Genomic DNA, 70705 nt, shown 5'->3' on the forward strand with positions numbered 1-70705 from the left:
CTGCACAGCGTCTGCTATGTATTTCTAATCTTATCTAATTTGATATAAATGTATCTAATCTAATGTTTTCATTATCTATTTTATTATATCGTTTTTGCTTGCAGAATCATCCATTATTTTACATTAATTACATCCTAAGCATTATGAATATATATAAATACATTACATCATACATTATTTTAGTTATTGGTTAGTAAGTATTTTAGGAATATTGTTCCCCATTAGATACGTGCCATGTTTATCAATTTAATACATGTAATTTATTTCAATAGTTTTGGAAATTAGTAACTGAGAACTACAAATGAAATCACGTTAATCGATTTGAAAATCAGCTGTTTCCCTCTGGTGTTATGTGTGCGTGTGTGGGGGGGAATCCATCTTAATGTTCATTGGCTGACTAACTAATAGCTCCGCCTCCATCGTACAGCGATTGGGTAAAATATTACGTCACTCTTACGGAGGCGGAAGTGTTCGGCTGATGTGAATAATGCGTTTTGCTAATCCGTATGTTGTGCTGCGCTGAGCGGTCTGTCGCTTCCAGACACCGAGTCAGACAGGTGATACCCGGATTCTTATCTGCTTTCATACATCACCATGTGACGCGACTCTCGGTAAACTGCGTTAGCTTCGATTTCGCCGTCTCTGGGTTTAATAAAGGCATCCACAGCATGGCTAGTCCCTGTTAGCAACACCAGCTAACAGAGTGACGACATTTGTTTTTATTTGTCTCTGTCGGTCCCGTCGCTGTTTTGTTGTTTTCTTTTAGTGAATTCACGTTAATTCACGTTCTTTTCATGGCCTCATTTACCAGCGTTACTTACTGCGAGAGGTCATCAGAAGAGAACGCTGATGTGGTGGGACAGTGGGTGTAAAGATAAAGAATAAAGTCCAAATCAAACTCTAATCTGACTCTGTGTCCTAATCAGCTGATAAACTGTTTACTTGGGGCCACAATCTAATCTAAAACAGTTTGTGGTTGTTTGTTTCCTCTTTGGTGTGTCTGTGTTTGTTGGCAGTTGTCTTGTTTGCTCTGGACAGTTGCTCTTATAAACAGACTCGACCTTGTCTCACCCCTGGCAGCTCCCACTGAGGTGCACAGACATGGAAGTGCCTTGCTACCTGTCCAAGCTGCTGTGTGAGCTCAACGAGCAGCGGAAGCGGGACTTCTTCTGCGACTGCAGCATCCTGGTGGAAGGTCGCGTCTTCAAGGCCCATAGGAACGTGCTGTTTGCTGGGAGCGGCTACTTCCGTGCTCTCTTGGTTCACTATCTACAGGTGACATTCGCTGATGAAAATAAGGATTCCAAAGGTTATAATTGGATGAGAATGCGTCAGTCCATTCTCATTATTCAAATTCTAACTATTTTAAATCAAACTGTTATGTGTGTGTCACTTGTGTTTAGGTTTTGTCTGCACATTTACTTTTCAGCTTGTAGAAATGTTGTGAAACTACATGGATGTTTAGTTTAAAGGCATGGAAATTCATTGGTCCAAGTCTGTGTGAACCCTGATACTTAGACTTGAACTTTGTGATGCGTCTCTTTGTAGGACAGCGGGCAGCGTTACAGCACGGCATCGCTGGACATCGTTACAGCTGACGCCTTCTCAATCATCTTGGACTTCCTCTACTCTGGCCGCCTGGCTTTAAACAGCGTAAATGTCATTGAGGTGATGTCTGCAGCCAGCTACCTGCAGATGACTGATCTGGTCAGCTTCTGTAAGGGATATATCCGCTCCTCTTTGGACATCTGCAACAAGGGGAAGGATTCAGACACACAGGATGTGGGGATGGGTGCTGCAGACAGTGGGACTCCTGCTGCAACGACCTCCAGTGGTGGTGTGGCTGCAGAACCCAGTTCACAGGTGGCTGAGGCAGTTAGAGAGTGTCGTTTAGAGTCTGTGACCTCAGCTAGAAACCCTTTATCTGCCTCTGTGACCTCACCTCCGGGCAACAGCACGGACAGTGACTACCATTCCAGAAAAGACTTCCCATCGGGGGAAGAAGAGTCAAAGGGACACGTAGACCAAACCAGCCTCTCCTCATCCTCGACGCTCACCCCAGAGTTAGTGAACCCCAAGATTGAGTACGACCCCGGCGAGGACTTGGACACCAAAGACCTGGCCTTGTATCCAGGACCCTCGCTCAGTCATCCTCATCATAGCAGGCTCCCCCAACCCAGTGCCTTCTTTCCTGGCCACGAGCGTTCCCCCATGGGATACGGCGCCTCCATGAATGCCAGGCAGCTGATGGAAGTGCTGGGCAGGGGTGAAGGCTCCAGTCCTGTCGGGGACCGAGCGGAGCAGCGCTTTGCTCAAGGACTGGGCATAGGGAGTGTAGGAGGCAGACTGGATGAAGGCCTGGGAACATCAATCATGGAGATCCAGTCTGATTGGTTCGGGGAGGACGCAGGTAATGGGAAATAAGTCGATCGAACCAACACCGACCTGACAGGATCGGTCCTCTGAGCACAGTGTGAACTCTTGGCCTCTGTCTCCCCCTACAGGTGATGGCCTGGTAGTACCAGTTAAACTCCACAAGTGCCCGTTCTGCCCTTACACGGCCAAGCAGAAGGGAATAATGAAGAGACACATCCGCTCCCACACCGGAGAGAGACCCTTCCCCTGCCCCATGTGTGGCAAACGCTTCACCAGGCAGGAGCATCTCCGCAGCCACGCCCTCAGCGTAAGAGCCCTGCTGTTTGTGATGTAGCCTCATCTGTAACCTCTGAAATGGACGTAAAAGCACACTTTATATGTGTAGTATGAGTTTAACCCTTTGTAGTATTTATTGAATTTGGTAGTGGCAATTTTTTAATCAGTTTTCTTTCTTTTGCATTTGAAATTGTAGTCGCTTTCACACTAGCTGGTAAATAGTAGGAATCTTTTGACCTCTTGTTTTACAAAGGTTGAGGTGGTCAGAGACAATGCAGAATACTGGTGCTTACTAGAGCTAAAGATAGTTTGGTGTAAACATCAAAATGGTGTCACGATTTTCAGGAAATGGAATCTTAAAGTTGTGAGAACATGAATGAGGTGAAGCTTCTCTGGCTGTGTTGATGCTCCACAGGTCCACAGGCACTGCTGGCCAGTGGCATGTAAGAGCTGCAGGCGTACGTACACGGGGCCCGACGTCTCGCCGGGACTGAGGCGCTTCGGCGTGTGCGACAGCTGCAACTGCGTGACCACCACCCACGACGAGTCCGCCCCCGTTCAACCCTCCGGCCAATCGGAGCTCCTGGAGCGCGGAGACGGAGGGGGGACGGATTGGTCCAGCATCATGGACGAGGTGGACGAGGTGGAGGTGGGCAGAGTGGAGGACTTGGTGGAGAAACGGATGCTTGACAGGCAGCTGGGTGAGGACACCATGATGTAGGCCAGAGTTATTACTGAAGATCGTCTTATTTATTGACTGATATACAAACAGAAAGCTCTATTGTAAAGTGAAGAATCGTGTGTTTATTGGTCCATTCATTTGCCTGGTAGCAAATACATACACTTTGATTTATTTATTTCCGTAATGTAAATATGGTCTTTAATTTCATACTGATATTTTGACAGATTTTCTCTGAATTGTACAGAGAATAAATGAAGAAGCTGGATGTCTCCTATTTTCTGTGAGGCTTGGCTACAAAATGTTTGTTTCCACCAATAAATGTTGTAAAACTGTAGACACAATTAGTTTTTGTATTCTCTCCATCCAGATACCTAAAACCTCAAACGACCTCAACTTTACCAACGCCTCACCTCTAATCTTTATCAGGTTCCCTTGTAATTTGTCTTCTCGTTCTCTTGGTCTTCTTCTTCTTGGTATTCTTCTTCCAAAAAGTTGCTATTTCAGTGTTTTCAGTCCACTTCCTGGTTCGGCCTGATATGTGATCCTGGTTGATTGTGCCATCATGTGGTTTGCTGCTATAACTGTGGGTCTGGGGACGCTCTGCTTAAACCACCTCATGCAGCTGCTCTGGGGTTCCATCCTGTGGACTGTGGAAGCCACAAGGAACTGGTTTGTGGTCCAAGCAAGTTGTCGCAGCAGGTTCCACAGATTCTCTGAGGTTTCCCCTTTTCAGCTGCAGCTGGTAGTCACAGGGATCCTGTTTTTCATTCCAGTTCCTGTTGCCGGTAAACAATTCACCTGTGGAAGTAAAGGTGAGTGGTTTGTTATCACCAATGTTTTGTTCAAAGTGCTTCTGTGGTTTTGGACACTGCCATTCTACAGAACACTGAAAAAATAACACTTAAAACAAATGAACTTATTCATAATTGGAAGTGCTATACCTGAAAGGTTTTGCCGAATACTGCAGACATGCCTGAAAAATTGAAGAGTGAAGGCCTGAAAGATGTCTAATGGTTTCTGTACATGAATGAATGAAGACGATAAAAGTTTGAAGTATGTGGAACTGGTTCACTGCCAAAAAAAACCTAAAAGAACAATAGAACAATATTGATTTGATTAGGCAAATGTATTTTATATTACAAATCTAAAATTCTCTAATGCATACAGGCTGCCACCAGGGGGCGACTGTGACTTTGTTGTCGTATTGATCAGAAACAGCCTTTCAAAGCGGTTATATTGATGTTGACTTCCTGTATTTGCGCACTGTAGCCGCTGTGGAGCTGATGAGCGGCCGTGCTGGATTATATGGGACCCGCGTACTTCACCTGCCTGCTCGCCGCCATCGTGCTGGGAAGCGCGGCGCCCTACGCGGCTAACTGGAGCAGCCTGGACTCCAGACCTCTGCCCGGGTGGTTCGACCAGGCGAAAGTCGGTGTGTTCGTCCACTGGGGGGTCTTCTCCGTCCCCGGCTTTGGGCAGGACAGCGAATGGTTCTGGTACTGGTGGCGGACCGAAAGACGCGCGGCAGAAGTGGAGTTCATGCGGAACAACTACGCACCGGAGTTTAAGTATTCGGACTTTGCGCAGAGGTTTCACGCAGGATTCTTCGACCCCGATAACTGGGCAGAGCTGTTTCAAGCCTCTGGAGCCAGGTCAGGTGACGTCATACTAATAAGCCTACTTTCATCATTAATATATCACTTTAAATGACCATAAATGCGCACAAACCTGAATTATCTCCAAAAATGTCTGGCACACAGTTAAATTTGTCTGTTTTTGCTGTAATATGTTGCTTAATCACCTGCTTCTTATCTTCCCCACACATGCATAGGCTTGCTTAAGATTAAAGTCGTTATTGTCTGAGATATCATAATTGACAAACGGTCAAAACTTCCCCTTTTACTAACAGTTCCTCCTTCTTCTTCACATTTTTTGTGCGTGTGTGTGTTGTCAGGTATGTTGTGTTTACAACCAAGCACCATGAAGGTTTCACCAACTGGCCCTCAGCAAACTCCTGGAACTGGAACTCCATGGATACTGGTCCACACAGGGACCTGGTGGGAGAACTGGCTGCAGCTGTCAGGAAGAGGTCAGATTTTTAATTATTACTATTATTATTATTGACGTATTTAATAGAATGTTCACCCCTGTGTTACATTCCTTTAGCTTTTAAAAATGAAAACAAAAACAAATCGACCCGAGCACTAAAGCAGAAATTGGAGTTCCGCCTCTGGCTCAACGTTGCCCCCTGTGTCATACACACACTGACTGGGCCCTGTGTGCTCCAGGTCGCTGCGTCTGGGTCTCTACTACTCTCTGTTCGAATGGTACCATCCGCTCTTCCTGTTGGACCAAGCCTCAGGTTTCACCACCCAGAACTTCGTGGCTCATAAGACTCTCCCTGAGCTGGTGGACCTCGTCATGACGTACAAACCTGATCTGATCTGGTCGGATGGGGACTTGGACGCGTCGGACGCCTACTGGAACTCCACCCAGTTCCTGGCCTGGCTCTACAATGAGAGCCCAGTCAAGGTGTGTGTGTGTGTGTGTGTGTGTGTGTGTGTGTGTGTGTGTGTGTGTGTGTGTGTGTGTGTGTGTGTGTGTGTGTGTGTGTGTGTGTGTGTGTGTGTGTGTGTGTGTGTGTGTGTGTGTGTGTGTGTGTGGCAACAAGATTGAGAATTGTGCAAGACACTTCTACATTTCTACATGGCTGTGCTGTTTCAGGATGAGGTGGTCACCAATGACAGGTGGGGTAACGGCTGCCACTGCACACACGGAGGCTACTACAACTGCCGTGACAAGTACACGCCCAGTGAGCTTCCAAACCACAAATGGGAGAAGTGCCAGTCCATAGACACTCGCTCCTGGGGCTACAGAAGAGACATGAGGCCCAGCGAACTAATGGACCTTCCCTCCATCATAAAGGTAAGCAGTCATACGAGCCCATGTGGTGTGTGTCTCATGTCATTGTTTAGAGGCAGCAAATCGGAAGTTGGCATCACAACATGCGGCGTAAACACGTCCCGATCCTCTCTTTCGTCAGGACATGGTGTATGTAGTGGCGATGGGTGGTAACTACCTGCTGAACGTCGGGCCCACAGCTGACGGGACCATCGCTCCGGTGTTGGAGGAGAGGCTGCGGGGTCTCGGCGCCTGGCTGGGGATCAACGGGGAGGCCATCTACGCCTCTGAACCCTGGAGGGTGCAGACGGAGAACAGCACAGTCGCGGTGTGGTGAGAAAATGATCAGTATTCGTCAAAATAAGACCCAGATTTTCCAGCAAATATATGACAAAGTACGGTGTTGCCTTGTAGTTGTTTGGTTCTAACCGCTCTGCTCTTGTTACAGGTACACTGCCAAAAAAAATTCAGTCTACGCCATCATTTTCGGTTGGCCATCCACAAAACCCCTTCACCTCACAATGCCCCGGCCCTCTGGAGACACCATAGTAATCCCTCTTCTATATATTGAAATTTCACCCGCACTTACCATGATTTGTCTCAAAATTAAACTTGTCTTTCATGCTCACAGGTGACACTTCTGGATTCTCCTCATGAGAGGCTGAAGTGGGTGACGCTGGCACACACACATGGGTTGTTCATTGTTTTGCCAGTTATGCCAGATTCTCCTGCAAACGCCTGGACTCTGAAGCTTGAGGCAGTGTCATGAAAGAGTAGGGCTGTAACGCTCAAAGGTTGTATATGTTTCATTTCTTAGTTTGCGTCTGAATGAAAATTCAGTGTTTGTTATGACAGGTTTGCATGTGACTCACGCTGTTATTGCTAAAGGTCATCAGAGGTCACACGACTGAGAGAAATACGTTATTGTTTTGTTTCCAGTGTCTCGTGAGTTGCACAACTCCATGATATTTTCAATGTAAAGACACAGGATTGTTCCCTGCTGCCCCTGTGTTGTAAATGACTACTGGTACAAAATATTTTACACTTGATTTGGATATTTTATTTTTTCTACTTGCACAAACTTATATGAGAACAGAAGATTGCAATTATTTCATTGGGATTTTGAGGCTTGAAGTAGCTTTTGTAATATTTCTGTAATATTTGCATTAAATTTTGTGAAAGTTTTCATTTATTTTTGGAGTCAGCTTTTTGTAAACAACTAGTCTACACTGCCGGGGTAAACGCCTTCAATATAAAAGCATGTATTAAGGTAACAGACAAACAAAACTATATTCTAAACAAATATACCATGAGCACTTTTTTAATTAAAATATTGGAGGATGAAGTCAAATTATACTAACCTAAGTTTTTTTTTTTTTTCATTTAATGTGTTATGTTTGTTTTGAATGACGGGAGACGGGAGATAAAGGGAAGCCATTGATTGGTTGAATGATTGTCAGGTGATTGCAGTCATGTGACAGGAACTCGACTAGTCTCAGGAAGAGTTGCTAAGATTCGCGTTTCATACTAGAAATTCTTATCATATCTGAAGCAGTGCGTCACGTCCAGTCGAGGGATTCGATACTTGAACTGTTTTGCCGATTGTCTGGTTTACGCTGACGCATGTAGCAGCGTTGAAGCGTTTTCTCGAGTGAACCTCCACAGGTCGCACGCAGCAGGAGCATTTCCCCGTAGGAGTCTTCAGGTTCACCGGGGTGTCGTCATGCTCGCCCGCCGCGCAGTGTTCGTCTTTCTCGGCGCGTTGCTGTGTCAAGCGGCGGCTCGGTACAGCGCCAACTGGACGAGTTTGGACGCCAGACCGCTGCCGTCATGGTACGACGAGGCGAAGCTAGGCATCTTCATCCACTGGGGCGTGTTCTCGGTCCCAGGCTTCGGCAGCGAGTGGTTCTGGTGGCACTGGCAGGGACAGCAGCCTCCGGACCCGAAGTCCGTGAGCTTCATGAAGGCAAACTACCCGCCCGGGTTCACCTACCCAGAGTTCGCGCCGGAGTTCCGTGCACCGTTCTTCGACCCGGAGGAGTGGGCAGACATGTTTAATGCTTCTGGTGCAAAGTAAGTGTTATTACTTTCAATATGAATTATCAGCGGCCATTATCTGGCAGCTTCATATCCGGGTATTCAACACACTTGGCGTGTTCCTGTTTCAAGCGAACACACTCGGCCTCATTCCAGGGCTGCATAGGTTCGATCCCTCCCTGCTCTTACAAATCACACAAATCAGGCGAAACTAAACTGTGTGATCCCTTTAAAGGCAACTTAAACTGCTGTTCAGTGCATTACACGCAACACCAAACATAAAGAGTGGGAGAAGAAATCGATTCAGTAACAGACACGCAATTGTACAAAAGCGCTGTAACAGTCAATCACAATACTTAAAGCATCGCAGTACATTTTGAATCCTCAACTACTGCAATACCGTTGTTACAGTAACTCTGGCAGTTGCCCTTCGCCCAGTAAACATTAAACAACACATGAGGTCATCTAAAAATACAGCAGGAAGTGTACTAAAGGAAGCGTGAATAAGTCATGAATTGGTGAAGAATATATAGTTGCATAAAGGAGAAGGTATTTACATAATAATAATAATAATAATAATAATAATAATAAAGAGTAACTTTTCCAAATTCAAACTGAATGGTTCTGCCTGTTGGGTGACATTTATTATAAACTTCAGCCATAATATATGCTCTATAATATAAAATTCCATTGGCCCACGTTTTAAAAATGTCATCAAGGTACACACATGTTAAACACAGGTTGTTACAATGTGTTAAATCCTGACAAATCCCTGCTAGGTAACATCAGATCGCTGGTCCCCTGTTTGACTGTGTTTCACTTTTCCAACTATCTTACATTTCAGGTACGTTGTCTTGACTGCCAAACACCACGAAGGATTCACCAACTGGCAATCTCCAAACTCCTGGAACTGGAATTCTGTGGATAATGGTCCTCACAGAGACCTGGTAGGAGACCTGGCAGATGCCGTGCGTAAAAGGTGGGGCCTCAATGCTGGCAGTACTCTGAGGAAGTGCTCTTGCAGCTACTACTTTATGTATTTAGTGCTTCCAAAGTACATTGGTATATCAAGTGGTGCTTAATGGATGGTCTTTCCTGATTTAGGTCAATGCACTATGGGCTGTACAACTCCTTGTACGAGTGGTTCCATCCTCTCTACCTGGCTGACAAGAAGAACAAATTCAAAACTCAGGAGTTTGTCCTGCATAAACTTCTACCAGAGCTGTATAACATGGTTGTAAGGTATGCAGCTCCACTCTGGATTGCTTTCTCTACACGTTCATTGCACTATTATATAATAATATATTGACTTCATGCACGAAAGAGATGTAAACATGCATGTATGCAATTTTACAGCAGTTTGGCTGAATGGTGACCGTCTTGTCGTCTTGTAGGTACAGGCCTGAGCTGATCTGGTCAGACGGCGACTGGGAAGCACCAGACACCTACTGGAACTCCACAGACTTCCTGGCCTGGCTGTACAACGACAGCCCCGTGAAGGTACGAGTGTGCTGGAAACGTATGACGTCGAGGAGAATCGTTCAGTGTTTGCGTTCACTCACCGGCTCTGCTTGGCGTTATAGGACACGGTGGTGACCAATGACAGGTGGGGGGCGGGCTGTGCCTGCAAGCACGGCGGCTACTACAACTGTGAAGACAAATACACTCCAGGCAAGCTGCCCCAGCACAAGTGGGAGAAGTGCACGTCCGTGGACACGTTGTCCTGGGGTTACCGTAGGAACATGAAGATGAGTGAGCTGATGGACTTGCCGGCCATCATACAGGTGGGGGCGTGGCTCTGCATTTGTATTGTCGATTTGTCTTTTACATTTATATCTGAAGTTGCAAATGGCGACATAAACAACAAACTACCAACATTATGTAGCCAAGATGATGCTGCTTCAGTGGTATGCAAACAATTTTGATGTGAAGCCTTGGTGGAGGTATGAGAGGCCCTCTGGTTACTGATATGTCTATCTAATCCATAAACCTGCAGAATGCCTGATCAAAAATGTAGCCAAGCACCAAATGTGTCAGTACATTTTGTTCAACTCATCGTTCTGTTCAATAATGATGAAGTTTCCTGCCCCTGTGACTGACCTCCTCCTCTTCCTCCTCCTGTGCAGGATCTGGTGCGCACCGTTGCTCTGGGAGGCAACTACCTCCTGAACGTGGGTCCCACGCCCGACGGCACCATCCCCCCGCTTTTTGAGGAGAGGCTGCGGGGTGTGGGCGCCTGGATGCAGATCAACGGAGACGCCATCTACGCCTCCAAACCCTGGAGGGTCCAGATGGAGAACAGCACCGTGCCAGTCTGGTGAGAGAGGCACAGCACTGAATCTCGAGCGGTATTATTCATTATGAGACATTAGATGAAACGGACACAGAGGCCGCGCCATATGTTGTGATTTACTGCTGACTGACTGACATACTGCACCTTTTACTCACCGTTTAACGGGATTAGCCAACCGTTTTACAGAAATTCAAGATTTTTATGCATTCACTTCCAAACTAGGTCACTGGCATTGATCTTTTTTTAAGTTGTAGCATTTTGGAGTTGGTTGACATTCACTTCACCAGGTCTGTTGCGGTCTGGCTACTGGGTCAGTAGAGTAGAGCGACCTTGTCTGGATGTAAATATCCTCAAAATACTTAAGTTTCCTCCAGTTAAAGTTGTGCTGTGGGCAGATAAGGACGGTAAACTGTGTCTGAGTACGTGCTTTGAGTTTGCTTTGTCAAAGCTGATTGACTAAGCAGTATCTGTGCTCACGGTTGTAGGTATACGGCCAAAGGGAAGACTGTCTACGCCATCTTGACGATGAAACAATCCAAGCCCACGTTGCATCTGATGGAGCCCCGAACTTCACCAAAAACCAATGTGAGAGGACTGAGACGAAGTTGTCTATGTTGCCCTCACATGCTGTAGTATACATAGATTGTGGCACAGTATCTGTAGCTGATAGTTGTGTCAGTCGTTAAGTAGTATCACTAATTCCTGGATGTTCTTCTTCAGGTCACTTTGCTGGGATATCCTAAGTCCTTGTCCTGGACGCCGCTGTCCCCCAGCGCTGGTCTTATCGTCCTTTTGCCCGAGCTCCCCTACAGCTCCGGCCACGCCTGGACTCTCAGACTGGAGGGTGTCCAGTGATGCCCCGGAGACGTGGGGCCTTAAACCTATCAAGGTTGAATGTAAAGATTGAACACGCCCAGGTTTCAGTGTGATGGTGTTTCCGGCGGTTTTAAGGGACGAATCTGGTGTGATGCTGACCTCCTTTCCAATCGCTCCTTTGTTGCTCTGGTGACTAAAGCCTTATTGATTAAGCTCCTCTTTAATGATAATGAATGAAAGGTAGGATCTTGAGGTTCCACTCTACCTCAAATATCTCGTATTAGAGTGGATGGGTTAAAATCGAACAATTTTTACAAAACCTTTATTTTTTATACTGTGCTGTGCTTCTGAAATGGTTGAATAAATCCTGAAAACTATGATCCGAGCAATGAATGAATCATGGTGCATGGTAGAGATGCAGGAAGGGAGAGTGGTGTGTGTGTGTGTGTGTGTGTGTGTGTGTGTGTGTGTGTGTGTGTGTGTGTGTGTGTGTGTGTGTGTGTGTGTGTGTGTGTGTGTGTGTGTGTGTGTGTGTGTGTGTGTGTGTGTGTGTGTGTGTGTGTGTGCGCGCAACAAATCAATACTCAACTTTCCCTTTTGTTTTAAGAAAAAAAAAAGACACTTCCTGTTTGCAGTGGTTGAAACGTTTCCCAAAGTCAGAGAATAGACACAAGAAAGACAAAAGAAACACGTCAGCCCTCATTTAACTCGCTAAAATAGCTTTATAATAATCATATTAATAGTAATAATATTAGCCATTAGAAAATGCTGAGACAATGTTGACAGTGTTACATTCTGTGTTAGGGTAAACCACGTCACAGTGTGCCATCTCTCTCTGGGCCCCAGCTCCGCCAGACGTGCTCCTCCACGCGTCCACATCCATAACACGCAGAGGGCTCAATAAATAAATCTGTATGTACAAAATGGGAACCACAACACAACAAATAGAATGATGATTTTTCACTAAACTGTGCAACACCCTGGACCGCCTCTACGCCACGGGGACGTCTCCACACCACAGTGTTCTCATGCATCGGGTGGATTTATGAAAGAAAAGTCCATTCTCATTTCTTATGGCATCACTATTGCTATATGCTCCAGTTCATTCTTTTGTAGGAGAGGAAAACAAAGCATTTAAAGGTCGTATGTACACGTCGTCTTGGCATCAAATCAAACACTCGCGTATGAATAAAGCTGAGCTGAACGGACAGGAAAACTCGGCGTGTCTGACCCAACTGGTTAAAAATGTGATATTCAGTAACGATTAGGGGGAGCAGGTGAAGGGAGGAGATAGAGGACGAGAGGGAGGGAGGAGGGAGAGAGTGAGGAAGGGGATAGTGGGGGCGGTTTGTTGCTACATTGCAGAGTAGAATACAGAGTTGATGTCCATGTTTGTTCCCTCCTCGTCCGGCAGATGTTGCGAGCAGGTGGATGAATGGCGTCTGAGCGTTTGGATCATCCGCACGGTCTGTCCTATCACTTCCTGTCCTCCTGTGGTGACCTCCCTGTCACGCCGCACCCGAGTGTCCTGTCCGCCGGGGATCCCAGAGAAGTGTTTCATCCCAGAGTTATTGTTCGTTTTCTCTTCTTCTACTCCGTCTCCTTAGTAGCAGTGGTTTCATAGATCAAGAATTCATTTTTTTTCATTATTATACACCAGACTCGCCCTTGTATACAGAACAATGTTTACCCATAGATAGAATTGAAATGACAACACCATTTATAGTAATGACAGTGATGGCAATAACTAAGTTAAATGACAATAATCATACTAATAATAATCATATTGTAATAACAATACATGTTATATTGAGAAGAGCAACAGGTATTTACATTTTGTAAACATGAGGGTGGCAGGGTATTTTTTTGTTAATTACACAGTAATTGCTCAGTTGTCTCTGACCCACATGGTTACCTGTGTGTGTACTGTAAAGCAGCATCACAGTGCAAATGCATGCACACACACCCACACACACACGCATACGCACGCACACACTCAAACACAATAAAACCTCAGTGCTAAAGGCACATCGGAGTTCCAGTTAGACAAACATCTTCCTGCGCTGGAGTTCCTCTGCAGAACGAAAGCAGGAATCTCAACAGTTCGAGGAAGAGTCGTTTGGGCGGAGCCAAAGCAGACGCAATACGGGAGGTAATCTCGCCAAATTCCTACAAATATTACACCTGTAATTCCACTTAATATGTTCACATCCAAGAATTTGTTTTCTCTCGAACTGGTTAAGATTGAATAGGAAAGTAAGCAGAATACCTAATTGGAATTGAAAGGATTCTGTCGTTCACTGAAGAAAAATAAATTGTTGTGTAATGATTTTACAAAGGAAGTACCATCTTTGATCGTATAATCTACTTAAATGTCATTGTAGCACACCAATTTCTGTTTATGATGATTTCAATCTGATTTTGGCATCATTAAAAACGAGATTTAATCACTTTATCTCTTAAGCCTGAGCAGACGAGTATTGATCATTTAGGTAATTTCTTCATATGACGCTATGAATGTTCAAGATTTATGGATGTATTGTTTTGCGGCGTTTTATACTCTAGGTTTAAATGATAAATTGGATTAGAATTGAAGTAATCTGCATTTGAAATCCAACAAACGGTTCTCAATGTGAAAATTTTGACCTAATAACACGTCTCTTACCCTGCGGCTCTTTGGCCCCGCCCACTAACGCTTTATCTCCACCAGCGATGTCACTTTCGCCCTCTAGAGCGGCACGACCTCTGACAAATGTTTGCATGGCTAAAACTCAAATCTGCTGCTACACTTTTTCGCAGATGCACAGTGTACAGCACACACACATAGGCTACAGTTGAGCTCGTTTGCCTCACACCCACCACACTGCTCGCCAGTGACTCAGAAAATGGCTACTACGAAAACTCTCAGAGAAGATGGACCACTTGCCAGCTGGACTGATCTTGTCTTTTTTTTGTTCTCAGGGTCCAAGGTTGTGTGGAATTAGAATGCTCCCCTGAGGACAGAGGCCTGGGTCAGGGTTGGAGACACTGCTGCTAGAAACTGAGGTACTCAGAGTTGACTCGTTCGTCTGGCTGTTTTTGCACTTTTTAGAAAGAGGTGAAAGGGTTCATTAAGTAGTCTGTCGCACGTGTCGGTGAGCGGCCGCGTTCGCGCGCCGTACGTCCACGCCGCGTCGGAACTGAAGGTTTCTGAGGCCCCTGTGTTTATACTGTGCAGATACGAGACAGATGCAGATACTAAACTCAAACGATGGAAATCACACCCACCCAACACCCAGTGTTGCTGAGGAGGTGGTTCAAAGGCAAGGTGGCTGGCTAACACCTCGGCTCACGTCGCTGGAAAGTCAGCGAGCATTCAGGAAATAGTAGTGGATGCTACTGTGGATACAAATCCTGGTGTCTCCTGGTGGAAAGACCTTGACGTCCCTCTGTGATTCCGTGTGGTGGTTTTGGAGGATTGCGCGAGCAGAGTCGAAAGTCCTTCACAGTGGAGTAACAGTATAAAAGCAGGTCTTTGTGCTTTGTTTGATTGATTAGGGTCGTGCCGAACACCGCAGAGATGTCGGGTTTTGAGCGCAACAGAGGCGAAGGTGAAGGACGAAAGGCTAAACAGATTTCTGCAGGGTGAATAAAACATGGCGTCTGATTCGGAGCCCTTCACTTGGCTTTGTCGGGCAGCTCGTTGTTTAGGAGAAGGCGGATAAATCGATGTGTTGGCTCCCAGAGGTTCAAACCAAAAACCTCAAGTCCTCCATCAAGGTTAGCAGAGTCGTCGTCACCATTGTTGCCCAAAGATATAATCTCCGTACAAAGACATTACTGGTTTAAATGACAGAATTGGAAAATCGTGTCAAAGTTCGTGGACTACAAAATTTGCTTCTGCTTTTTTGTGTGTGTGTGTGTGTGGATCGTGAGGTCGTCATATTAAAACATGCAGTATTACATTAAGAAACTCCGCCAGCTGTAAATGTGTATTGCAAGTGAGCGAGGGCGACACGGGCGGGATGGCATGTTGGTACGGTTAAAAACGCTTGAAGTCCAGATTCTAATAGGTTTTCTATTTACATATCTCTATAGAAAGTGTGTTCAAAGGAAACCTCCACATATCGCTGGTTAGGCACATGTAGTTGGTTCTAAAAGAGGAAAAGGGGGAAGAACCACAGACAGGAAACCGTATAGGCCTAAGGAGGATCATACTCGGCAAACGTATATTCTTGCCTGTTATACCCTGTGAACCTGATCCAGCACTCACATACTGAAGATAGTACTAATGTTCACGTGTACTGAGTCTGGATATGCCACACAGCTGTAGTATCACACGATGCTATAATCTATCAGAATAATACTGTAGTATTTCACATTTGATATAAGTCGTTGTACATATACTGTAATCAGTAATCTCTACTAATCTAGAAATGTAGATTATATTATAAAATATACATCTCCCAGTAAAATATCCCATTTTTCCAACACATTCCATCCAAATTTTTAGAAAAGGAAACAACAGCTCATGCGTAAAGATTCTTTTCATTTCTCTCTGTTTGTGTTTCTTCTTCAGGTAAAATGGCTGATTTGGCCTTTTTCGTGTTCATCGGGCTTTGTGGCAAACTCGTGTCTCTTTTTTTCCCCCACACACAGCTCTTCGTAATCACTAACGCCACACGCATACACGGACACGCACGCCACGCCTAGACGGAAGAACATCCGCGCCAAACAATTAAAAATCGTATCGGCTTTAGCGAGGAGGACGTCCCTCTCTCAAACGCTTTCAAATCACGCCACTCTTTGTTCAGTGCGATTTCAGGGATTGAATTAGGAGGAAAGGAATTGCCTCAATCTTTCTAGTGCAACAAACGTGAATTCCGTTGATAATAAGTTTGTTTTAACCTCCGCCAGCCGCTATTGATTTGAATCTTTTCCGCAGGGGAACTTCCCCGCTTCTTCCTGCTCTTTGGAAGGGGTATCGAAGGGGGTGCATTGAATCGGAACAGCTGGGATTCACAGGACGCGATTTGGGAGACTCGCAAGGGCTAACATCGGCCTTCCAAAGCACCACACTTTGTTTTCTTCTGCCGCCCAAAGGGATCATCCCTTCCCTCATCAGCGGTGTGTGAAATTGAGAGGATTGTGAGCGGCGGATTCAAGTGGGGCTCGGTTCAGGCGAGTGGCTTTTATCTGAGACTTTGGCGGCTCTCCACTGTTTGCCTTGTGATCCACTGCCTGGTCTGCTCGGTGACTCAGATATCTTAGGGGGGAAATTGCACTCGGAAGTATAAGCCCGAGATGAAAAGACAAGAAAGGAGAAGGAGAAACGATCCTTCTTCATGGCTGTTATATCAGGGTGATTGTTATGTCCTGACTGACTTGGAAAGAACTCTCTAAAGAGCAGAGTAGGTGGGTTGTGTCCTCATTTGACCACTTGGAGGTGCTGTAGTCTCACAGTGAAATAGGGGCCTCCTCAGTAAAGTCTTGGAAAAACCACCTACATACCATCTACCCCCTAAACACTCCCTGTAGCCGCACCCCTGAACACTGTCACCAAACAGAATATACAACAAAAAAGAGCTCTGCTGTCATCTGTGAGGCTCTCTAGCAGTTTTGCTGTGACGCTTCTAGGAAACGAAGGCGTGAACGCCGCGTACGCGTAACACTCGGACATCCAAACATCCTCACTGCTGAATGCTGATGGTAGAATGGACGCCATGGATAAACTGCCAATGGAAGGTGCCATCTGTAGTTGGCTGGCAATGCTTGGAGAGTTCTTTGGGGATTGCCAACCATCTGACTTTAAGGGTGTTTAAACTAATGATTTACAAATTCATCATTCATGTTTATTCATCCGTACAAATGGCGTCGGTGAAGAGGATGGGAAGAGCTATTGGTGATTCAGATTGCCTGTTAAGCCCTTTATTTTGTGATGGAGAAGTGCTAAGGTGAACACGCTCAGACATGCTACTACTGCGTGGACCTCCGGTTACTACTGGTGTATAAAAAGTGTCAGAACGGTTTGTTCTAAGCCGAAATGGAAAAAGAAACTTGCGAGACTCAAAAGTCTGTAACTTGAATCTGTTTAGCTACCATTTCAGGTCTAAGCCTCTTGTCAGTAAGAAAGCTGAGTCCAAGTGAAACAAAATGGCTGTCGCTGCTAGTTTTTGGCTCATCCGACAATGATGGAGAGAAGCGAATTTGTAACTGTCGCGAGTTGAGGTGATGGGGAAACGCTGAGGGCATGGCAGCAGATACAGTAAAGATCCAAAACTGGGCTCAGACAAAGACTGAGATAGGTGCACAGGTCGGCATCAAGGGGGGGGGTGAGGGGCAGGCGGGCGGTGGGGGGTGTTCAGAGTCGTGTCTGGGCTTCAGGGATGTAGATCTCAATGCTGTCTGCGCTCTCCGTAGCCGAGTTCTGCCTGAAGGAGGCGGTTCGCTTGGTCTGCAGCAACCTCCTCCTTGCCTCTGTCCTCTGACGGTCCCCGAGGTCCAGGGACTTCTCCCTGATGGGTAGCGTGTGTCCACCGCCCACACGTGGCACCACCAGGCCCCCCGACCCGCCGCCTCCGGCCCCCGCATCCCCGACGCTATCGGCCCGCAGGCTGCCGCTCACACCTCCCACCGGCTTCTTTGGTAAGGGAGGAGGAAGCTTCTTTTCCTCCTAACCCGACGACAGTGAGGTGGAGATGAAAACGCAGCGGACAACGTGGAATAATAACCAGACGGGGGTAAAAATGAGTTTGTATGGGGGGGATCCCATGCAGAGAGGAGGACATGTTGGGGGAACACAGAGAATGAGAAACCAAAGAGCGAATCCATCAATACGTTAAAGGGTAAAACTCAAGTGTGAAAGAAGCATTATCAGGATAAAGCGACATTACAACGAGCAAATAACCAAAGTCAGAATCCCAGCATGCATTGTCATAGGATAGGAAATGAGATGAGGAAAGAAGAGAAAAGACAAAGAAAAGTAATGTAACAGACAAAAGAAGAAAAGAGAAACAATTGTTAGTTCTTGTAGCCATCAGGGTCTCGCAAGTAAAGTAAAGTTACACTGAGCTACTGACTCAAAGGCGAGTGATTCATTCTAGTTACGTGTTTGGTTTAGTTTAGTCTGACCAGCTTTTTTTTGCACATTTTCTCAAATTTCTAGCAATTCTCGTCTCCAGAGTCTCTTCAGAAGCTCAGCTCCTGTTGCCGTTCCATATTTTCACAGCTTGCAGCGGCTCGGAGGGCGGGACCATCTGCGCCACTCGTCTGCACACCGCCATCTTAGCTCTGGGGGAGCGCTGAGGGGACACCAGGGCTGTGTGGACCCCCGGACCTCTCACCTTCTTTTCAGGTGGCAGCCTCCAGCCAGAGTCCTTGAGCCTCTGGAGGTCCTGAAACTTGACCCTGACGTCTTCTATGTTGAGCTGGAGCAGGTCCCAGAAGCCTGCCAGATCCTGAGAGTTGGGTTGGGGGTACGCTGATGGGTCCTGGACAGAGAGGGAGAAAGAGCAAAGAGTGCGAGGGTGACCCAGTATAACATGGAAGAAGACCCCTACAACTATTTAGATCTGTCCATCCATCAAGCCACTTAAACTACTTAAACAAAAAGTTAAAATATTTGTATGATGTGTTTTCATTGATGATAGAACTCTGTGGTGCTTCAGGACTTCAGAAGCTGCACATCTGCCATCTACTGCACTGTAACATGGCATCAGTGACTCTGCATCAAGTTAAAAGATCAAATCTCTATTTAGTGATGCAACACAGGCTCACGCGCACTCACACGCACACACTTACCACACTTTGTTGGCAGAGACGGAAGAACTGCTGAACGTTTTGAGACATGAGTATCTGTGCGCTGCCAACAGCATTACGAATCAGCTCCAGAACTGGGGAGGAAAAAAGGATTCAGGTAAGATGTGGCAGACAACACAGCAGGCGTTAAACAGCCAGCCAGAGCCCGCAAACGCACCTTCCTCCGGCAGCTCGCTCTCCTCGGCCTCCCTTTCCATGTTCTGACACCATCCCTCCATCCTCTCCACCTCCGTCTGCAGCAGGCGTAAGAAGAACTCTCCGTCCCTCATGCAGGGCGAGGCTCGGCCCGAGTCAGGCAGGCTCCTGGGGCCCTCCAGGGACGGCGTGCCCGCCCAGGCTCGCTCGGCGGTGAGGGGGAGCGGGGAGTGGGCTCGCGGGGGCAGGTGCGGGTGCTGGTGGGGTCGAGGGTCTGCCTGGCAGGGTTCGGTGGAGTAGCCGCTCTGGATGAAGTCCTGGGGTCGCATAAGAGAAGACGGGGAAACTCTGTTAGGACATGCAGCAATCAGGACCCAAACAGTAAGACCTTATTTTTTAGGATTTATTTGTTGTATTATGTATGTATTTCTCTCTCTCTCTCTCCCCCCTTACTCTCTCTCTCCCCCCCTCAGTCTTTCCCAAGGAAGTATTGATGTGGAAATCCATGCGTGCAGATGCCAAATTGTGCGCGCTGATTTCTAAGTGGAAAAATATTTGGGAAGCATCGAGCGTCGCTGCCAACGGGAAGAATTATAGTTTGTGCATCTGGCTTCTGAATGAGAGAAGCAGAGAATTTTCATTTAAATCGTTTTTTGAAGAAATATAATTTGGCCTTTAAATCATCGTAATTCTCATCATGTCGAGATCAGATTAACAATTGGTATTTAGTGCTGAGAAAATTATACAAGACTATGATTTACATCCTTTTTAACTGTATGTGCTTCACATAATAGACAGATAAATAACAGTAAACATTACACAAATAAATCTGCCAACATATCAATTAATCATTAAAGTTGAAGTGCTTTAAGATCAAACTACAGACCCTACACTAGTTTAAAGTAAAAAAAAGTAAACTAATCATTTCCCCCACTTTTTATTGTGGAATTCTTCATTATTGGTTGATATTAAATTGATTAAATAATAAGATTAAGTTGCTCCAGTGTCAATGTATTAATCCATATATACAGGTTCCTTATGTTATTCTTGATTTCTGACGGTTTGCTTCCCGGTCTGAATTAGTCCTGTACATACAGACGGTGTGTGTGTTCAGGCAGGCCCACCTCTCTGTAGGCCCACTGGCCCTGCGTGTGGACAGTGCGATGGCACTCTGCATACTGGCTGGCTGATTCCGGCTCTGACGAGTGCCTTTGGAAGGAGCAGCCGAACTGGAGGCTCTTATCCTGCGTTGGCACGGCGATGCTGAGCCCCGGGAAGCCCTCGGGGTCCAGGTCGGCCTGCACGCTTGCCGTCACGCTGTTGGAGCGCTTGAAACGAGCCCGCCTGCCACACAATCAGAGGCGTAGCCGGGTCAGATCCATCCGTCAAACAGAGACACGCACGTTAAAGCTTTCTGCACAGCATTTTCACTGGATAATTGAATTGCAGAGGCTCATTTGAACACGTTTAAAAGTCACACTGGCCCTCTGTCACCACAACACACTTGGTAGTGATGAATCCGCTCCATCTTACAGCCTGTGACGCACTCATGTGTGCAAATGTCATGTCAGAGGAATCTGTGATGAACGTTTGCACTATTCCGAGTCAATACCCCCTACTTTCCCATCATCCCTCTTTGCCATTTGACAGGGTGCGAGGTGTGACTCACATTTCCGTCCTCACTCTCACTTTTCTCCCCCCCCATGTCACACACTCTGGTTCTGGATGATTGCGTGAGGTGGGGGGGGACTTTGTTAACAGGTGCACGATCACATGGCGGCATGTGGTTTGGAAGAATGCGTATGTGGGGGCTCGCATGCATCTGTGTGGATCTGACCCGTAAAGTGATGCCGGTTATAATTAGGAGATGGGCTGCGTCACATGTGAAAGTCATGTTGAGTGTATGCAGTCGTCATGGTTACAGCCACTAATGGTGCGAAAACAAGACATTCGTGGAGCAAAGTCTCGCTGAATTCAAGCTGTGATGCCTGATGAAATAATAAGTTTGAGCAGAGAAATCAACCATAGGTGGCCACACTGTCTGCAGCGCAGGAGATGAAGACTTTGATGAAGTCACATTATGTATTAAAAATTATTTGCATAAATTACTGAAAAAAAGGTTAAATCTACTCAATGAATACACATGTTTGACAGAGAATGGATAAATCAGCTAATAAATGAAAGATTGTGACAGAAAACACATCTTGTTTTGCATGTTTATTTGCATAATTAAGGTTAACTTTGCTGTTTTAATCCAATTACCTTTTGTCATCCTCAACTTGGACGCCTATAGAGTGGACCTCTCTGAGCGCTTTGCCCTCTGCGTCAGAATCTGACAGAGTCTCCGAGCTGTCCACCTGGAACATGCAGAGGTATGGAATCAGTGATGACTGTCACACACACCTGCTTAGATTCTGTTTTTCTAAAGCAGACAGCCAATCCCTCACGTCTCACCTGCACGGCTATGGATGGCCTCCACTTTCTCACTCCACGTCCTTCATCCTGCCCTCCTCCTCCTCCGGTCTTATTCAGCATCATGCTGTTCTGAGGCAGTGAGGCCGACTTCCCCAGGCCGACCCCAATCCTGCTGTCCCTCTCTCTGCTCGGCCTCGGCGGCCCCTCCAGCAGACTGTCGGCCGAGCTGCTGTGCTTGGCCCTCACCCCCACTCCTGGACCTCCTCCATAGGGCACCAGTTCCCGAGACCCCCTGACTCCATCAAGACTCTCTGCAGAGTTGCTGTGCTGTCGGGATCGACCCGGGCCTGTCGCGGTGTAGTAGCCTCCTCTGGAGGATCGACCCGAGGGCCCGTCGGTGCTGCCGAGATCCACCGAGTTGCTGTGCTGCTTGGGGCGCCCGGGGCCAGACGCTGACACCAACTGACCGCTGTTCTGGAAGTAGGCGTCCTGGGTGGACTCTGTGCTGCTCTGGGCCCGCACAGAGAGCGAAGACTTGGACATGCGAGGTGGGAGTGGGGGAGGAGCACCTTTACGATAAGGAAAGACTGCAGGGTCAGAGGAGAGGGAGAAAGGTAGACAGCAAAGAGAGAGAGGGAGAGAGGAAGACAGAAAAGAGGGCTGTTAAAAGTAAAATGGGTAATTTATCAATGGGGCGGGCGAGGGGGGGGGCGTACTTACAATGAGGGCAGGCTGGGAGGAGAAGGTAGAAAGAGTGGGACATTTGCCAAAATGAAATAAGAAAAGAACAAAAACTTTAACCACTTTAAGCCAGAGGGTAAAATACAACTTTTATACTGCCTGCACATTCCTCATTCTGGCAGTCAGCATCATCTATAATACATTGTTGTTGTTATCAGGAGACCCACAATTATAAATCTGGAGCATTCACAGTGAAGATTGTTAAGTACTAAGTTAAGTCACCTCAAATTTATCATTTACTTTTATTTCTGAAGTTGTAGTTGTTTCTAGCAGAGGTATGGACAGTTACAATCCTCCTTCCTCTCCCTTCCCATTGTTCCAATGCGACTGCAGTGCTCAGTGTCTCAAAAGTCGTCAAAATTTAACCCATCATCCTTTTTTGAATGAATTTCTCTGAGTTGCTGGAAAGACAGAAATGATTATCTCGTCCCTCGAGGCAACATGACTTTGCGTTTTCAGAAGGTGGAGCAGTTTCCTGTGAGAATGTTAAAATGAGACGTAAGGATCTTTCTCCTCCTTTGCTGCTTTATTTGCTTGTGCATTTTTCACAGAGTAAAGGCTAATAAGTCTTTCTCAATAAACTGCAATTCACCAAACCACAAGAAGGATACAAGTGTGTGTGTGTGTGTGTGTGTGTGTGTGTGTGTGTGTGTGTGTTTGCATTGGTTTGATATATATGACACTTCACAGAGGATTTAATAAATCTCAGGGGGATTTGCTGGTCTAAGCCTGGAAATATTAGCCCTGTAAGGCACCGATGATAGCAGTGGAGTGGCAGTCTGCTGCACAAATACACACATCGGAGCAGAGAGACACACACATCCATGCATGACTGCAAATCTGCACTAGTACTAAGTAAAAGCAGGATGAGATAGTGATGGTAATGGCCAAAACGGTTAAAAAGTAAGACCAACAAAAGAGCCTAAAGCGAGTAGGGAGATGGAGTGAGAAAGTAGTGAGATGGAGGGAGAAAGGGAGAGGGAGAGTGATAGAGAGAGGGAGAAGCAGCTGGAGACATTGAGCTATCATCATAATCATGAGCTTTCCAGTCCCCGTTACTGAGCCAAAGAAGCCGGCGATTACATAGGGGAGGGAGATGGCAGAGACAAGAAAGGGAGTGGAACAGATAGAGAGGGAGCAACAACACACAGAATACACACAACACACACATAGCGTGCATGCCCCCCCCCCCCCCCCCCCCCCCCCCCCCCCCCCCCCCCCCCCCCACACACACACACACACACAAAATAGACTGCAGCAAGATCGAAAGCCTCAGTGAGAAGGTAAAGATCAAAGAAGTAAAGAAGAAAAGACAAAGTAAAAAGAGGATGCAGGCATTGAATGCAGCTCTGAACTGACAGAGAAAACAATGTGTGGTAGTTGGTGTGTGTGTGTGTGTGTGTGTGTGTGTATTTATGTTTTTACGAATGTCTAGCTGTTTCAAACACCAAACCAAATACACGCCTGCCTAACGACTGACGATTTCGATCCTGATAGGATATCTACTGTGATTCTTAAAGTAATGCTAATCTGTAAGTAGGGCAATATAAATGTTAAAATCATGTCCACAATCTTTTGTCATCTTTTTAGCCCTGTACTGTGTTTTCATGTCAACATTTTAAGTCTGAATCGAAGTGATTTTATTGATAATACTCAACTTTACTTCACCGGTAAGATGATTTTACAAACCATCTGTCTGAAGAATTGTGATTTTTCTCCCACCCCTAATGCACACACACACACACACACACGCCAACACATGCACGCACACGCACACGCACTCACCGGCCCCACTCTTGATGCTCCCCTGGGGTCCTGTCATGGAGAAGACCGACAGGCAGTCGTCGTCCTGGGAGCAGCCTGCCTGGATGGCGCGGACGTAGCTGTGGCTACGAGTGCGAAACACCCCCGGAAGATCCAAGGCCTCGACGGCTTGGGACTCCACTTCCCCAAACATGGTCTCACACACGGCCTCAAACTGGCGGTTCAGGGTGTCCCCCAGCTGTACGACAAGGACACACACACAGTTATCATTCGTTCTTCAACCCCCTTGCTCCTTTTGTCAATGTTCAAGCTTTGTCCGTGTGGTACCTGTGAGCTGGTCAGAGATCGTGTGTAGCTACGAGATCGGGTGTGGGTTTTGGGCGCAGTTCGGGTGTTGGGGTAGGGGGAGTCTGTACACTGCTTACACGAGTACCTGGATTAAACACAAACATAACAAGGGTTATTGAAGATATGATTATAGCATCTCAAAAGTGACTACGACTTTTACCCTACAGGCCTCAATTCACATTTCTGATTTTGCCTTCATCCGAACTGTTTTACACATCTTGGTTTCTTTGCAGGGTAACAACAAGAAGGCGACGCTAGTTTGAAGCTAGCTAGGAATGCTGGGAACTCTTCGCGTAGTGATACAGAGTGGCTCGACTTGACAGGTGAGGTGGTCAGTGGTCATCAATCCCAAAACAATTTCCTTGAATCTTTACCATAAGGAAGGTGCAGCGTCTTGCTCTTGAGTTCACTCATGTTTGACCATTTTAGCTGCTTCTACACAGCTTTGGCAAACTACCAAAGGTCGGTAGCTAGCACTACTTTTGCTAGCTAGCTAAAAGTCAATCACACAAAGGCAGAGGTTGATTTTTATGCCAGACATTATTACTGAAAAGAAGGTATCAGAAAGTTCTGCTAAATGTAAAAAAATGCAAAAATACTCGAGACGTGGAGCGATTTAGATTTACATGTTAATTTATATAGGCCTGGACCTACTGGTTTAGTTGGACTCATCTTAGCCTGATTTTGGTCTTAATTGGAACATGTTTACATGATCTTATCTTATTGTCATTATCTTATCTTGACTAACATCAGTCCATTGCTTTGCATCTAAACGTACCAAATTATGTTTGTGGCCCTAACGTCATTTGAGATTATTAGACATGCTAAATGCCAAATGTAGGCAGAACCTTTAGTCACTTTTAGTTGAGGTGTAAATTTGGCTGGTCAAAGATTGCACTCCACGTTTTTATAGATTGTGACAGATGACCTTTGATCCATGCTGACAGATCGTCGGAAGGCGTCTCTCTGGGCAATCATGGTGGTTTTGGGCGAAGGTTTGGGGCTGGCATCCGAGTCTGCGCTGTCGTCGTCACCCATAGCCTTGATGTAGCTGCCACTACGCATGCGACGGCACGGAATCTCCCCTCCGCTGTCGGCCAAACCACCACCGGCATATCCACCGCCCCACTCATCTGAAGGTACCTGAGGCACATTCACACAAACATTTAAACAGGCATCAAAAAGGATAAATAAAACTAAGGATGAGCGATCTGCAATCAGCAGAAGTAAGTGAAAATAACCACTCAGATGCATGGCCAAACTCCTGTTTAGTGAGAGTTAACACAGTCCATACGCGAGTTAAAAACAAGTTAAGGTTAAAAGTAAGTGTTCCTCAAAACCAGTTGTTACGTGGAAATCAATTAGTCACAATATGAATTCATCAATATATATATATAAAAGATATTATGTCGATTTCTGCTCTCAACAATTGGAAATATTTTCAAGTGTTTGATAAAATATTTCAGTTTGACCAAAATGACGATGTTTAGTCAGACATCAGCCATACAGGCATGCTTGTGTGCACAATGAGAGCGCACACACATGTGGGCATACACACACGCGCACACACACGCGCACATACACGCGCGCACACACACACAGGTAGACATGCACATACATGCATATATGAGAGATGACGTCAGAGAAAGAGAGAAAGGGACAAAGGGACTTACAGAGAGAGAGAAACTCTGACAGCTGGAGAAACACTGACACAAAGAAGGAAAAAGAGCGTAAGCCAGAAGCAAACGGACAGCGAGCAAATAAACACAGCGAAAAGGCAGGTAGACACGTGGAGAGACAGGCAGAGAGATGAGTAGCAAATGAAAATCAGTAAGACAAAAGTATAGAAAGAGGAGACAGTAAAAAAGACGGACAAATGTACAAGGTGGCAAAAGGAGAAACACAAGTTGAATGCAAAGAGCAAAGCAGACAGACAGAGGCACAGTAAGACAGACAGAAGGACAGGTGACAAAATGAACGACACAGATGGAGATGACAGACAAGACAGGAAACGCCACGATTCACTGATTCCTTTGGGTGTCTTCACAGCAACTGTGAATATTAATTCCCACGTTATAAAGTAAAAAAAACACTCTGACTTTGCTAGGTTGCTATGAAACAAGAAACCAAACATGCCAGTAGCTACGCAAACGTGGGCGTGTGTGCCTGAGATTTTATAAACACTGAGGGCATAGTTGGAGTTTGGGGTGGATGTTTGTTAATCGAACTGGCTTGGTGTAGCAGAGAAAGAACGAAAGACAAAATGAATCAACTAGCTTAGGGGCTAGCACTTGTGTGATGTGGTAGCCACGGTAGCAACGAATGCTATTGTCGTGTTCAAAATACTTCATCTGGGCGGCAAGAAGGACTTCAAGTTGAGAGAGATCTCACTTAAGCTGTTTAATAAGCAAAAGAGGTTAAAGTTGTGATACAGAGCAAAACTCAGCTGAGGTCTCATGGTCTCAGCCGAGGTCTCAATGAGTTTCAGTGGTCCACAGACTGCAACCCAGTTCTGTGTACACCTCCACTCAATGAGCCCCGAACTCAAGATCTTCATAGAATTTAAAGTGTTCCAATGTGGGTGTGTTTCTTCCTTTGTGTTGGTTGGAGGTCGGTGGTCCCCGCCTCTTGGCACATCCCTCTTCATGCATCCTGTGCATTGTAGATGACACGATAGTGGCATCTTCTCCATCTTGATTCAATCACCACTTCTCCCAGTGATCTCCTTCCCAATGGTCACATCATGCAATATCCCCGATGTACCACATGTGATGCATTCAGTCTCTTGATTCCCTCATTGATCCTGAAAACCTCTGGACTTGATATCACTGTCCTTTGATAGATGTTCCACTCAACAACACAGTGCTCTGTATTGTCTGGCATTGTCCACTCATACCAACTGACTCAACATGTGAACTTCGTACCTCCCCGCTGTGGACAAGAAGAAGAATCTGATCTTGTCAGTTACAGGTCACCTTAGTTGAAGCTTCCTGAGATCAAAATCTCTATCTCTGTGTCAGCAGACTTCTCTGTATCATAGTTAACCCTTAGACATAGATCACACAATTCTTAATGACAAGCACAGTTAAATGGAAATTAATATGATCAAACTCATCACTATCTATAGGATTTGTTTTCTACTCTGAAGTTATGTCAATGCATCTTAATGTTGCGTTGTGTCCAATAGTTGCATGAAGAGTAAAAGATGTAAACATGGCGTCACACATGCACACACACAAACAGCACCTATAAAGACGAAGATAAGGTGGAATGGAGTGAAAAAGCTTAAGGACCACAGGGTTCCCAGCATATTCAACGTAGCACAGACTCATACTGAGTTCTGTTATCTTTTATAATTAAGGAGTCCCATACTCCCTCGGACACAGCAGGCAGAATTACCAACTGGGCACAGCTACAATCTGACTGAAGCTCATTTAGAATAGTTTGCTGTATCCAGTAAATCATCGGCATCTTAAGAGGAGTTTGCTTCCTTATCTTGTCTGATTGTGTAACAATGTCAACATGAAGACTTAAGGTAAATAAGGAACCCTGATGGACACAACACAGAGCCAAGCAGCAACACAAAGACCATGGCAACACATAGGCACAGTTTTGTGTGTGTGTGTGTGTGTGTGTGTGTGTGTGTGTGTGTGTGTGTGTGTGTGTGTGTGTGTGTTTGCGTGTGTGTGCGTGTGTGTGCGTGTGTGTGTGTGCGTTTGTGTGCGTGTGCATGCCACCTGGTCCTACTACTGAGGCAAAATTCACACACCGCCAAACTATCCCTCCGTCTCCCTGTCAAAGCAAAGACAGGGATGAGGTGCGTGGACTCGCACACGCGCACACACACACACACACACACACACACACACACACACACACACACACTCAAAGGGGCCCCAGGGCAGTGCATCCGGCTGAGTGTGTGTTATAAAGGTCATCGCTTTAAAGATGATTCAGCCAAATCTGCCGATCTCCTGGCCTCCTCCTATCGCTCTCGTTTTCTCATCTCTCTCTTTTTACCCCTTGGCGACCATCAACTTTATCTCATTTCTCTCGCTGAGCCTCCTTCACTCCCTACTATGCTCTTTTTCCTTCTCGTCTTTGTCTCTCCCCCTTTGCATTTTCTGTCTTCAACTTCAGCCTTTGCTGTATATTCTTCTTTTTCTATCGTCCTTTATCAATCACACACAGACGAAGAGAAAAGCAAAGTGGATAGAGGCTTTGGTCATAGACCGTGCTGTGTTCTGGTGATTGGGTTGACACACCGGGAGGGAAAGTGTTGCAGATGTCCTTTTGCCTTTGACCACAGTTATTCCAATGTGCGAGGTTTCATTCAAACACAGTACAAAATTTAGAGTGGGTAGAGAATGTCGACTCGACATGACTAAAATTACAGCTATTTGTGCCAGAAAGCCTCAAATCAAGTACCATTTGCTTTTATTACTGTATGGAGTTTAGTCTTTACACAGGTGGTCTTTGCCTGTTTCCACCGAACAGCTCTATTTCTGCTGCTCCAGGAAGTTACCTGCCCCGAAGCCATGGATCAGTCTGGCTGACTTCGGCAGGTCTAAGTGTGGCAGAAAACTCACTTTATCGCCGCTGTTTCCAAACTGCATATGACACCTGTAGATATAAGATGAAATTGGTGTGGCAAAGTTTGTTCCGTGTCCGAAGGTGGTAATGTGGCAGCAGCCTAAGGCACAGAGTCAAAATACAAAGGTAGAACCCACGCAGTACACAAGGGAGATTCACTCTTCCTCGCCCTCTTCCTACACCTTTTCCCACCCCTCATCTCCCTCCCCTCTCTCCTATCAGCAGGCCTCAGCTGTGTCGAAAAGGATGAGAGTTGGAAAAACACCAGGGACTCCAGTGGCTGCCTGCTGTTTCCGTAGAAACACAGTCCGTATGCCCGTTCTACCTCAACACAGCTGGAGGTTTGTTAATGTGTGTGTGTGTGTGTGTGTGTGCGTGTGTGTGTGTGTGTGTGTGTGTGTGTGTGTGTGTGTGTGTGTGCGCGCGTGTGTGTGTGTGTGCGTGTGTGTGTGTGAATCCGAATCCTTTCATCTGCCCTTGGTACACTGGAGTAGTCATTAGTTGTGCCTTTTGGAGAGTAGGAAGTGTGAGAGAGAAAGGCAGAAGGAAGGAGGAGATAAAGGGTGTGAGTTGGGCAGAGAGACACAGGGACACCCACTGTTGAGTTTAATAATTTCTGGTTGACGATCATTCCTTTCCATTACTGGCAAAACACCACGGCCGCCTGTGTGTCCATGGGGTCTTTTAGTTGGCGTTAACTTACCATGTCTGTTCGTCGGGTCATCCATTTTGATGGCCTTTGAATGGACCCTAATGGTACTTTTCCTATCCTGAGGGGCTGAAACCTTTGCCAGTGGTCGTTGGATGAGAGACAGGGCACACCCCGGATAGGTTGCCGTTTTCTGAGGCAACAGTGAATGTATTTGTATCTAAATGAACTTCATATAGATTAGCTTTTAGAGGCTTTTCAACATATTCTGTTGACCATGCTCTGTGGTTCCAATAGAATCAATAGAGGGCCTATTAACAGATCACCAATAGATGAGATAAGTTAAAACCAAATATCTCCAAAATGCTGAAAATGTCAACAGCCTAGTTCAGAAGGAAATCTCCTGAAACGTCATGAAAGGTTCATTTAAATTACACAAATATTGTTTGTTTCTGGCTGAAGCTGAGCATGGAGCACACAAATAAACATATAGAATCCAGTCTTTGTATGTGCCCCATACACACAAACACCACAGCAGACATGTCAGTGAAGATGTCCACATACCTGCAGGTAGTGGAAGGTCCTCTCCTTCACCTTGCTCTCCACGGGCACCAAAGCTTTGTCGTAGCCTCCTCCCCGGGTTGAGGGGTACACCTCCCTGGCCTGACTAACTGTCATGGCTGACCAGGTGCTCCTCTTTAGTGAATGGCCATGGTGCCCGTGGTGCCCTCCTTCGCTTCCAGCCAGAGCCATGGTGGTACAGGCCATGCACTCTCCAGGCACCGGCCCACTACCACGCTCTTTGGGCTTCTTCATGGTGAGTTCCTGGATGGCAGCATCCAGGCTCTCATGTCCACTGGGATACCCCCGTCTGCCCCCACCCACCAGGAAGCTGCTGTCGCTGTCCAGGTTGTCGTCAGAGCTCCACCATCCTGCTGTCCTGCTGCGGTGGCGTCTTCCTGACTCATGTCGCGAGTCTCCGCTCTTGCTGCGCTCTCGAGACTTGCTCCTCCTGGTTGAGCGAGACTGGTGGCCTGTGTAGTGACCTCCGCCGTCCTCCCCTCCACTCCTGTGCCCTCCTCCTCTCTCCACTCGGTAGTCCCCGCCTCCTCTTGTCCCGTTGTACTCCCGTTTGGATGGCGCCTCCAGAGAATGTGACTTCGCGAAGAGACGTTGCACCGAGTTGACCAGGTGTCGAATACGGGATGGACTCTCGCTGCGTTGTTCGGTACCTCCACTGGCGGTGCGCTGGTACTGCAGTGTGTGAAAGCCATCGGGGTGGAAGGGCACCTGCTTCTCAAACTGGTCTATCATGTTTGGGGGGACGCGATGCATCTTACCTCCGTGACCCGAGGACAGACACTCCTCGCAAGAGTCCAATGACTGGAGGGGTGGGTGCTGGCTGGGGTGGGATCGAGGAAAGGTGCCCCCTCCAGAATGGCTATGGGAGTGGGAATGGGAGTGGGAATGATGCCTTTCCAGAGCCAGAGCCTCAGCAGGTCCGCCTGGGGGGTAAAAGTGGCTGTCATTGTGACCTGGGTAATGGTCTCTGCCAGGGCCGTCGGAGTCGTCTGGCATGCAGTGGCAGGGGCCTCCTCCACCACCACCGGAGGAATGCTGGGACATGCTACGGCTGACATGGTAACCTTTCATAGGCGCCGGGGCGTGGTGAGCCGTCCGGGCCGAAAGGGGGCGTTGTGGGCGAGACAGGGCTGCAGCTGTCTCACCTGGAGGAACAAAAAGAATAATCATTTATGGAAGAGTCTTGATTCAAACACTAATTATTTTAGTGTCCTACTTTATTCCTCTTTTCTGACGTAATTGTTTATGCGCCTAAAGACACAAAAACTTCATTGTTTGGATGCTGACACAAAACTTACAGCTTATTTTTAACTCATGCATGAACAATAACATTCACTTTTAGGAGAGGGGACGAGACTAAAATGTTCTGGAGATAATGAAGGCCCTACAGTGTCTGAAACTGCAGGACTGTGGAGATTTCTGAGGAGAGGCTGGAGAATATTAAAATGAGACTCTGAGTGGGTATTACTGAAGTGACAGAATCCCAAGAGGTCAGCATATTAAAAAAGCCCCCTATCATGACAGGGACAAGTGCCAATTCTGCCAACTCATTGTTCACTGGACTTAATGGCATTAAAGACACTGTGGAACTCAAAAGATGACAGGCTCAGAGACTTAAGAGAAATAAAGAAGCTCAACTTCAAAAAGTTCAAACAAGGACAGCGGATGCCTATCGACACCCCGCGCATCCTTTGTTTTTATCAACAGGCGTGGTTCCTTGTTGTCCACTCGAAGCCCAATAAAGTTGGAAAGGGGATGGCTAGGTATGAGCAACGTTTTACCTAATGTGATATTGCTCTTTCATCATAGTATTGGGTAAATATCAATAATTCGACTTTCATAGTAGCACAGATGATATGAACATGTTGTCGAATACTCGCCTAATTTCTATGTGAAACGATATTCAGGCTCTCCTAAAGTCACATATAAGTTGCTGCACCACTCAACTGGACATGGTTGCATGTTTAAAATGAAACGGGCCACAGAGCGGACCTACAAACACAACATAACATATAGGGGATGGTGGATCTAGTGGATCTGGGCAACGGGAAATCAAGGGGCTGCTGCAAGGACTGCTGAGGTGACTGGAAAACAGATCTATTCTCTTCATACATATGCAAACCTAACAACTCCATGTAGCCTTAAGGTCTCCTACAAGAAGCCTTTTTTTTTCTGGTCATCATAGCTGTCCTCAAAACCGTTGCTGCTTTGAGTTCATGCTGTCTTGATCCAAAGATCCGTTGCCTTTGAGACGACTCAAAGGCAACGGCAAATGACAAGATCCAAAAAGTAATTTAGATGAAGAAAGGGAAACTGTCATCGATGCGGTGCAGAAAACGAAAGCAGATGAAAGACTTTTACACTATGCAGGAACAGATGGTAAAAGTGAACGCAACTCGCTGAAACTGTCACACCGACCGGCCATCAGACTCAGCTTTCATTCTAATGAGGAAGAAAGAAACGATGGAAGTAAACTCAAATCTGTTCTCAACATCATGAAGATGCACATGTTTGTTAATGTTAAACCCTTTTTCTGAAAACATGACAGGTTCTGCTGAACTAATTTGTAAAATAGTTCAATTTGTGAATCTTAAAATATCAAGAAATCACATTTACAGTTAGAAACCACTGGTTTATCGTCTCCCAATCCTTCACATTCCCTCCTGTGTTTGTCAGCTCGTTACATAGAAAACAAAGATTCTTCATCTATCATATCAAATGTAATACCTCACACTAAATTATTCCTCTCAATTAATATATACATTTGTACTTATTTACTTTTTACATATACACACATATACAGTATATAATCATTTTTAACATCTCTTTACTTTTTATTTCTTTACTTTTACATGATTTATATATGAATTAATTTAAGTTGGGGTCAGTGCTAATCAGCGGCTGCTGTGTCACAGGTGATTCCACTTGAGTGAGCTAATTGCCTGCACCTGTTGTAGGGTAAATAAACGAGGTGAATGTCATCCTCTGATGGAGAGCTGAGAGTGTGTGTGTATGTGTGTGTTTGTGTGTGCTGCGTTGGCACCCTGCTGCTCACAGTCATTAAAGTGAAGAATTGTAAACTGTTAGCACAGACCCCCTGGTTTGTTGTTTTTGCTTAATGTCAAGACGTCTGTTGGGATCCAGAACGACACATTCACTGAAAAGTGGAAAGCATACTGGGATTTTTCATAATATGAGATTAGTTTGACACAAAGCAAAACTAAGCTTTTTAATGAGACACGTTTGAAGTCTTTCCATACTGCAGTGAAATTAACAGAAAAGCTCCTTTTAAAACACTGCATGCTTTGGAAAAAGGTGATTAAATGTGTTCAAATGCTTAAAAACACACACACATTCACAGGTATGAATACATCAGGCTGGATTCACGTAGAAATTACTATCTCTGCTGTGTGTGTGGGGGAGGGTAATTCATCGTGCTTTGACTTGCAAATGAAACGCGACAAAAAGAAATGGAGTTTGCAGATTTACGGCCTGATTCTTTCTCTCTGTCTATCGAGTGGCCGCATGAGTTGAAAGTCAAAACAAAATTATTCTCATATTCTCATTAACATTTTTATTGATGTCGCACTTCTGCTGCCGACCAAAGACAAACAATAGTGTAAGAAATAGTGAGCGTTCGTCCTGCAGGCAGTAATCAGCCGCCGCACACTGAAGCTCGTCTATCTCACAGGCTGCTGGGCTGATGCATCGGGAATATTAGTCTCTCTTTCTCTGCTCACTCTACCTCTCTCTCTCCCCCATTCACTGTTTATCACCACTCACAGTTTATCATTATATCTATCAGCTCCCCCCCCCCCCCCCACACACACACACACACACACACACACACAAACAAACACACACTCCTCAGCTTCTCTTCCCGTATGGCTGCAGGGAGTCTGTGAGCAGTCGCCTGAGAAAAACAGCGTTTATCGATCACCTGCATCCCAACACGGGCCAGATAGAGAGCGGTGGCGAGCATCCAAGAGCGTTCACAAACGGCCGCACCGCTATCAATTACGGAGCCCATTTCAATGTTTGCAATGAACGAGTCAAGTATTAAGAGTGAGTATCAGCTGGACTATGATATGATTTACAATTTCCCCTGCAAGCAGCCGGGAGACGCAGCCTGATGAGATGAGCTGCAGGGGAGGATGGGATTGTCTCCATAAAACAAATGCATGAAATGAAATCAATACACCTTTGCATGCTGTAACAACAATGTGGAGTGATGTCAACCTGATCACCCACACAAAAGCAGAAGTAGAGAGGAATGGAAACGGGACAAAAGCTTCTCCATCTTTGTTCTGCTCTTCTCTCTGTGTGTGGACAGACAACACACACGCTTCATTTATATTCCAAATGTATTTCATTGGATTGGCATTAATTGCCTCCCCTATTAAGTTCTTTTTTAACAGTATAATTAATCACAAACACTGTCTGTTTATCATGCAGACCAGCATTCCTCGTTGTTTCTATCTATCTAATCTAGGTTTGATTACAGTGATATGAGATTACACAATGAAAGGCGAAATGACTGGAACGTTTTCCTGCAGATTTGCTTGCATTTGCTGCCCCTCGCACATAGATGAGGGATAAGGCACAGATGCTTGGATAATCATTCAATCGAGCGTGGCCTGTTTGCCTTGATTGGCTGAGTGAGAGCCACCCAGGAAACGCGCCCACATCCAGCCATGTCATCAGTGAAGCAGTGGCGACGACAGTCTCCAAGTCGGCAGCCTGCCGTGGCTTTCAGACAACCGTGGCAGCAATGGGCGGACGGCCTGTCACTCATTTTGTGTGTGTTCCATCCGAAATCCATCTTTTCAAATCATTTAAGCTGCACGGGACCATTTTCATGAAAGTCCACAGTGAACAAGCTGATCCACGCTGAAACTCTGGCAGGCTAATTTCAGCTCATTCATAAAGTTGCTGTGGTTTCAATGAGCGCAGCAGAATCTCATTACCATCGTGTCGCCAATTACATTGAACGTGATAATGAGGTAATGCATATTTAAAGGCGTGTTTGGATAAAAACACAGACGGAGAAATTAACGTTCACCAAAGGAAGCCTAAATGTAGAGCAGAGGATCTTGTAGCTTTAAGAGGAGGTAGAGGGGAGTAATAATGCAACGTTTGGTAGAAATGCAGTAAAACGTTTGCAGATGCCTCAATGTGGTCACCATATATTATTAATTGATTTCTATTTTTGAAACCCTTGGGAAACACTGCTTTGCATATTGAGTGAAAACTGTTAATTTTAGATACTGTCTGTTTAAAGTCCTTCCTCTTGGAAAAGCTGCTATGATCTGTTATGGCTCAACTGTGTGAGGCCTAAGCTGGCTCAGTGCTCAGTTTGGGCGTGTCTAACTCAGGGCAGATCAGTCTGAATGGTTGTCTATGGCCAGACAAAAAGCATCACAATCAAACTTTCATCAACTTTATTGATCTGGATCTGCCTCAAAATCTGCTCCAATGTCCTTTGGCCCACAATCTGCCTCTCAGCAAAATTAAATACAAGTCCATCTGTATTGTTTTGAATTATCTTACACACACACACAGAAATATAACCTTGGCAGAGGTAATGAGAGATGAGAACAGAAATCCAATCCATTTAAATCCTATTTTTCTCACAACTCAAACCTTTAAGTTGTGAGTTTTATATTCTTCATAAATCTGCTCATTCAATCATTTTGCACATTTGCCTCTGTTCAGGATGTTGGGATTTCTTTTGAGAAAAGAAAGTGATTGTGTCGCTCCATTTGCAGGTTTAAAACACAAACACAAAATCTAATAGCCTCTTCTTTTGCTGTGTGTGTGTGTGTGTGTGTGTGTGTGTGTGTGTGTGTGTGAATACAAAAGCAAAGTTAGCAGCGCTGCTTTACCCAGAGGAATAAATACATCATGTTCTGTTTATTATGAAGTATTTGGGTTTGGAGCTGGCTGGCGGCTACGAGCTGTCGATCACTCTGACACACACACACGCACACACACAGAAAGGGCCGAGCTAAATATTGCCTTTGTTTCTTTCCGTCTTGATTTCCTTCCCTCCATCTCTCAGTCTCTGTTCTTGACCTACTTCTTTCTGTCCTCCAGTCACGTTTCTCCATCACTACCCACCTCCTTTTTTTCCACCAGCCAGTCAGTCAGTCAGTCAGTCAGTCAGTCCGTCTGGCTCTCCTCCCAGTTTATTTGTTAATTAAGAAGCGTGTTTGTGTTCTTTATCTCTTGGCTGCTCAGCCTGGATGCTTGGTCTCCTGCCCGTCTGTCTGCTCGTCTCCTGCCTTCCTCACTTCTCGTTGGATAAAGGGGGTTTTGTATTGTGTCCATCTTGACCTTCTCATTTCCTTCTTTGCCTCGTCTATTTCCCGCTCTCTTGTACTTCATTATGATCATTTATTACCTTCGCCTCACTGTGTGTGTGTGTGTGTGTGTGTGTGTGTGTGTGTGTGTGTGTGTTAGCAAGATAACTCAGAAGGTTATTAATGAATTTTTATGAAGTTTTGTGGAGAGGCGGGTCATGGGCCAAAGCATATGATCATAGATGTTGATCCAGATTGTATATTAAAAGTTATTAGATTTTCAGAACGATACTTTAGGGTAAGTTACCACTAGATGGTAGCAGAGAGTCATGCAATGGTTTCCAAGGTGAAAGAGTCAGGGTCTAATGTAGGCAGGGATGCAGTCCAGCCTTGGTTGAGGTTTGAACTTCCTTGATCGTTTCCTCCCTGAGGCACACAACTCTGTGTCTTTGTTTAACATTGTTTGACTTTAATGCGATAGTTACAGCAGCTTCATCTTAAATATTCATGTCGTCTTGCCAGCTGCTCTGACCCACTTTGTAAGGAGCTGAGTCTGCGTCTCTGTGAGCCTGGGGGTCAAAGGGCGTTTAACATCGGGGACAGATGAAAAGTCTGCTTCATTTCGCAAGTCGGTGTTCAACTTATCAGACAGCCAATCACTGGCTGAAACACCAGCTGATTGGGACTTTACACCCACTCCTTACTTGCGAAGCAATGACGTTGCCCGACCTGGATTTTGACGTTGATACAGATGTGACATTCAGACAAATTGGAGGATAATAGCGACAGTGGTTTTCCTTTTTAGTCCCTTCAGTTGATTGAACGCATGTTGACAATGTAAAAATCATCATTTCCTGCATGAATGAAGCAGATTTACTCAGAAAAATGGACATTGTTTTGCGCTGAAACGTTAAATAGAGCTGTTTCTGTGAGACAGAGGCAGAAGACGATAGCAGACATCATTTGGACGGGACGGCCGTGGTGCTCGGCTTTTATTGTGACGCCGCAGGCTACCATGGCAGGCGGCGGGTATTGTGTGCCTGAACGCTGGCTTTGTTTGACTGCACATTCAGTGGCACAAAGCTACAGTGTGGCTCGCAGCAGATATGTCGGCTCATTTGGGAGAGGGAGAAGGTTAACCGAACAGAGACGTCGGCAAACAATGGGAGAAGTTTTCATTAGTCCAAATGTGCTGGTGCAGCAGACTTCAAAGATGCTATTAACCACCGGAGCTCTGCACAGCCATAATAGAGAGCAGAACAGACAATAGTGAAGTGTAATAAATACAGGAATGGGAATAGAGGTTGAGTTGCGTGCTGCCGCGCACTCTTTCCTGGGCATGCTGGGAAACGGCAAAAGGACAGATTCGCATGCACCCCCCCCCTCTCTCTCTTTGCCTCGTATGCCCGCACACACACACACAGACACACACTTCTGTTCTGCTGCCGCGGGTTGAGAGCCGTGGCAAACCCATCAAGGGTCCGGAAAGAATCGGGGCTGATGGGAAAAGATGGAGCATTTCAAGGGTATCCCTGGGAGAGGACTCATGAAATATGACTGTGCACAGGGCGGAGGGAGGCCAGAGAGGAGTGAGCGGACTGAAACACCAGGAAAAGGATAGAAATAAGGGCTTTAGGTTGTAAAAAATGCAAAGCACCCACATCTATTTTGGATGAGGAATGTGAGCTTGACGACAGTTAATGTACAAAAACATGGTGGGTGCACACAAACCTGGCAGCAACGGCGAAGGTGGCCGACGATTGATCGTTGCTCAAAATGTCTGCGAGGATCGAGAAGGGGAAAGGAAAGGAAGCGTAAAGGAAGATGGAGAGAGCAGGGGAGAGACGATGGCACGGGGGAAATACAGTAGAGCGGCCATCATGAGGGCAGAATGGAAGAGCGCCTGGGGGGTAATTCCTGTATCTTTCTCACCCTGCCTCCTCCTCCTCCTCCCTCTCTCATTCTCCTGCAGAACCATTTTTCCCCTGCTGCTTCTCCTCCGAGCTCCCTTTTTTTTTCATTTTCTTTCTCCAACAGACACTGGTAGAAAAATGTGCGGCGAGGTCATCGCTAACACACACACACGTAAGTGGCCCCGCGTGCTCAGTTCTGTTTCTATTATACAGTTTGGCGTCGGCTTCCATCATGCAGCCTCACGGGGGGAAATGGAGCTTAATCGTTCATTCAAACATTCTGGCCAACCTGCAAAGTGTTTAAACGCCGTGAAGAAAAGAGGGAGCGTGGCGAGGAAACAAAGTGTGACCCTATGTTGGTTGAAGCAAGAGAGCAGCCGAGCTTGGAAACATCGGCATGTTCCTGCTCAGCTCTGGATCACATGACGCAACCTCCCCATGCAGAGAGCCCATGACGATGTAACCGTCATTTTCCTACTTAAGTAACGCCAAGGAGGAGGACAGTGATCGCCATGGAGACCGAGGCAACAAAAAGGTTGAAAGTGGCTCTTCAAAGTCGCTATATATCAAAACGTTCATGTCTACAGAAATTCATCCAGCAAGACAAAGTCATTAGGTCTTAAACTTGCTACTGAAGAAGCCTTTCAGGTAGCGGCTTTAAACAGACACTGCCTGAGACGTGTCTGTTTTCACTCAGAGTGCACAGTAGAACTGAAGCAAGTCTCAAAATGATCAGTAGTGACTGTGAGGATATTACGTTTATTTGTTTTCATTAAATTCACCTGAGCACTCACTGAAATTCTCTAATTTAAATGGAGTGACTTGATCTCCAGACTAAATATATGCTGACTGCATTTGTTTACTACACATGTACCAAATTTGGGATTGATTTTGTTCCACATACTGTAGTTTACAGATCAGAGAGTAAACACCGTACCGTGTGAAACTAACGCTTCAAAAAGGCTATTATGTGATTTAATATTACAATCTTGTTTAATTTTGTGTTGTTGCGGATTATGTAAGAATTCACATAAAGAGACGCTGAGAACCACAGTCGAATTCCTTGTTTCTGAGCTTGGTGGTTTCAGGGGTTCTGCTGAGCTGCTGGTGAAGGAGCCGCTCAGCAGGGGGTCTCCCTTTACTCAAACATACTGTGTTTAGCACAACGCTATATGTTTACAACGCTAATAACAGCCTGAGAAGCCGTCTGACTACGACGTTATGAGAGCAACAACAGCAGCAACACTTCACTTCTGATTGGCCCGCATCTTGACGGGACGCAGAGTATGTGGAGTAAACACAGATCAGAGACAATGCAGAGACACACACACACACAGACACACACGCAGGGAGTCAGGCGGATATCAGGCCTCGTCCTTGACACTCACTCACACACATACACAGTCACACTCTCACACCATTTTTTTCGCACTTCAAAACAGATTCTTCATTTCTTCATCCCTTTCTCGCCCTTCTTACCACATTCTCTACACTCCATTTGGAGAGCCCCCAGCGCTTCGCCTGCCCTCTCCTTCCTCTTCATCTCTCCCTCTTCAATATTTTTCTCTCCCTCTGCTTTTTCCTGTCTCTAGCCGGTGGTCTTGTGCTGTGTTACATTCTCCATGACAATAAATCAAAGGTAGACACAGAAACCCCTGACTCACATACACACACATATACACACACAAACACATAGAAATCCTTTGCAACATACAAAAAAAATGTAGTTTTCAAGATAAAATCAATAAAACTATACGCAATTGATTTATTTACAGGTTTTACAATCTGATAAATCGATTGTTTTGTTGGCACGAGCGGAACAAAAAGCCGCCAACTGGATAGAAACTGCCAAAACGAAAAGCTAGAGAAGCTACGACCTCCTGACCTCAATCTGAGTGCTCCTTCCTCCGACTTGGACGCAACAGGGGAACTCTGCAGCGTCCATAGATACAAATCAGTAGACGGAGGGAAGGAGGGACAGACGGACAAGACGGACCCTCCCCAAACCCAGCTGACTCCAGTGTTGCTAGGTTACTTCAGTGAACTAGGTTAGTACGCGTGGAGCTTATCTGCATGAATCTCACATGGGCTCTCACATACATCACAAGAGACGGAGAGGAAACGTGTCAAGGAGGCACAGAGAGGGAGAGAGAGAGAGAGGGAGGGGGAGGGAGAGGGAGAGGGAGAGAGGGGATCAATGACAGCGATCGGCTAGAAATCTGCCTCCCTGCGGTGCGACCGTGTCAGCAAAGCAACAGGGGTCCTGCATGTTTGTGTTGATGATTCTCAGAGAGTGTAATGTGTATGCAAATGTTCACTGTGAACATACATTCACTGTGAACATACATGAAAATACATTCATTTGCATAATGTGTGTGTGTGTGTGTGTGTGTGTGTGTGTGACTGCTTATGCCGGCGCTTTGATGTGTGGTTGCTCAAGAGTTTTGAGAGCAAAGCAGATACAGAAGTGTCTCTCTCTCCTCTCCCTGTTTCCTTTACTCGCCTCTCCCTTTTCCATTTTCTCTCCTCTCCTTCCTTTGCCCCATCTCCTCCTATCTTTCCTCAGTTTTTCTCTGCTTCCTACCTCTTCTCTCACTGTAACTCAGTGAACTAGTATCGACGCCAACAGAGTGCAGCATCTGTTAAAGTGTAACGTGGAACAGATGGAGGAGGATTAATAAGACTTAAACTAGTGAGGGTGTAAGGGAAAACGTTGAGCAGCTAAACAGGAAATGTTTACATCATTTAGTTTGAATAAATACTTTGTTTCTACTGAGCCTGATGCTGAATTAACCAAGACACACACACACAGTGAAAACAATCGGTGGTTACATTAAGAGTTGCTCTGTCACTCCCGGTGAGTGGAACACAGCTGTGAAACCAGTGGAAACTCATTTTGTTTTGTTATTTCGGTGGTTGTATGTCTGAGTGTGGGTGTTGTGTCTTCTCCTCCTGGCAGCGCTAATGTATGTACGACAAGTTTGTACAATAATACAGCCCCAAGTAGGAGGACTTGAGATATAGGTTTGGAAACAATGCAGGCTATTATATTCGTGAACATTTGCGTCGTAGTACTAATATAAATATCTTCGCACTGGTTTGCAGAAGTATCACATTTATAAGGCTCGTCCGGTCCAGACAATCACGGTGCAAGTTGCGAGCAAATATACAAAAAGTCTGCATAATTAAATACAAATCAATAGTTTCCATCAGCAAGTGCAATGTGATTTAAAGGTGGTGAGAATTACACAGTTTATGTCGCATTTGCAGTTGCTGCACTTACAGGCTGAGGTCAAGTTTCAACAGTTTTTTGTGGTATTTCAATTAATTAAATTGAATCAAGACATGTTTGATAACAGGTGTCTTTCTAATGTTGACAGGGCCTGGTTTATATTCACGATCGAATTTCCCGAGGGATTTTCCCCTGCTGACATCATCTCATGAATATCCATGATCCACATTCTCACACAGAGTTTCACCACTTGCATCATCTCAGTCAATGTGTAACAGGGTTTTGATTATAAATGTATACTTTGCAGTGTTTTTATAGTATCAATGCTTTAATTTCATGAAAAATCCTTTAAGTTGAGGTTGAGTGTGTCTCTTAAGTTTGTCCCAAAGTGCTTCCTGTAGCCACTCCTCAGTCTGTGTTGAGCTGCTGAGAGAGGTGAGTCTCTGTAGCTGCTAATGCTAAGCACCAATGCTAATATTAGCCTTAGCATTGGTGCTATCAAGCCCCTTTACACACTGTGTGCGTTGTGTTCGGCTTTGTTGTTGATGCAAATGTTATTAGCTCTTAACTTTTTCATACTGGGCCTGTCACACATGGTTCTAACCTCTTTGTTTTTAATTATAGGAGGTGATTGAGAGGCGTCCTGCGCTAATGAGTGTCACTGCTCTCCCTTGATGTACAGGTAAGTTCAGTTTTCAATGTATTTTTACTCTGTTTGTATAAAAAAATAAACTTATCACATTGGTTTGTGGGGAAATAGGAATATATATATACTGATTCTGAATTTGATATGGGGATATGAATAACTCTTATGTATTTGGTAATTAGAAGGTGTGTCTTTGGTAACACTAATTATGAGCTATAAAGAGAGAGGAGGTAATTGAGAGGCGTCCTGTGCTAATGAGGGCAACTGTGCTCTCCCTTGATGTACAGAATAAACCACAGCTGATGTGAAATTCTGTGTACAGCTAGTATTTACTGTATACACAACGTAGAGTACAATCGGTTGTCTTGAAGGACAAGCGGGTTACAAATGTTGTATATTTTCAAATGTTTAAATCAATCAGGCATTGTTGAATACTGTCCAATGGTGATATCCTTTCTAGAACTGAATTTCCCATGTCGGGGTTTCTTCTTTGGCTGGGTTGAATTGGGTAATGTTTCATGTATCTGCAGTGCTGAGACTACTGCTACCACTGTAAGATCAGCCCCATCAGTGTGTAACAGCGGGTGTCAGCAACAAACACGTTCTTATTTATTGAAAGACTCACTGCGTCGCTTCAGTCAAGCACAGTAACGTTTGATTCAATATTGCAACAATGCCTTTCATTAGGTTTTTCTTTCATATGCAAATTCAAAAATGGAAGGAAAGTGACTTCCTCTCGCTTTCTCTCTATTTGTGTGTGTGTGTGTGTGTGTGTTTGGGTTTGTGTGCATGCAGTGACAGTATGCTTTAATGTTTAAGATTCACCAACACCGACTCAAATGTAGATGAGGGCACTCAGAGTAGGCGAGTATCTGAGCCTGCACAGGGCGTTTAAAGTTCAGCTTTAATGCGTCAAATGAAAATGAAAAATGTTTGGAGAACGGATGATTGTCAGTAGTTCTATTCTGGAGTCGCCCGTGTGTTGCCTCACCGCCGCAGAGAAGGAATCTCCTCCACTTAGGGATGTTTTTTGGTGCTTCTCTGCAGGCGGCTCGTTTTATTAATGCACTCTTTTGTACCGCTGAAAGGACCGGAGATACAGAGACAGAGAAAAGACAGAATGGAAGAGGAAATTATTAAAAAAAGAGGCAAAAATCTTGGGACAAAACCTGTCCGTCTCACATCCTCAGATTGATACCGAACGCCACATGAATCTATAATTTCTTTCTCTCAATTGGCATTCAGGATGGAGCACTACACTCTATTAGCCTCATATTATCAAAATCAAATTAACTGGGGGTAATTTCAGTTCTAATAGGATACTACAGCCACTACTCTTTCAATAACGCACACAGTGATGGGCATTTAGCGAAATTGTGTAATATCATAAAAGCACGAGTAATTGAAATCCATAAATTGGGGTTGTGATTCGAGTGAAAGAAATCAGACGTCGTTACGAATAGAAAGGTCTCCTCGCTCGTCCCCCCTCGCCGCCTCTGTAGCTTCAGAATCGATGCGATTTACTCGCAGGGAAACAAGAGAAAGACAAAAACATAGTGACATTCAGGAGGAGAAAGGAATCACTAAGGAGGAGCTAGAGGAAGAATCTCTGCCATTGTTCCACATCTCATTACAGAGAACCAAATCGGGGCCATCTAACGGCGGAAAACAATCAGAGGCGACGAGAGGGAGAAAGAAAAGGAGGAGAGGCAAAACAGGAGATAATGAAGACTTCATTAATCAGGGCTGATGCGAGTCCTCGTTCATCACGCTATTGTTGAAACCAATACACACCTCGGCGCTGAGATGTCCTTAAAGACGCCTGATTGTGAAAACTTTACACAATCACACATTCCACCCCAGAACGGATAGAGAATTTTTTCTTAAAGTGAGATTTCCAGGTGGTGGGTTTGCTGCATTTTCCAGCTAATTTAGTGGAACGGAACAGAACATGGGAGCGCCGAGCGGCGAGGGAAAATGTCTCGCTGTCGGTGTCTCGCTGTGCCTTTGATTTTTAATAGCTTAAGAAAACTGCCTGTTCAATAACGCCTTGGCCAGATAAACTTGCCAGACACAATAAAACAGGAGTTTGCAGGTTCTAATAAAATCGTCAAAGGAGAGATCAAGCAAAGTGGCTGTGTTTAGTGCGGCGGGCGGTGCAGCAGCATGAATAATACATGGAGGCGCTCTGGGTGTCGGTGTTCAGATTGGGAGGCTCAGATCTGTACACTGCCCCACCTTACAACTCTAAATGAAGTACTTTACTTTACTCAGGTGTTTGAATACTGGTTTGTTTGCTAGGTTGGTCCTCCAGGGCAGAATTATGATTTAGTGTAACCAATTTTATTTTAACATTTTAACATATTTAAGGTGGGTATTGCTTGAGGAATACTGAAAGAAAAATGACTACAAAAAGCATTTTGTTTGTAAGAATTACGGATAAAAGCTTAAACTCAGATAAAAAAAACTTTAAGTGAGTGAATTGAGAGAAATAGACTTTAAAACTAAAATCTGAAACTTCACTTCATAAACTAATAAGTGAAACAAAGTTTTAAATCAATACTGACATCAAAACTAATCAGAGGAAATGAACTTAAATGACCTTTGACGGAAGTTGTGGAATTTTGTGGAAATCTTCACGCACATCCTCACACACATACACACACAAACAGCACATGTAGTTCATTTGTGGCATAGTTTTCTCGGTCATCGTATCAATAAATAAACTAATATCTCTTTTAAAAGCTTGTGCTGGATGTTACTACATGGATGAAGTCATCAAATCATCGTTGAATCTTGTGTGAAAGTAGACGTCATTACATTCTGCTCTCACTTTTTGCTGCAAGTTTATTTTCCTTCCTGTTTTATTTCTGTTCATTGTTGCTATCTAACCTCTGAAACGTAGTGCACCTCTTGCGTGTGTTTCCAGTGTTCTAGTGTAAAGGTTAATGTTACTGGTTCATGTTTATGTACTAGTTGGATGAATACCTGAGCAGCCACAGAGGGCTTACATGATGTAGATGAGCTCCACCGTCAATAGGAATGTGGGCAGCTGTTTATCCACTTTAATTGCTGTGTGTGTGTGTGTGTGTGTGTGTGTGTGTGTGTGTGTGTGTGTGTGTGTGTGTGTGTGTGTGTGTGTGTGTGTGTGTGTGTGTGTGTGTGTGTGTGTGTGTGTGTGTGTGTGTGTGTGTGTGTGTGTGTGTGTGTGTGTGTGTGTGAACAAAGAGAATGACCCTTGACATTGAACCCAAACCGAACCTCTGCGAAGATGCGAGATGTTTCCCAACTGCAATTGAATCAAATCCGGTTGATTAATTGGTCACATGCGGATTTTCGGGAGCAGAAAATCAAACTGATAAAGCCTAATCCTGTCAGAAAAACATTCTAAGTGCAATTAAAAACGCTGCCTGTGAGCCTCTTGTATCTATGCTGCCTTTATTTGTACAGCGGCTCTGGCGACGGCGCCGCAGCAGATCCACAGATAATCACGATCATGGAAGTAGTGGAGTGGAGAGGCAAATGGTAATGAGCGTTAACGAGGAGCGAGCTGACGGAAACAGCCACTTGATTACCTGTCTGACTCTCAGTAATGGAAGACAATGTTCCCGTGATTAGTGTGTTTCCAACAGTAAAATTGCAGAGCCTACGTGAGCGCTCGACACATGCCTCCACGCGCTTCCATCGCGCTCGCCGTAATGTACTCGACTGACTGTCCGTCGCTAATCGATGGAGACGGCTGGGAGACGGCCGTGCAAAATGGGTCACAATCAGAGAGAGAGGGAGAGGATGGCGAGGGACACATGGGGGAGAGGATTAGTGGTAGATTGTACTTTGCAGTTGATTTACGGACATTTAAGTACATGATGGATTTTGATAGCGGTCCTCCTGGCATTGTACATCACACGTATGTTTTGGCCTACAACGTTTCAACTTAAGGTCACAGAATTAATCTATCTCGTTTCTCGTCCTTCCATATAGGCCATGCCCCCTTTAGTGGGCGTGGTCATTACTTTGAGGAGGTTTTAGCTTACTCAGTGCCCCACCGCCTTCTTGGCTCAGGGAGTAAAGATGTACGAGGGGTTAAATGTACGAGGAAGATTCACAAGCGTCTTTAGTTCTGCCTCGCACGACAAGCCAATGGCTCTAATCAGAACGAGCAGCTTGTCAGCGCAACTCCTCATCATCTAATTAATCACAATCAGAGGAATCTACAACACATTAGCACATTAGCTCGATCTCTCTCTCACACACACACACACATAAACTTTCTCGGTGGGTTTTACCCGCATTTCCTGTGTTTTTAAACGCGTTCGTGTGTGTGTGCGAGCATTGGCGTGGCGACCTCTCTGAGTTTCAAGGGCGGCGTGAAAGCGTGGCAATTTGAGCTCGTCACAGCACCGCTAACCTCGCCGGCCCGAGCTCCTCAGCCAGCTGTGACGAGGGGAGGGAAGAATAAACGGAACGGAGTCAGAAGATGGAATCAAAAAAAGAGATTGATTTAAGGAGAGAGAGAGAGAGATTGATTTAAGGAGTGCTTTCAGCCACTCAATCCCCTCCTTCCCCCTGTTCTTGACTCCTGGAGGATCAGAGGAAACCGCAGAGTCGCTCGTCTGCTCCTTGATGGGAGCTTCGTGCGAGGCGAGCAGAGGCCCTCCAGTCTTTCATGTCGCACTCTGTGTAAATTACGGTAATGTAGCTATTTGGTTCAAGCTCATCACGGCCGATTTGCTTCGTTAGAGGCGTTCGTGTGTGCTTATTAATGCAGCTCCCACTCCAGCTACTCCATTGTGGAAGAGAAAAAAAGCAAACTACAGAGGGAAAACATCAGAATTGTGGGAAATAATAGTGCATTAATCCTCCCGAGTGAACACGCTGCTGTTATCGTACACACAGGAATTGTCCGTTTTGCCCTTTAACCTCAATGCAACAGGAGTTGTAGAGAGGATTAGATGAATGGGGAATGGAGGCGGATTCACCCAGGGAGAAGGAAAAATACTTGGAGACCTAATGGAGAGAAAACTGTGCTGTAAAGGTCGGCACTTCGTCTGCAGTCGTGATGAAGATCTGAATGCAACCCTGCCCCTGCTGTGAGACCAGAGAATCTGGTTGTTGCTGACACGCTCGAGCCTGACAGATGACTTACGACGCCTTGTTTACGTTGCTCCGTCTTAGTCTTAATTAGAACGTCAAAGTTGGCGAAAACCGAAGTCGTAAAAATCAATATTTAATGTCACAGATTCTGAATCAAAGCTTCGTCTCAGATTTTCTGTTTCGCAAAAATGAGCAGCAAGAGGAAGCGATCCATTATGAAGAGCATAAAGCCAATAATCTATAGATTTATAGCTTTATTCAGATGTATGATACCTTATCAATACAGGCATCAATGGCACCCTCAAACAAATGAGGCCAATAAAAGCGACGTGTTGCTATCTGCAGGATTTTCTATAGATGAAACATAAAGATCAACACGCTGCACGTTAAAGCCTTTACCTCTGACCTTTGACCCTCTATGTTCTCTTGGATCTCTATGCTATAGTAACTTCACTGGTTACATCAAAACATTGATTGGTTTACAGATGTGGGTTGTAGCCGCGGCAACAGGACATCCATCTTTTGAGCGCCATCCCAGCTTTTGACTTTTGTTCCATCAAATCTCGCCGTGTTATTGCCGACGTCCTTTCAATCTCACACGCATCCTCCTAGCAGCTGTATAAAACGAGGCGTTCTCTGTCTTTCTTCATTTCCCAGAAGGCCTTTCACTAAGCCGCTAACTCAGGTGGAAGCAGACTTTGGCATGTCGAGGAAAAGAAAAAAAGATGGGGAACAACAAAGAAACACGGCAAACATTTCCACATATCAAAAGGCAAATCTAAGGGAATAAGGTGTGTGTGTGTGTGTGTGTGTGTGTGTGTGTGTGTGTGTGTGTGTGTGTGTGTGTGTGTGTGTGTGTGTGTGTGTGTGTGTGTGTGTGTGTGTGTGTGTGTGTGTGTGTGTGTGTGTGTGTGTGTGTGTGTGTGTGTGTGTGTGTGTGTGTGTGTGCGCTTGAATGCTCATGGGAGGAGTAATAGTTGGTATGTTGACAGGTCGACAGGTTTGGATCAAAGCCCACAGCCACTTTCTTTTCACTGTGAACTGTACTATTACAACTGCTCCCTTTTGAGAAGCGTAGAGGTATACACACACACACACATACGCCTCACTGCTTTGTCAAGGTGGTCACCCATTCACAAGATGAAACTCTAGCGCCACAGAATCGTCCAGTTCCTCCAAAACAAATCCCAGACTTCCTCTTTCCCCGCTAGTTCTCGCCTCGAGACCGACATGGAAAAGTAGACATTCACACTAATTACATCTCAAAATAACAGACGTTTACATGTTTTGTACGGAAGGAGGGAGATCGATATGGATCGCTACTTTGGAGAGAGCTGAAAGATGAGTGTGACAATTGGACCTTTCAGAACTCTGTCGTTGGTTTTGTTCTGAAAACTGGCAATAGAAACGCGACGACCTTTAGTCACAAACCGAATCAGTAAAGGCGGCCTAGAGCGCTAACTGCCTGTAACTTCACCAGCAAACGTTTGTGTGTCTGTGTTCAATAAGAGCTTAATTCACTCATGATATGGAGCTAAATAACTGCCAAATGGCATCACATGCATCGCAGTGGCCGCGTCGCTTGACCTTTTATTCCAGCAAACAAAACACAGAAAAACTCTCTTTGTGCTGATCTGACCTGCACTCTGTAATCCACTGGAAAGGTAACGGAGCAGCAAGGCTGACTCATACTCGCTACACACCCCCACACTAATACAGAGGACAGAGCCGGTGGAAAACACTTGCAGTCTTTGAAAAGGTCAAGGGTTGTGGATCACTTGTGAAAGGGCCACTGGGATATGGACACAGATGGTGCATCATCATCTCCCATTGCCTCGCCTCTGAATTATGCAGCACGTCTCTCTCTCTCTCTCTCTCTCTCCCTTTCGCTCTCTCCTCAAAACCCTGAGACTAATTCCAGCCTAGATTGGTTTTTGCTTGGTCACAACAGACTTGGCCGTTTTCTGATTAAATTAAACTTCACTTTGATGGCGGAAAAATGATCGATCCACCGTCCCACCGCTCCCCGTTTGTGACTTTTATGAGTTTTATCTACTAGTTAATCTACAAATTGAAGAACGGCAGATAGAATCTACTCGCGTTGTGGCTAAGATGCGGTTCAGAAACCATCAAATGGCTCTGATCCCAAAGCGAAGCCGACGCCAAAGAGTCTTTTATCGGAGGCAACTGAAACGCTGATTTCCGTTGACAGTTGCGGGGGAGTGAAGGGAGGCGAGGCGCGTTATTTGTGTTTACGACAAATGATTTTTTTGTGAAAAGGTACACAGAGTTCCAACAAAAAGGGCATCGCCACAGCAATAACCACACGGTGACATTAAACGCACACACACACATACACACACACACACACGAGAAAGAGATGTTTTTTTTCCCTTGCACACGGAAGAAAATAGTGAACGTCGGACAAGCTTCACCGCCTTTCAATTACTCCTCCTCCCACCTTCGCTACTCCCACTCCTCCTCTGAGACAGAGGGACTGTGAAATTGAATTGCCGAGCACATCCACGCAAACAAAGCTCCTCTCCACCTGATGGGCCAGGTCGAGGGGCGGGCCAGCGCTGTGGCAACGACACATGCACACACTCGCATACACACCTGATTGATGTGAGAAGGCACCCGGTTACTGTAGTTACTGTAGGATAGAGGCAAAGGTCACAGGTGAACACATTTGCGTCTCACTAGAAGTAAAAGTTCATGTAGAGGAGCTTCAACAGGTCTGTGGGTCCCACGTACAAAATTACGTGACCTTGTTTGCTTATCATTTTTCTGTAAAATCATTAAGTATATAAGAAGATTAACTCTTGACTAAATCTCACACGGCTATAACACATAGGATTTCTCATAGATATGTGGGGCATCAGTGTCCATGTTGGGTTGCCATCCCCCCCCTCCCAACAACAATTCCCCTCTCCCCCCAGGGGCCTAAGCAAGCTTCCTGGGCTCCACAGTTGGTGATCTAGTTTTTACAAGATGACACATATGGGATCCCTCCATTATTCAGACTCTAGGGAGGCCAAGAACTGTAGTCTTCCTCTGCCTCGCCGCGATGAGAGAAGGGGGTGGGGTTTCAGTTAACAGTGTGTTCGGTGTGTGTGTGTGTGGTCTCGTTTTATTTCCACGGAGGGGCATTTCGTTTTTATGTGTAGTTGAAAGTTGAGTTTGTGTTCCAGGTTTGTGCGTGTGTGTGTGCGTGTCGAGGTTTTGAGCACAAACGTACGGGCGGGAGATTCATTCGAACGAGCCGCACAAGTGGATGTTTGACCTAAACTCTCCTTCTAGGAAGTGTTAAGTTACTCACCTCTACGCTTGAATATTTAACGATATGGGCAAAGACACTTGTGTGCTCAGGTGCATCATGGTGTCTTTAAAGCACTCAGCAGCTGATCTTTATCATTGTCTGAACTGCTCATTTACATGTTTAGTGTTTGCAGATACACTGACAAATAAGTAATAAATAAGAAAGGGGCGAAGGGCGCAAAATGTAACATCCCTGGCGGCGATCTACACACACACTTACACACACACACACTGATTACTTCACTCTTCTTGTACATGAGTGGGCCTCAGACCAGCAAAGAGGAGTCAGGAGTGAATTAGAAACCATTATCCCTCACGTTAAATCAGTTACAGCTGAAACCTGAGAGCCCTCACCGGAGGGAAGAGATGGAGAGATGGAAGGGGTAGAGAGGAAGGGAAAACAGGTGGGGTAGGGGAGGTAGAATGACATGGAAAGGTGGAAGGATGGAGTGGAGGAGAGGAAGAAGGAGGAACAGGGTGCTGATCCCTGACACTTGGTGACGTTGCTCTTTTCCCCTCCCACTCTCCCTTTTTTGTTTCTCTCACTCTGTTCTGTTTCCCACCATAACTTTGTCACAGGTTCACGTTTTTTTCTCTGGAAAGATGACATCACATTAGTCACAGTGTTAAATCAAACATTATCATTTCACAGAGGTGTGTGTGTGTGTGTGTGTGTGTGTGTGTGTGTGTGTGTCTGTGTGTGTGTCAGTAAATGTCACCTCCTCTGGCAGTAATGGAAGATTTGTCCCTATCTGGACTCATTTTACAGCTCTGTGTGAATACACACACACACACCTTATTATTTCTCTTTTTTCTATACTGCTGAAGGGTCATAGGTCAGGTGAGGATGAGCAAAGAGACATAAGGTGATGGAAGAGAGAACAGGAAACATTTGGAGAGTAAAGGGTTAAGGGAAGACTGAGGGATTGAAATGAATGTTTGGGAACGTTTGGGAACGTAAAACAGATGAAAGAAAAAGAAGACAAACGCTTTAGAACAGGATGACACGATGGAGGGAAGGAAAAGTCAAAAGAGAGGAAATCTGAAACAAAAGACGAGAGAAAGAAACCAAGGGGTTGACTTTGGCAGAGCAGAGGACAGGAAGTGGAGGGGAAGATGAAGACAAGGAGCGGTGGCGGCGGGAGCGTCGTGGCGGGGCGGCGGCGGGTGTGAGCCGAGTATAATCCTTGTATCCCATTGTTTCCCGTTTTCAAACCAATTATTGTCATCTGCAGCCCCATGAAAAGGAGTTAATGAGAGGAGCAGAGCTTTGGAGTGTCGGGCACAGCCGGGGGAGCGGAGATAAAAACGGGGGGAGGAGGGAGGGAGGGGAGGAGAGATAGACTATAAAATAAGGGAGGAAGGAGAAAGGGTGTCAGGGAGGCTCTATGATGCTCTGAGCTTCCTTCATCCCTTCAGTACCACAGTTAACTTTAAATGGACTTACTTGGTACTATGTCACATTGCAGGTACACAGTATTAGTGGAGCGAGTAAAAGTGGAGATCTCACTTAGGTATCAAAAGTACTTTGTCTCTCTCTTGCTCCCTCTCTCTCTCTCGCTCTCTCTCTGCTCCAGCCTATTGGCGCAGAGGTCTTCCCTGACTGCTGCGTTCACCATGGCAACCATATCTGCAACCTGTCACCGCTCACCTCCGTGCGTTAAAGCTCCAGCTGCACTCGCAAATCTGTTCTGGTGAGCTCACCGTCACAACTTTATTTCTAAAACTTCCTAAACTAACCTCAGCACGCGGTGATCGCACCTGCTCACACGTCTGACAATCAACGCGTTCACACACACACACACACACACACATCCCGTTCTGTTCTGCTGTACGTGTTTGCATATTTAGATACTTCACAGACTCGCAACAAAAAGTGCCAGACGACCACAGAGCGTGAAATTATTTTAGAGCTCAAACACGACAGGAACCTTTTCTGCGCGTTAAGACACTTTTGTTCTGGGCTTAGTTATAGCTCATACATCTGCCAAGGCCGAACAGGAGAAAAGTAATTAATCAGCGTTGTGTGTGCGGCTGTGTGTGTGTGTGTGCGTGCATGCCCGTGTGTTTTCAGGTGTGGGACACTTTAGGAGCAGAAATCCTTCCAGAGACGAGAAATTGTGACTGCCTTCATTTCCCCCAAGACACAATACACATATACACACACATGTATGCACACATCTCCCCACCCTCAACCCACCCAAACACACACACAGGCATGAAATGAATATGTTATGATTTGTAGTTGCAGATCTGTGTCACCCCGACATTAGCACCTGGTTTCTATCGCAGAAGTGTTGCCTTGTGAGGCGCAAACTCTCTCATTACCTGCATCAGCAGTTCAGTCACAAGCCAAATGGAAATAGGGCCAGAAAGAGCCGATAAGGCGATAATGACAAATGAGTTATTTTCTGTTGCTGGGTCCTTCTCGTGCGCGCGTGTGTGTGTCTGTGTGTGTGTCTGTGTGAGGAGTGTCTTTATTAGCCCATGGCAGCAGGAGAGAGCCTGGGCGGATGAGGGAAAATCAAAGAGACGTGGCAGTGATAATGAAGCCCAAAGACGGAGAAAAATCCCGAGAACTTTTCACCTTCACCGAAATCCTTGACGGCGCATTCTTGTCTCTCGGTCGCATAATCAATGTGCGAACGTGCGAGGAATAGAGGCGAGGCGGGAAGGACGAGAGAAGCAGAAAGGACGACGTGCGCTCCGCCCGACTTCGCCCTCGCTGCACGCGCTCATTAGTGTCTGCATACATCCATTAGACCATATTGTTTTAAAATCCTCCGAGAGCTTGTGGATTCGCACAAATCCTCTTCATCGAATCGCTGTAAACACACGCACCATTAAAACGAGATGCTCACAGCCTAAGAGCAGCATTGTTGGCTAATTATGAGCCGACACAATGAAATAGAAACCTCGTCTTAACAGGATTACGGTTAATCCGTCGTGGCGTACATACTGTACACATCGGCCTCTGATGGGCGTGTAATGGGGACTATCGCTGTTTTCATATTCATCAAAGCAATTTAGCGACGCTCTGATGATTCTGGGTTCCTTTTTTGTCGAGGCAGCGTCAAACAAATTAACTGTGAAAGTCTGCAAGCGCTGCGTCGACAAATGCCGAACGATCACAGCAACAGGAGAGTTGAACGTTGTCACACGGTGAAGCACCTGAGGCTCAAACCACTCAATTTGGGAAGAAGGAGGGTCCTGGAAGGGAGTACCCGCACGCATCACGCAGCTTGGCTCTCTCATTCTACACATTTAATTGGCCATTGAGCGGTGAAAACCTCACTGATGGCGACCAAGCGGATCGCCGACCCGCCATGTCTGAATCTACATCTACATGGCTTCCGTCGTCTTATAGGCACAGAGAGGAAGCCACTGAAGTCACTTCCTGCTATGTGTGTGTGTGTGTGCGTGTGTGCGTGTGTGCGTGTGTGCGTGTGTGCGTGTGTGCGTGTGTGTGTGTGTGTGTGTGTGTGTGTGTGTGTGTGTGTGTGTGTGTGTGTGTGTGTGTGTGTGTGTGTGTGTGTGTGTGTGTGTTCTGACCATCTAACGGGCTCTGGTCATGCGATCCATGCTGCTGTCTCATTATCCAGATGTGATGGATGGCTTTGATTAAATGATATGAAGGCTGTGCCAGTCACTGCCTCCCTTTACCTCATCAATCTCTCTGACACACACACACACACACACATACATACACACACATAAATAATGTAATAATACTTGATTGATGTTAATTTTTATACTTCAGACAGAATATGTGATTTAACAGTCTCTTGAAAAATCAGATAAGAGAGGAAGATTTATTTATTTATATTATTTTCATTATTTTTAGCATGTGTTTGATTCGTTTCATTCTCTTTGTCACGGTTGCTTGGTATCTGCTTGCTAGTCGACTCAAAACACAGAACGAGATACACACACAGATCACGGACTTCACATGTAGAAGGTCATTCATTTACTCTATTTGAAAGCATAATATGAGACTTCACACTGATCCACAAACACACGTATGCACCAATGCCACACACACACACACACACACACACACACACACACACACACACACACACACACACACACACACACACACACACACACACACACACACACACACACACACACACACACACACCGCTCCCATTCACCACTGGAATGTGAGTGGTTATGTGAGCGTGCATCACATGAAAGCTTTTCCTCTGCAGGTTCACTTCAGTCCTGGTAAATAAAATTCTTCTTTATACTTTAAAATCAATATCATTCATTGATCATTCAATCTACTGAGTTTTCCAGAATCATCAGCCAAACAGAATCTGCTAAAAGCTTTATATGAGTTTATTTTGTTCAAAGAAGGTTATACAATCACAGTCTCGACATTACAGTAGAAGACACTAAAGAAAGCCTTGACGATTTGTCGTGCATCGTAATCTGTCAGTGCTGAAACCATGAGACCAAATGATTCAATACCACAACCATACACAATTTCATCGCCAATTAAATTTTCAAGCGTTGGTGGGCAAAAATGTCATTGTCACACAACTGTCAACTTTCTTTTGCAACAGCCCAGAATTATGCCTTAATCTTCAATCAGCGCTCAATATATTTTGCATGGCAGGTAACCATAGCAACAGTAAATACATTGTGCAAAGCCACCAATCATTTAGCGCTAATATAATCATCGAGTGCATTTGAGGGTCTCGGTGGGTGGAGAAGTTCTTTAGTTCTTCGTAAGTTCTTCTTCACCTCCTCCACTCTTTTGAGTTATCATGTACGACACACACAGACGCACACACACGCACCCACACGCACCCACACGCACCCACACATCAGAAAAGAATTACAGTGCTTAGCACCCATCCTGACAGCAATGACAACGTGACATATCACCGTGGCAACACCATGGCCTTGTAGGGGTTAAAAGCAGAGTGGTTCCAGTTCCTATGACAACATTTTGATGCATGCGTGTCTGGACAACCCACTCCACCCGACCACACCATCATGCACACGTTAGTTTAGGATTTGGATCAAGCACAACTTTACATCACACTTTCCTCTCTAACTGGCCCAGTGCGGAGCTGTGGAAGCTTCAGAGAGCTTGTTGTTGGCAAATCTAAACCTGGCAAAAGCAAGAGGGATCTATGTTTGGATGGCTGACTGAGGAGGCAATAGAAGGACAGATGGACCGGTAAAAGAATAAGAGGACAAATGGACGGGGTAGACAGTGGAGTGGTTTTAACCAATTAGCAAGGAGACAGAGACAAAAAAACAGAGCCTGAGACTGTGGAGCTCTGACGTCACAGTAGCAACAAAAGACTGGAGAGAGAGGAAGGAGGAGAGGGAGGATGCTAAGAATAGTAGCAGGACCTCGGGCCGGCATACTGAGTCGGCCCCGCCTGCTATTTTTTACTTTACTACAGTGGCAGCCAGCACTTGTCTGACATCTCACTCTCTCTCTGCCTCACTCTCTCTCAATATCCCATGCCGCTGTCCAAAACGTAACTCCCCACATCGCATCCCATTGTTCTGCGAAGGAGACGTTTCCTCATCGTCATGGTACAAATGCACAGGTCTCCCAGTTTGCCACAAAAGTATCCTGATTGCTGGCGTTACTACACATGTCGAACACAATCCAACGAAGACTCAATCGAGTGCCAAAGCTTCAAATGTAAAACATGTACAAGAGTCGGTAAATCGACGCCTTTTCACACACCAGATCAAAGGGAGCACACAGCAGAGGCTGCAGAGCGAGAAGAAGCGTGTGAGTGACACGCTTCTGATCTCCAGTTTCTTAGAGCTGCTTGGCTGACGTGGGCTAATCCTTGAGAGGTTCCTCTGGGAACACTTTACTCCTCCGGGGGGTGGGGTGTATTTCAAGGATGCACGAGGCAGAAGTGGGATTTATTTGTGAGTGAGGGTGCAGGGGACAAGGAGCTACGCAGAACGACACCGGCGTGTGACTGCATGAGAGCATTCGCCACTTACCACAGTCTCATCAGGAAACGGTACTCCATGGTTTACAGGAAGGAAGAACCCACGCTCGGTTTATCTGAGAGAGAGGGAGAGAGAGACAGAGAGAGAGAGAGACATCAGGTCAGGCCACAACAGAAAAAAGCTCATTACCAAACCCTGTCGTATCCACCTGAGCAAAGCCCAGACGTGTTGGAGGGAAGAGGGAACGAAGGGATGAGAGGAGGGAGGGATGAAAGCCAGGGAGCAGAGCTGGAGATGGAAAACATTACACACTCAACATTAAAAGGTTTGGAGGGACAGAGAGGCGAACGGCTTAATTGAGTGTGTGCAGCGTCCAATTGCCTCCTAAAGGTAAGGGAACGCGTGATATCACTTAGAGTTTAAGAAGAAGAATAAGGCCTTAGATAAAAGTGTGTGTGTGTGTGTGTGTGTGTGTGTGTGTGTGTGTGTGTGTCAGTCGAATTGGAGACGGGCTAGAACACGATGTTCTTCGTTCGCCCTCATCATATCTGTGAGCCGCAGTGTTCCACAGACCTTGTTACCCAACCATTAGCATTAGCATTAGGCCATTCAATGATACTGGCTGTTAGCTTTAGCTCTCCGAGATGTTGTCATCTTCTCCCTCCTACACACACGCCCTCAGTGCGTGTGTTACTTACTGCGGGTTTGCCAGGTACAAGTACCCCAGCTACTAACTTTACTACTTTTTCAAGAGCTTGACTGTAGCTTACAATTTCTTTCCCCCACATGAAGTGCGCCTACCATCACCAATACTCCCTTGAACACATACCAGCATGCATCACTCTTTCCAATCACCTCTCTTTGCATTATGCTATTGGTATGATGACGCTCGCTGTTGGAAACTATTCCAAACATTATTCCGTTGTAACAAAATTGGTATTTGCCCTGGAAGTATCTTCAGTGTCGTAAGCTTCTTCACTCAGGAGTGTGTACCGAACTACTATACCGTACGTTTGTAAGTAGCGTCTGCATCACAAGAGACTCACTAGAGACTGGAGACTGTATTTGAATTCATGTGAGGAACGAAGTGCAGGATAACTTGATACACTCCGACAATTCCCAAACGTCTTTAACAGAACCTGATAATGCTTAATGCAATTTATCTCTGATCAGCTGATAATTATGTTTGCCAGCGCGGGTGTGAAGGGCACAGTGGATAATCACATAGGGGGTTTATGATTCATTGTGCGACATGAGGCGTCGTATTCTCGCAAGGCCTACGCGCAGTATCTGCCGCTGTCGTTCATCAGGCGGAGCACGGCAGATGCTCCCTCTCTCGGGCTCCCATTGATTTGCTGGAATGTGTGTGTGCGTGTGTATATACGTGAGTGCACTTATGCGTGTGTGTGTGTGTGTGTGTGTGTCGCTTGCTAGCTAGCAGAGATAATTAGAACACAACTCTTTTGCCGTCCCTGCAGGCCACTGATCCAGCTGCTTTCATCTAATATAGGTCAACTGTGACAAAGCCCTCAGCATGGACAGTGATCAGCACAGCGAGGCAAGCAAACACACACACATCAGAATATACATGTGCAGGCACGAAAACTACACCGTCACGCACAACAATACGCATTTATGTTCGCTGACAGGTTTACCTTACGGCTTCACAGGTCCCCCCAGGACCCCAGGATAGGAAATAAGCAGAGAACCAAACAATATTCACTTGCGGGTCGGGTGTCAAGTCCAGCGTATTCGTACATGCATGTCTCATACGCGAACAGAACATGGAGGTGTTACTTTCCGATGTGAGAAACCGCACATATATAATAAGTTGGTGCCTCCTGTGTTGGTGTTGTGTTTCTATTTTTGGTCTGAATGTGTCTACTTGTTCTACGATCTTTTTCAGGTTGTGGCTTGACCGTCCTCGAGTGCCTTTTGGGTCGATTTTTTCCGAATTTGTGCGTGTCAGGTTCTAGCTTTTACATCAAGTCCAGAATTCAGGATCCAAAGTCCAATTAAAAAGCAGCTTACTAAGGGGACATCCAGGGTCTGAGTGGAGCTGTAGGACTGGGCCAACAGGAAGGAGGATAGTTAGTGTCCTTACACAAAGGAAGCCTCTCCCTGTCCCCCCCTCGGTGGAGGGATACCCGTAAATCCTTCAGCAGAGGAGCAGAGATATATTTGCGACGTCTTAACTGAGAGTGACGTAAAGTGATTGTTTTATCTTCAGTTTCATGCTCAATCTCAGTATTTCCGCTGCTCAATCAATGTGTGCTGAACAATCCTCAGTGTGAATGTTCCAGATTTATTTCGCTGTGTGTCTGCGGAATAAAATGCTGACAGCCAGAATGAAACAGAAATATGCAAACAGTGTGAAAGATGCATTTTCCCCTCTGGGCTTAAGTGGTTAATAATGGCAGTTACCACAGGTGTGTCAGTTTAGATCAGTGGGTGTAGATTTATCTATCTGCCAGACACACACACACACACACACACACACACACACACACACACACACACACACACACACACACACACACACACACACACACACACACACACACACACACACACACACACACACACACACACACTCAAGACACATCAGCAGCTTACACTCAGAAAGAAAACGCTGTATATTTCTTGACATTGTCGATGCAAATTCATTCAGTCGTTACAAAATCAATACCAGACTGGAAATTTTGTTTGGTTTGTCTGACAGTAATTGTGTTGCTGCTCAATATTGTAAGATTGCATTTCTTTCCAAATTCACACTTACAAATACACACAGACGGGCACACACACCGGGACACATACACACACACACAGTGAAATGGATCGGTTCAAACCACTTAAACTGTTTACCAAGTTTAAAGTTGACGTGACCCTAAGAATTACACTTGGTAATGCTTTTATTACTGTAATTGCCCACTTGCTGCTCAGATGGAGAATTCCACTCATCCGGTGGTCGTTTGTGTCTCTGGATGGCTCTATACACTAAAAGCACAACCACATATCTATGTACTATATGCATTAGGTTGGGTGTTTGTTCTTGCTCCACGGTATCTACGATTAGTATTTCAGAAGAGACCCAAACCTCATTTCGGGTCTCGTGTCAAGTATCTACTGCGTTTCAGTAAAGACACAACTGGGATTTTGAGTTGCTGATGTGTGAAATTGCCTAGTGAGCCTTTAAAGCGCATCAATTCGTGTCACTCGGATGAAGATTTATGGTTGCATCATTGGGTCTGATTAGAATCGAAGCCGTTCAGAAAATTCAATAGTATCGAGCCGGAGTCATAATTTACCTCATTATTTATCTGCAAATACAGCTTGAGATTCAATTCTGTTGCCTTACATTTCTGTGCGTTTGTTGCTTCTCCTTTGGGACTGAAGTTATACCTGTGGAATCTAACGCAACAGCCATCTGATGAGTCTTGTCTGTGTTTCAGGTTTGCTTACGCTACCAGAGGGCTGTTGATTCAACTACATAGTCATTTTAAAGACATGTTCAGTGTTTTGAATTGCATTATCCTGAGGCTTGTTTCACATATCTGCATGTTAATGATGGTAGACACACAAGCACAGCGTAACCCAGCTAGCGGTCCAGTCTCTACCCGTGCACAAGAGGGTCACAGAGTCAACAACGGGGCAACTGCAGGTCGAGGGGCGGGCTCACTGGGGCCAGGGGCCAAGTCTGATCCTCGCTGCACTGCCCTCTACTACGCAGCTGAAGCGGCTTGTTCGCTTCATTGGGTCATCGGCGGCCAGCGGAGAAACCACAACGTCTGTTGTCGCCGCACTTCAGTCGAGCCCCTAGCGCGGCAATAATCGGTGCAAATGACGAAGTGAACGAGCGGCGTTTGTCGCCTTTGGGAGGGCTTGACTCAGAGGCCTCCGCTCTGTCGCATTGCGGGAGATTCCGGCCGTCTAATCACCTCTTTAACTCTTCATCGGGTATCGCTTTATTTTTTTTCTCTCCTCCCGATCCATGAACGAGAGTGCGAAGCTAGCAAGAGGGTCATCCAGGGCTTTAAACAACTGCAGCTATTTATGCAAATGAAATCAATATCTCCTCCTCTCTCTCTCTCTTTCCTGCTCTCTCTCTCTCTCCATCTCCTTCTCTAACAAGAGACTGCAGCAGGGGCATTAATTAGGCCCAGACATGCTCTAAGGATTCCCCACAGGGTTGAGCAGCAAAGCCAGTTCAGTTCATGCCGACCCAGCGGAGGTCCGGCTCGGCCTGACCAAAGCACAGAGCAAACAGTGAGCGACCACAGAACGCCCAGCAGCTCGCCTTCGCTTCAGCGGCAAAGAGGACATACATTTCGTTTATTTAACCTTGGGATTATGGTGTCAGTTGTCGCGCGAATAATCGAGTCTGAGTGACTAATCTGCTGCTTTGGGCGAGGATTATAGTCGCACTTCTGTTTGGAAAGTTAACGTAAGTGTAGATTAACTACTCAGTGTTGTCAGGGCTGAGACGTCGACACAAACAAAATCGACTTCTGATTGTGATCGATTAGGTAAACAAAGATAATAACAATCGAGGAGATGAACTGTGGGAGGAAACCGGAACCATGTCTGTCTAGTGGCCCCAAATTGGCACAAAAGGGGGAAAATGTTGAACTTAACTAGGTACTTCCTCTTGAGAACATGCAGCATTATGTGTTCAGGAAGTGAACAACTCTTCAAACAAACACTGGGATCCATATGGCAGCAATCTTGCATAAGAATAGTTGAGGTTTTTGATTTGCACTCATAGTTCAGTAAGTATGAGGCTTTGAAACGGCTGAAGTGTCTGAGCTATACGTCAAATATATACATCACAGGCCATCAGGCATATTAAGGAAGCTGTGACTAAATCAGAGTCTTAGTTCCATTTGCAGACTAATGTCCTCCGCCGAGCTCACAGCACATAGATTCTTAATAACTTCGTATGGATTTCTACAGGATTACCCCGGCAACTTCCTTAAGACTCGGCATTTCCAATTAGATCCTATTAACGGGACGCTGGCTTCAGTCGCTGCCATCGCTCCCTATAGAGGATTCCTATCAGCTTAAAACGGGCAGAGGTTTGTGTACGTAAAGCCAGTATAGATACAGTAAAAGAACAGAAAGGTTTGCTGTTTGTTTGTGGTTTAGTTCTTATCGTTTGCAGTTCCTTAGTTGTAAAAATGTTGGAAAGGAGCATCATTTCTCCAAAGTATCACTCTGGGGTTGTCTGTCAAGTCGTTCTATACTCTCCTTCAATACTGTAAAGAGCTGGACAAATAACTTATACACACACACACACACACAAACACACACAAACACACACACACACACGCACACTGACACTGCATGATCTCATCTCTGGCCTTGATTGGTGCCAAACTGCTCCTCTTGATGCGGCGGCTCTGAGAGAGCTGCACGCATAAATGAGGAGCAGCACCGCCGAGCGAAACAGAGGACGTAGCGGATGAAAGGACGGAGGAAAACATGTGTATATGTGTGTGTGTGTACGTGTGTGTGTGTGTGTGTGTGTGTGTGTGTACGTGTGGAGGGGGCAGGAGGACAACAGAATGGGTGAAGGCACATCGAGGAGGGGAAATGAAACGATGAGGGAGTTTGAGTCTCCTTTCTGCTTGGCCGAGTTTTATACAGTGAGCCGTGAACCATGTGTTTCTCTGTACATCTGTGTGTGTGTGCAGTCCTTGCATGTGCTGTATGCATGTGTACATGTGTATTAACATGTGTGTGCACAGACATAGCTGGGCCTCACATCACCATGTCTTGGATGTGGTTATAATGGTATGAAGAGAGAGCAACACACACACACACTCTAACACACACAAACAAACACACACACACACACACACTCTGTGCTTGCTTCATTGTGTTCAGAGTCGGGGCAACACACTTAGAGGCTGACTCCCTCCCGAGTACTCACCTGACAGCCTGCCATTTTTCAACCCTCTCTCTCTCTCCCCCTCTCCCTTCACCTCTCTCTCTCTCCCCCTCTCCCTTCACTTCTCTCTCTCTTCACCTCTCTCTCTCCCCCTCTCCCTTCACTTCTCTCTCTCTTCACCTCTCTCTCTCCCCCTCTCCCTTCCCCTTTCTCTCTCTCCCCCTCTCCCTTCACTTCTCTCTCTCTCCCCCTCTCCCTTCCCCTCTCTCTCCGTCTCCCTTCACCTCTCTTTCTCTCTCTCCCTTCACCTCTCTCTCCCTCTCCCTTCACCTCTCTCTCTCTCTCCCTTCACCTCTCTCTCTCTCTCTCTCTCTCTCTCTCAGCTCTCAGCTCTCATTATGCAGTTCTTTGGCAGCAGCTACGTAAGTGTTTCTTCCTCCACCTTCAGTCTCTCACCCCCCCTTCCCCTTGACGACTTCTTCGTTTTCTGTTTCTCCTTCCTTAAGACAACACGACAAAACAGCCAACAACCCCAGATCGATTTAGCCGCGTTCAGGCCGGACCTCCTGGCGTCGCTTCCTGTTGTTCCTCAGTCACAAGCCGGCAATTTGGAGAATGAAGAGGTTATGATTTATTCATTCCACTGCTGCGGGTGAATAAAGCGGCGGCGACGATGCCCCAGAGCATCCAAACAATCAGAGCGATTCTCATTATTCTCACTCAGACCTGGGGAGGAGAGAGTGTGCGTGTGTGTGTGTGTGTGTGTGTGTGAGGGGGGGGGCCTCTGAAGATAACCTAAATGTATTCACACACACGCATACGTTTGAGTCACTGAATGTAAATGTGGGTGCAGGTCCCCTCATCCAAAACTCAATCCCAAGGCCGTCAAACGCGTTATGCACCATTAGTCAAATATACTGACGGAACACCGATTACAGCAGCGGATGACGCACACTGTTTGTGTGTGTGTGTGTGTGTGTGTGTGTGTGTGTGTGTGTGTGTGTGTGTGTGTGTGTGTGTGTGTGTGTGTGTGTGTGTGTGTGTGTGTTCTTTCAAGAGAGACATTCACAGAGCCATTAGACAACGAATATCGGTAATACGACACAGAGGTTACGCTGACCGCAAACCACGTCATCGGCGTCCAGCCAAGGTCACACACGGGCCGTAGCTCAGCCGGGGGAGTAACTTCCTGTTTCGACTGCGTATTGGGCGCTGCAACAGTGTTTCATCACGGAGCGTAGCACTGACAGCTGGATACGCTTCTCTTCTCGCTCGGTCATCATAGTGGAATGGGCCAATCAGGGAGTGAGGGGCCAGGGTCAGAGGTCAGGGCGGGGTCACGGTGGAGTGAACCTCTATGAGTGAAGTCGTCAAAGCCTCATTATTCCTTCCACTCGCAACCTCTCGGTCTAATTAGCTTCAACACTCAGGTGTGTGTGTGTGTGTCTAATATGTGTCAGTGCCCGCTTAGTGTGTGTGTGTGTGGTGTGTGTGTGTGTGTGTGTGTGTGTGTGTGTTGTGCTAATTGAGTTTAAAATTGAGCGGTTCAAAGAAAGGCACGGCACTTGTGGTCAGACGCTGTGTTAATGGAAAGAGCACATCATCAAAAAGTGAGGGGAGTAAAAGTGCAGCATCAAAGAACCATATGATAATGAGAGAGAGGGGAAGAGAGAGAGCGAGAGAGAAAGAAGGGAGGGGGGAGGGAGAGAGAGATTTTACTCTCTAATTAATCAGTTCATTCACTCTGAGACCGTACTACTCCATCAACAACACAAAGTCTCATAGCTAAACTGACCTGTGGGTGATTCTCCACCTGCATTCTGACAGGAAGGCAGCTGTCCTGAGCTAATATGGATTGAATGTAATCTTTTAGCGTAATGAATGCAGTTCTGTAGCCTGAACCTACGACTACGCGGCACAAAGCCGAGAAAGAAGTACGACATTTTGATCAGGTGACACCAATCGATCAACCACATTGTTCTTGTCAGAATGCAGGTGGGATCCCCTTAACTCAGTGGATCCTGACGCTGATGATCCGGTGACCTTTTACCCCAGGAGGGGAAGGACTTAAAACACACAGACACACACACACCACCATAGTGTCACGTTTGGTTACAGTATCGCCTTTTGCACATTAAAGAATCGTTGTGGAAGGAGCGTGTAAAACAATCCATCACACGGCGCTTTGCTAAAGGCCAGCGCTGTCACGGCTGCTTCGCCAGTCTCCAGGTAACTGGGACCAATATATAAGCACACACACACACACACACACACACACACACGCGCTTGTGCAGCAGGTGGACAGACAGAGGCAGAACTAATGCACTGTGTTTTTGAAAGTAAATGCAAAGTCTCTGGTGTGTGTGTTCTGGCGTCCCTCTGATGTAAAACACGGCGGCGAAGCGCTACCTGAATGTAAAGACCCATTTGCTGACACTAATTAGTTGCAAAAAAAGACAAGAATTCCACTGTAAATGTCAGAGACCTACACACAGACACACACACACACAAACACACAAACACACACACAGGAGAGTGAGAATGTGAGCGGGCGAGGGACAGCTAGACGCTAATTAGTGTACAGGAGTGTTCAGAGAGTTCTGAGGAGCAGGAATGTCGTAATTCCGAACTTTCCTTTCTACTCCCCTCCCGTCTGGGGCCTTAATTGGCCGTCATGGCGGCGAGCGTCTTGATGTGTGTCTGTGTTTCGTGTCGTCAACATCAGGCTGCAGTTGCCCCTGGCGCTAAGCGGCCACATCATTAGAGAGGGAGGCGATTATGTTATTCTGTGTGACAACGCTGACACACACACACACACACACACACACACACACACACACACACACACACACACACATACACACACACACACACAGGCTGTCTCTCTCTTCCTTCTCTTTCTCACACTTTGTCCTTTTCTTTGTTTTTCCAACTCTTACATCCCTCATTTGCTCCCAGGCCCATAAACCTACTGAGACACACACACACACACACACACACACACACACACACACACACACACACACACACACACACACACACACACACACACACATCAGGGTTCATTTCCATGGCTTTAAACTTATGCTAAGTTCAGGCGATATGGGGATTTTGTAAACACCAAATTTACATCTTGCAAATGAGCCGCAGCCTCAAGCTGGATTCAAGAGTCGCAAACACTGGATTCCAGATGCAACACAAGTTTACCCGTTTTGACAGATAACGCAACCTTTGAAGCTTTTGGACTGGGAGGAAAATGGCAATAAACACACACACACACACACATGCACTCACATGATCTGGGTTCAGCAAATATGGCAATAAATAGATGAATATTGAAAATGCCACCCAAGTAATAAAGAGGGAAAGATCTGAGAAATTGCTGTATTTCTCCTTGTGGGATTGTGTGTGTGTGTGTGAGTGTCGGAGTGTGTGTTTGTGTGTGCTTATTTGCATATGCAAGAGAGTTTAGCAGACACAAAAGGAGAATAAAGAGAGAAAAAGGTCACAGGGACCAGAGGAAATATGAAAGAGTAAAAAGGCAGATAAATCCTTCTGCGCTCCTGCTGAGGTGAATCAATCCAGCGGCTGTGGCGTTGTGCCGTCTTTACTGCTCCAGTTGTAGCCCTTGAGCAATATGGGGATTAGCGGAAAATTTACTCTGTGAAGCCGCGGCTGCACTGTGCGGCCGTCATGTAAAAAGCGAGACGTTTCAAGATCTGAAGGCGAAGCAGAGAGAGAGGAAGGTGTCCTGTTACTATGAGATTCAGCTTATTGTGTCACCGTGGATAAAAAAAGGCTTCCGTTACCGCGGTGATATCCAGCAACGCACGAAGAAAGCAAGCCAACTCTGTAGCTATGACATCATGCTTGAGTGAGAGGAGTTTCTCTTCTGTCACTGCTGCAGCTGGAATTTTTTTGAAATTGTGTTTTTATTATTCGAGTCAAAGTAACCACAATGAAGCGAGGTCATGACACAAAGCAGGAACATACACACACTAAGTGCTTCACACACACGCACGCACATGCCATTTCACTCTTTCTCCATGTGAGTCACATTTTGTTGCTTTAGATTTCCAATATGATGACATGCAGCATTTCACAAATCAATTCTTCATACTGGCTGGGCTCCATGTGTGTAAACTGAATGTGAGGATTTCATAGCTTTTGTTGACCTAAATAGCCAGTGTGTGTGTGTGTGTGTGTGTGTGTGTGTGTGTGTGTGTAACTCCTTGTGCTTTTATGTGGATTCCTGTGTGAATGTTGAATGTATGGATAAAAGCCACAGTTGGACATTGATCTCCATCTGGATGCACAATGTAGCAAATTCTGAATCTTCCACAAGCATTTGCAGACAAAATGACTCATTCCTAAGCGCCATACATGTAAACACTCTCACACAGCATGCATGTTCCCACATTCCTTTGCTTTGCCACCCATCCGCACATTCCCTCCTTTTAACTCTATTCCGAGCACTCACTCTGCAGGTGACATCCATATTGCATGACAGCATCGGCGGCTTACTCACACACACACACACACACACACACACACACACACACATCCTGTAACATAAGCATGTATACACAGAATGCACATACACACACACACACACACACACACACACACACCGGCATGTCAGATTACGAGTCCAGAAAGTACCTCTTCTGTTTCTTCTTGTTTTATTAATTCACCCATCGGGAGTCAGGCACCCCAAAGCTCCACAAACCATCATTTACTATGCGCTGTGCTAACAGCTGGTGTCTATCGCAAACATAATTACATTTCCGTTCGCTCTCCTTCACATGAGAACAAAGCCACCGGGCTCCAATATTTTTGATCTGATGAAGAGCGTGAGAAGAGGAGAGCGAGGGAGATTTTGCCTCTGATGTATAACTTGCAGAAAAGATGGAGGGGAGAATGAAGGAGGAGAGACGAGTCGCAGTGATGTTTGAGGAAGGGAAATGATGAAGAGTTAAGAGAAGATAAGCAAGTGCAGCTCGCAGCAGCGGCTTGTGCAGTTTCTTCAATGAATCTACACTTCACGCTTGTTTTAACCTCCTGTTCCACCCCTCCCCCCCTATCACCCTGAGGTGGTGGGCAGGGTGCCAGCACAGAGTGTGTTTGTCAGCCCCGGTGGAGTGGTGGAGAACTCGACCCCTAACCCACCTGCGGGAGATCTGCTCCATCAAATATGCATACGGAGTTAGAGTCAGGAGAGTGGAACACAGACTAAAGTCTTTGCCTATATATAGAAATGGATTTAGAGGTTAAAGCCAAGTGAGTGGTAGTCAGAATTCTCCTCCTGTAGAAAGTAAATAAGAACCACTACTGATGTGTGCTAGACCATCTAAGGAAAAGTACTAGATCTAAGTAAAAGTACTCATTGTAAAGAACTGTTATTGCACCAATAATGCATATCAACTAAATCAAGAGTATTTGAGACTACAAACTGTCCATAATGCTACATTTCTGTGTACGTTAGACCATGTGTTGGTATATCAAGGTTTCTGGTATCAAATTCTATGGTAGCTGTGCTGGAAACCTTCAGGGGAGGAAAAATACACGTCGGGCCAAGAAATCAAACATCTAGCATTTCCTTTGAGTGGATTTGGTCCAATTGTTGTGGGATTGTGTCCAGGTTTTAGTGGCAGCCTGGTGCCTTCAAAAGGAGATTTGGCTCATTGGATTACAATTCACACCTGCTTCAGTGGACTTGAAGGGGAAAACCTCCACCCTGAGCAAACACAAATACTAGACTTGCTCATTCTCCTCCACTATCCACAACACGTTAGCATCAGTAGCTTACAGAGATCAGAGTGTCTTCTGTAGAGTGTCTTCTATTCTGAAGTGACACACCATACTGTGGGTTGCGCAATACTCCAATCACAAATCAGCAAACAAATAAAAGCCAAAATCAAATCTTCAATATCCTAAAAACCCTAAAAACGAGACAAAGACAAATAATTAAATACACACATCAAGTTTAGACGATGACATTTTAAGGCCAAGTGTGAAGTGGCCACAATATGTAGAGAACTAATAACTTCTTGTGTGCCTGTGTGTAAGAGACACACACACACACACACACACACACACACACACACACACACACACACACACACACACACACACACACACACACACACACATACGATGAAGTCCCAAGACATACTCTCTAATTAGCCCTGATACTTTGTCGTAAAAGGGCAAAGCTGTCTGTCATAAGGAGAGAGGGAGAGAGAGAAAGGGCGAGAGAGAGAGTGTGTGTGTGTGGGGCCTGGCAGGCAATGGTTTTGGCCTTCATTAGGAAGCTGATAAAGATCCATTCAGCTGCTGTATTGTAGTTTTCCTTATGTACTTTTCTATATATTGTAAAGTAAACTTCATAGAAACAAGCAAACCTGTCAGTCTGTTGTTTCTCTGCGCCTCACAAACACCACAGATGCAGAGGCCAGTAATCAAAATGTCGCCATGTTCTATACGTCTCCTCTCCGTACACAGTGAGGCTGCACGGCGACTGATTGGCTGGTGATCAGGTGATGGTTGGAGCCATCTGACGGGTGGAGCTCACAAAAAGAAAACTGATCATTTTTGGATTTGCCCTCTCTATCTATCTCTGCTGTCTTCATCACTCTCACAATCATTCTAGGTGTGTGTGTGTGTGTGTATGCGTGTTAAGAGACAGAGACAGCAAAATCTGTGATTCCCATCACCTGAGCTGAACTCAAAGAAAGGGACAAAAGGGAGGAATCGATGGCAATTACGTTTGGAGTGGCTATCGAGGTGTAAAGAGCGAATGGCGGGGGCATCTAATAGAAACTCGGCGAGCTAGTCAGGGGGGACACGTGCACCAGAACACACACACACACACACACACCACCACCGAGTCAAAGAAAATGGAGTGTGTGGCAGTGAGACACAGAATGATTTCCAATGAGGAAAGAAAACAGCAAATTGATTTTGGATCAACTTCAGATATTCAGATTTATGCAAAGAAGCTCATCTCTGGTTTGGCACTGTGAGTGTGCGAGGCCCTCCCTCCCTTCCCCTCTCACACACACACAGGTTTTGTCCAGGTGTCAGTGGAGTGTATCCAGCATAGGTGAGCTGAATGCTATGATGAACGGTCCAAGCTCGATGAACGGTCGGCCCCTTCCACTCTCTCTGTCTCATGTTGGAACAGATGGCAACGCTACCAACCCTCACACACATCCATCATTCACCATCATTCAGCCCGCCAGTATGTGTGTGTGTGTTTGTGTGAGTGAGAGAGAGAGTTAGTGTGTGTGTGTGTGTGTGTGTGTGTGTGTGTGTGTGTGTGTGTGTGTGTGTGTGCGCGCGCGTGTGATTTTATTTGAAGCGACACCGAGGAGATTGGCTGTCAAACAGGGCGATACAGTGAAGCTGAGCTGCAGGGTTTCGGGTCAGACTGGTTGTTTACACGGTTCAGACCTCAAACAGCAGCTGAGTTATTGATACAAATGTAAACAAAAGGCAGCGCTGGACACAAAGGAGTTGGAAATATAGATGCTACTGCTTTACAGGGAACTGAACAGCGATTGCATCACTCTTTAAGTGCCTTTTCTCCTCTAGTTTGACTGTCCCATTGGGTCATTTCATAGATTTTTCTCCGTCTATCTCTTCACATTCCAGGGCATATCCCGGGCCAGGTACCTCTTTATCTGCCCGGGTTTTCCAGGATCCCGAGACTTTCCCAGAACAGATGGAATGTTCAATCCCTCCAGAGCATTCCTGGTCCGACCCTGTGTTCTGGTCCCAGTTGGACGTCCATGTGCCAAACCACCTCAGCCAAGCCTTTCAAAGCAAAGGAGCCACTTTTCATTCACTACCTAGACGTCATAGGTAAGAGTTGGAACACATACCCATGGCTAAATAGTGAGCTTTCAATTGAGTTTGATACATCACTATGGAAGCACACAGTGGAGGTGTGTGACATTTTAT

General features: G+C 45.8%; 4 protein-coding genes and 2 long non-coding RNA genes across 7 annotated transcripts; 4 read left to right on the forward strand and 2 right to left on the reverse strand.

Annotated features, from left to right (window-relative positions):
• Positions 1-268: 268 nt before the first annotated feature.
• zbtb8b (zinc finger and BTB domain containing 8B) lies at positions 269-4139 on the forward strand. Of its 2 annotated transcripts, XM_076149746.1 has the most exons (6): positions 269-557; positions 1081-1275; positions 1549-2410; positions 2505-2683; positions 3068-4003; positions 4108-4135. In XM_076149746.1, the coding sequence occupies exons 1-5, from the start codon at positions 507-509 to the stop codon at positions 3371-3373; spliced, it is 1593 nt and encodes a 530-aa protein (XP_076005861.1). In that variant the 5' UTR covers positions 269-506; the 3' UTR covers positions 3374-4003; positions 4108-4135. The 2 variants fall into 2 exon arrangements, with proteins under 2 accessions (XP_076005861.1, XP_076005862.1); XM_076149747.1 differs by lacking the exon at positions 269-557 and having other exon boundaries at positions 1225-1309; positions 4108-4139.
• Positions 4000-4806, reverse strand: LOC143000441 (uncharacterized). The gene is made up of 3 exons (XR_012963621.1): positions 4660-4806; positions 4276-4419; positions 4000-4132 (listed from the first exon to the last, which is right to left on the reverse strand). It is a non-coding gene; the product is annotated as an uncharacterized LOC143000441 (long non-coding RNA).
• On the forward strand, positions 4031-7427 carry LOC143000439 (tissue alpha-L-fucosidase-like). The gene is made up of 8 exons (XM_076149750.1): positions 4031-4146; positions 4604-4986; positions 5289-5423; positions 5623-5866; positions 6059-6259; positions 6378-6568; positions 6684-6783; positions 6867-7427. Exons 2-8 carry the CDS (start codon positions 4640-4642, stop codon positions 7002-7004), a joined length of 1356 nt encoding a protein of 451 aa, XP_076005865.1. The 5' UTR covers positions 4031-4146; positions 4604-4639; the 3' UTR covers positions 7005-7427.
• Positions 7428-7690: 263 nt separating this feature from the next.
• On the forward strand, positions 7691-11758 carry LOC143000438 (tissue alpha-L-fucosidase-like). Its single transcript, XM_076149748.1, has 8 exons — positions 7691-8308; positions 9117-9251; positions 9377-9514; positions 9667-9772; positions 9856-10056; positions 10399-10589; positions 11051-11150; positions 11286-11758. Exons 1-8 carry the CDS (start codon positions 7959-7961, stop codon positions 11418-11420), a joined length of 1356 nt encoding a protein of 451 aa, XP_076005863.1. The 5' UTR covers positions 7691-7958; the 3' UTR covers positions 11421-11758.
• A 1611-nt stretch (positions 11759-13369) lies between these two features.
• Positions 13370-19269, forward strand: LOC143000442 (uncharacterized). Its single transcript, XR_012963622.1, has 3 exons — positions 13370-13533; positions 14343-14426; positions 18589-19269. It is a non-coding gene; the product is annotated as an uncharacterized LOC143000442 (long non-coding RNA).
• dlgap3 (discs, large (Drosophila) homolog-associated protein 3) lies at positions 17722-31530 on the reverse strand. The gene is made up of 11 exons (XM_076149751.1): positions 30388-31530; positions 25510-25724; positions 24561-24666; positions 24255-24471; positions 21768-22315; positions 21576-21670; positions 20438-20657; positions 19336-19630; positions 19161-19252; positions 18704-18850; positions 17722-18033 (listed from the first exon to the last, which is right to left on the reverse strand). The coding sequence occupies exons 1-11, from the start codon at positions 31474-31476 to the stop codon at positions 17722-17724; spliced, it is 3336 nt and encodes a 1111-aa protein (XP_076005866.1). The 5' UTR covers positions 31477-31530.
• Between the last annotated feature and the right edge of the window lie 39175 nt (positions 31531-70705).

This window comes from Genypterus blacodes, unplaced genomic scaffold, assembly GCF_046128005.1.
Source record: "Genypterus blacodes isolate CSIRO-AG114 ecotype Tasmania unplaced genomic scaffold, CSIRO-AGI_Gbla_v1 ptg000048l_1, whole genome shotgun sequence".
In the NCBI taxonomy this organism is placed as follows: domain Eukaryota; kingdom Metazoa; phylum Chordata; class Actinopteri; order Ophidiiformes; family Ophidiidae; genus Genypterus; species Genypterus blacodes.

Excerpts from the sequence above, each read along its gene's own strand:
- zbtb8b (XM_076149746.1), top strand. The coding sequence starts at position 507 with ATGTTGTGCTGCGCTGAGCGGTCTGTCGCTTCCAGACACCGAGTCAGA. Across the intron at positions 1,276-1,548 it reads TCTTGGTTCACTATCTACAG|GACAGCGGGCAGCGTTACAG; the intron begins GTGACATTCGCT and ends GTCTCTTTGTAG. Across the intron at positions 2,411-2,504 it reads TTGGTTCGGGGAGGACGCAG|GTGATGGCCTGGTAGTACCA; the intron begins GTAATGGGAAAT and ends CTCCCCCTACAG.
- LOC143000439 (XM_076149750.1), top strand. The coding sequence starts at position 4,640 with ATGGGACCCGCGTACTTCACCTGCCTGCTCGCCGCCATCGTGCTGGGA. Across the intron at positions 5,867-6,058 it reads ACAATGAGAGCCCAGTCAAG|GATGAGGTGGTCACCAATGA; the intron begins GTGTGTGTGTGT and ends GTGCTGTTTCAG. Across the intron at positions 6,569-6,683 it reads AACAGCACAGTCGCGGTGTG|GTACACTGCCAAAAAAAATT; the intron begins GTGAGAAAATGA and ends CTCTTGTTACAG.
- LOC143000438 (XM_076149748.1), top strand. The coding sequence starts at position 7,959 with ATGCTCGCCCGCCGCGCAGTGTTCGTCTTTCTCGGCGCGTTGCTGTGT. Across the intron at positions 10,057-10,398 it reads ACTTGCCGGCCATCATACAG|GATCTGGTGCGCACCGTTGC; the intron begins GTGGGGGCGTGG and ends CCTCCTGTGCAG. Across the intron at positions 11,151-11,285 it reads GAACTTCACCAAAAACCAAT|GTCACTTTGCTGGGATATCC; the intron begins GTGAGAGGACTG and ends GTTCTTCTTCAG.
- dlgap3 (XM_076149751.1), bottom strand. The coding sequence starts at position 31,476 with ATGAAAGGTTACCATGTCAGCCGTAGCATGTCCCAGCATTCCTCCGGT. Across the intron at positions 22,316-24,254 it reads GAGCATCAAGAGTGGGGCCG|TCTTTCCTTATCGTAAAGGT; the intron begins GTGAGTGCGTGT and ends CTGACCCTGCAG. Across the intron at positions 21,671-21,767 it reads GGCCATCCATAGCCGTGCAG|GTGGACAGCTCGGAGACTCT; the intron begins GTGAGACGTGAG and ends TGCATGTTCCAG.